The sequence below is a fragment of the Rosa chinensis genome, chromosome 7, assembly GCF_002994745.2.
Source record: "Rosa chinensis cultivar Old Blush chromosome 7, RchiOBHm-V2, whole genome shotgun sequence".
NCBI classification, from domain to species: domain Eukaryota; kingdom Viridiplantae; phylum Streptophyta; class Magnoliopsida; order Rosales; family Rosaceae; genus Rosa; species Rosa chinensis.
The window spans coordinates 14042316-14114404 of NC_037094.1; the positions used below are offsets into that span (position 1 = coordinate 14042316).

Here is a 72089-nt window from a genome sequence, read left to right on the forward strand (position 1 = left end):
TCAAATGGTATGGGATAAAGGCCTTGCTTACTCAGTCCCTGGTATAATATCTTGCCCTGCACCTTGTCCTGTATTACACACATAAATTCATCAAACCAGACTGAGCAGTTATTTTGTTTGCATAGTTGATAAATGGAGAGCAAGTGTGCTGCAAGATCAGGAATTAATAGAATATTGTCCATTTTAAGCAGTCCCAACATTGCATTACCAATGTGAGTAATTGGGAGTTGATTACCATTACCAATCTGCACACCATCTGTGTTTGGATATGGAACAACATTGTTGAGTAGCTGCAAGTTGTTGGTCATGTGGTTGGTGGCACCTGTGTCAGCTAGCCAAAATTGTGGAGCAAGGTTGGTAGCAGCAGCAACCATGGCAGTGGCATTAGAATCTTTAGAATCATTTTGTTGTCCAGGAAAATCAATAATGAAGTAGAACCTATCTGCAGTATGTCCATGTCGCCCACAATACTGGCAGCCACCTTGATTTGAGTTATTGTTGCCTTGTTGATTCATAGGAAGAGATCTGCAGGTTTTGGCACTATGACCAACCTTATTACACCATTGGCAAGTAATAGAATTACCACCTCCAACATTGTTGTTGCCAATAGTCCTGAAGCCACCATTCTGATTGCCAGTTGTAGTCAAGTTCATGCCATTTCCTCTTCCACCAAAATTGTTGCCTCTGCCTGCATTGTGTTGAAACTTGCCAGGTCCTCTTCCAGCATAAAAGCCTGTCATGCCATTATTGGGATTGAACACAGGATTGAACATAGGTGTGAATCCATAAGGCATAGCTGGGATAAGAACATATGGAGTTTGAGTAGACATTGGAAATGAAGGTAATCCCTGAGGCACACACCAGAAGATGCAAGACATTGAGTTGTGAATCCAGGTAATGCAGAGGTGTTGGAGGATGAGGCCTGTGATGCAAACTGTATGGCTTGAGTTTGAGGCAATTGTGATTGCTGAGACACAGATGATGGTGGTGTGGAAGTGGCATAAGTAGTTGCAGAAGATGATGGCAGAGTATGTGGGCTGATCTTTGCAAGCATTGCAGTAAGCAGACTCTACAGGCCTTGTGCTTCATTTCCAATATCCATTTCAGCAGCTTTAAACAGAGTTTTGAGTTGACTGAGTGATGCACAAGTGAATTGAGCACGTATAACAGTCTTTATTGCTGCAAACTCTGAAGGTAGACCATTGAGAACTGTGACCACAATATCTTCATCATCAATAGACACTCCTACAGTCTCAAGAGCATCCTTTGCAGCTTTGATTTTATCAAGATAGGTCTCAATGTCATTAGTCCCTTTCTTCACATTTTGGAGGTTTGATTTTAACTGCAGAATGTTTTGCTTGTTAGCATCAGCAAATTTTAGCTTGAGCCGAGTCCATAAGTCTTGAGCAGACTTGCTCCCAACAGCACATGTCATAGCCACAACACTTAGAGTTTGGCCTATCATGTTGACTATGCTCTGATCTTGAGTCTTCCATGAAATATACTCAACAGATATTGTGTTTGTAGAGCCATCAGAGGCAAGTACAAATTGTGCAGGACAAGGTGTTGAACCATCAACAAATCCAAAGAGGTTTTGGCCTCTAAGGAAAGACTCTATCCGAAACAACCAGGTAGGATAATTTGTGTCATCAAGAAGGATATTAGGAAGGTAAACAGTGGTTTGAGTAGTGGTTTGATGTGCAGAAACAATCATGATTGTAGATATGAGATACTGAGAGATAAGGCTAGGGTTTGACTAGATAGATTGAGCATAAATTGAAGGGACTATATGAGAATTCGAACAAGTTCACTATATGAATCTAAGCACTAAGACAAGTATGTATATCAACATGAACACAGATGAGATTGCAAAAGCTAGGGTTTGAGATTTCAGATCTAGATGATTCAACAAATTTTTGAGTATAATTGTGATAACAGGAAGCAATGAACACACAAATGCACAGATCAAGTATCAAATTTTCAGTAGAATTACAACGAATTCCTCAAGAACAAGAACTGGAAATTTTGTCAAGAATCGATGATGAATGACTTATCTGAGCTCCAATCTGAGCTACTATGAACATCAACACGAAGATTTGCAATCGATATGTATGAGAATAGTGGATTTTCAGTGCTCCAAGAACGCAGCCTGAGCTCTTGATACCATGAAAGCTACAGAAGCAAAGCTAAGCTAGAGAGAGAAATGTAAAATGAAGAAGATGATCTATTCCATCTAGTGTGAAGTTAGGTACAGTAGGACTATATATAGTAGCTGAAAGAACACAGATGATTGACACGTGTAGACTATCTATAGCTCACATGAAGACAACTCATGTATACTGATAACCGAATTAGTACCTAATTTACCTAACTAATTAACCCTAATTAACTAACTAACACTCATAATCCTAACATTATTAAGCCAATGCAATGAATAATAGATTAATGATACAGTAAACTTAATAGAATATTATCACATCATTTGGAGAACTAATTTTCTGATCGACTCTAACATTATCTTATTCAAATTGCCAAAAGGACATCCTATGCTCCTTAATATTAAGGTATTAAATTATAGTACGTATAGTGCATAACATCTTTTTGAGCATCACTACTTTGCATTTCACGACATTGTTGCTGGGTGGGAGATTCAGATTACTTTCCTCACCATTAGGAACCTTTAATAGTAAGGCATGGTGTTGCATTTAGTCTTAAGTATATGGCAAACAGAAGATCTCGAGTAAGGTTAGTGCGACACAAAATTTGTCGGACCTTTCAATAGTTGGCCATCACATGTGACCTTGTTGAGGCTCTCTACTATGAACTAAACACCATCCAAAGCTAGCGCAGTGAGGTCAGACTACCCATAAGAGAATACATGATTTTGTCTTACTTGTTATTGAGTCTTCTTCTTTATTCATTGATGTTATTTGATTCAAATTTGATAACATGATCGCCATGAATCACAAGCTTGAGAGAGGGAAGAAGAACTTACAGAGAGAGAGAGCTTCAGAAAAAATATCTGAGAGTTTTTGCAATTAATGAAGTGTAGAAATTATTACAACATGATAGCTATTTATAGTAGTAGAAAAAGAAAAAGCCCTAGCTATTACACCATGTAAATACACGTCAGCAATGCACATCGAGTCACCACTACATGTATTACAGATGTATAGCACCTTATTTGTTGACTAGATACTTGACTATGATCTTAACGTTGACTTGTTAACACCCCCTCTCAATCTCAGTGGGGGATAACACACTGAGATTGATACAATGTTGCTTAAACACAGGACTATGCAAGCCCTTAGTGAAGATATCAGCAGTTTGACTTTCTGTAGGCACATATTGTAGCAGGAGGTTTTGTCTTTGAACTGTTTCTCTAACAAAATGAAAGTCATTATCAAGATGTTTGATCCTTGAGTGAAAAACAGGATTTGAGCACAAGGCAAGAGCAGAAAGATTATCATATTTCAACAAGGATGGAGTTGGAATCCTAATCTGCAAATCACAAAGAATGTGTCTCATCCATGAAATTTCTGCAGTAATATTGGCTAGTGCTCTATATTCAGCTTCAGTTGAGGTTCTAGAAACTGAACCTGATTTCTTTGACTACCATGACACAGGACAATGTCCAAGATATACAATAAAACCTGTAGTTGATCTTCTTTGATTTATATCACCAGCCCAATCAACGTTACAAAAAGCATTAATGTATGCAGCACTGTTGCCATACTTATAAAATAGCCCTTTAGACATAGTACCTTGCAGATATCTCAAGATCCTCTTAATAGAAGCATAATGCACATCAGTTGGAGTAGCTATAAATTGACACACAATGTTTACAGCATAAGCTATATCTGGTCTGGTAAATGTCAAATATTGTAATGCACCAACAATGCTCCTATAAAGAGTAGGATTGGACAAGGGTGCACCTTCATTTTTAAGATGCTGAAAGTGAGGTAAACATGGAGTAATACACTCTCTGCAGGTTTCTAATCTAGCTTTGGCTATCAACTCCTTTGCATAGTTCTCTTGTAACAAGAAAAGACCTGTATCTTTGTGTTGAACATTTATTCCCAGAAAATAGGACAAAGGTCCAAGATCTTTCATATCAAACACATCATTGAGTTCATATATAACAATTGATACACCATTCTTGTCAGATCCAGTTATCACTATATCATTAACATAAAGAATCAATGCAACTATCTCATCACTTATAATCTTAACAAACAGGCTTAGATCAGAATGAGAGAATTTAAAACCCAAAGCATGAAGAAAGTCAGTGAATTTTTCATTCCAGGCTCTAGGTGCTTCCTTCAAGCCATAAAGTGATTTTTTGAGTAGTCAAACATGATTTGGATGAAGTGGATCAACAAATCCATGAGGTTGATGCATGTATACTTCTTCTTTAAGATCACCATGCAAGAAAGCATTCTTAACACTTAATTCCCAGTTATACATTGCAGCTAGAGAAAGAATAATTCTCACTATGCTATGTCTCACAACTGGACTAAAGGTTTCATCATAGTCTAGACCTTTTTCTTGACTATATCCTTGAGCAACCAACCTTGCTTTAAATCTTGAAATACTTCCATAAGTATTTTTCTTGATTTTATACACCCATTTGCTTCCAACAATATTCTTACCATCTGGAAATTGAACAAGCTCGCATGTACCTTGCTTTTACAATGTATCTATTTCTTCATGCATAGCAACATCCCATTCAGGTATACCTACAACATCCTTAAAACTTTTTGGTTCAACATGACCATGAATATCAATAACAGCACTAAGACCACTAAAGAAAGACAACTCATCAAGTAGATTGTGTTGAACAACACATGAGTACGCACAAAACTCATCAAATGACTTCTTTTTTACTATTCCATTCTTAGCTCTAGTTAGCATGGAGTGATTGTTATATGCAAGTGCAGGATTGATCATTAATAAATTGTAACTCTTGTGATAGAACATGACCATTATCTTGTATAGTTGCATGACTTACATCAGTCTGAGATGAACCAAAAGAGTCATTCTCTATAAACTTGTCATTTCCATCATTACCATTATCACTAGAATCCCCATTACCAAAACCACTATCATTTTTCAATGGAGGAGGTGCAGAATTCCCATTACTAGAATAAGAATCAACACTAACTCCCCCTAAAAAATCAGCCAAGGTTGGGTTAGAAACCTGAGAGTTCATTTCAAAAGGAAGAACCACTTGCAACTGATCAGAAGAAAGAACATGCATCATAGATGCGAAAGAAGGTGAGATAGAGATAGGTGGGGAATGAGACACAACAGAAGCAGAAGGCACTTTAGCTTTGCCATCACCAGTGAGGTGAAAAGGAAAGATTGATTCATCATGAAGAACATGTCTACTCATCCAAAGCTTATTTTTCTCAATGCTGTAACGTAATACACCCTTGTATCCTAAGGCATATCCCAAAAATACATACATAGTGGTCCTAGGATCAAGTTTATCATGACAATAAGGTCGAAGAAAACAATAGCAAGCTGAACCAATATTCTTAAGATGTCTAAGGTAAGGTATAGAACCAAAGAGTTGGATATAAGGAGATGACAAATTTAATGACCTACAAGGCATTCGATTAATGAGATGGTAGAATGAGCAACAACATGAAACCAGAAAGGCTTAGGCAATTTCGCTGTAGATATGAGAGTTATGCAAGTGTTAACAATGTGTCAATTCTTTCTTTCAGCTACCCCATTTTGTTGAGGAGTATAAGCACATGTGATCAAATGTAAAATGCCTTTGTGATCAAGATAATTCCTGAAGGCCTTGCTATTGTATTCACCACCACCATCAATTTGCATTGAGAGAATATTGTGCTTGAATTGAGTGGAAACAAAGTTATGAAACTTGACAAAAGTGGCTAAAGTATCAGAATTATTTATGAGTGGATAAACCCATACAAACTTGGTACAATCATCTTTGAAGGTCACATAGTATTTGAAGCCTTCAATGGATAGACAAGGAGCAGGACCCCAAAGATCAGAATGTACCTTTTGAAATAGAAGTGTTTGGCTCCAGTTTTGTTGCAGCTAATCAACAATCTTTTTTATGTGTGGCCGTTCCAACATTGTTTGGGTACGGTTGTCAGGGGTGTCCCTTGACCTGACTTCTTTCGAGCGACTGTGGACGAGGAGAGCACCAACCTCATTGTGGGATTCTTTGTGCCTCTTGGTGAGGACTTTTGCTAAGCTTCTTCAAAATCACACAATCGATACTCAACGTCGTAGATCGAGTAGAGCGAAAATCATTGGGAAGTGGGGAGAACTTGCTAAAGGGTGACTTTAGCTTGGCTGGTTTGCGAGGGCGTTACCCTTGCTTGGCTGGTTCTGTAACAGTTGTGGTCATGGTACTACAGTCGGCTCCCTAGGAGACTAGGACCGACGCACGTTGACAGAGGGTTTGGTGACACTGACAGTCGGCTCTTGAGGATTCTGGGACTGGAGTGTGGTCACCGGTAAGAGAAGGAGAGGGGTTGCTCTGGAGAGGCTTAGACAATTGTAGAAATTAATTTATGAATTGTGTGTTTTTACTTCATCGTAATCTCTATATATAGGCTACCAGGCCATAGTGGTTGGCCTTAAACAAATCATGATGAGTTTTCCAATTAAGCACTAATGGAATCATGATAGGTTTTCCAACTAAGCACTAATGAAATCATGATAGGTTTTCCAATTAAGCACTAATGGAATCATGATAGGTTTTCCAATTGGCCACCATGAAATGTAGTTGAATGCTTCCCCACGTGCATGCCATATTCCTTAATTGAATGGGGAGTATGAATATTCGCATGGGCGTGCCTTTTATTGCAGTTTGCATGATCTTCCATAATTCTGCTTGTAGGCTTTATTTAGCCTCTAAATAATATATTTCAAACTTGTCGACAATATATATCTTGAACCACTAACATTGGCTCAATTTCTCCAACACACGCCTTGTCAGGCCAAAATGCTCATTTTGGGTTCAAACATTGCCCCCCCAGACCTCGAAGTCAAAGGTCTTCGTCTTGACTGAAGAGGTCTTGAATCAGCACTGCTCTTATAATGTCATTGCTCCAAAGCCACTTTTATTGGATTGACTGAAATTACTTGACTGATTCCATATAGGCCTCTAAATAGGCCATAAAGCTTGAATGCCACAATCTGAATTGCCTTTGTCATGAATTGACGCTTTTTTTGCCAACTTTATTGCCCCCATGTATCTGATGTCTGGTATGCAGTGAATTGGCGAAACTTGGGCAGGTTATAGGAGATCAGAACTTTAGCACGCCCCCATGCGAAGCAGACTGCTTTTGATCGCGAATGAGGATCATTCTCTTCCTTGGTGGTAGCTTTGCCATGTGTATAGCAGCAAGTATCTGCCTTGTTCGCTAGCTCTCTGTTGAGTTTATAAAATGTAGGTGTTGGAGCCATTTCGCTGGCTAGATCAAGTTTGATCAAGGCCTACAATACTTGGTGAAATAAGATGCAGAATAGCAAACTGTTTGCTGCCATTTAATCATTCGCAAATCTTATGCTGAAGAGGATGATTGAATCATGGCTATTGACATCATGACATATGACCAAGTGAACCCACCATACTTGCTGCAACTTTAGCATGTAAAACCGCATGGGTTTTAATCATGTTTAATTAAAAAACATTAGGCCACTACGTTGGCCCTGCGGTTGTAGGGAAAGGTGTAATGCCATCTCTTCATCGCCACCTCAGATGCAATTCTCAAGATGGAATAATGATTAATTAATTATCAACTAGAGCCACTCACTGGACTAGTTAATAAATTAATCTTCAAAAATATCTGAGCCATAAATCAAGGTGTAGTGGAGAAGTGTTCCTTGCGAACATTTTCTGACTATTTCCTTTAAGGAAGATCTGAGTAAGGAGAAATTTCCTTGAGGTTGAGTGTTTTGTTCCATCACTTCAATTGTTTTCTTCTCATCTTGATGTTCAGCTTCCTCTCAGTAGATGACGGTTTGCTCTGGTACTTTTGAACAATCCAATTAAGACCACAGAGATTGGTCCAGTCCCTATGGTGATTCCTCAAGGCTAAGGAGATTTCTGACCTCCCTCGCCCTTTTGGCTACTAGAATATTTATTCTGGCCATTCATGCAACGTGGGTTGTAGATGTTTTCTCCACATATATCAAAACCACCGCATGGCCCCAAAACATTGGTTAAGAATTTGAAGTTGAATTGACCAATAAAGCCACAGATTGGCTTTCCAAGGCCACAACTTAATTGATAATTAAGTTGGCCATGGCTTAATTGATGATATGCATGACAGCGTCCAGAGCCATGAAAGCCAATGCATGATAATTGAGTTGACCATTTTGAGTATATTTTTGATCACTTTCATGACCGTGGTAGCGTCCAGTAGCAAGACCGCATCTCTCTTGGCCAGATTCTCTTGGAGGCTTGTCTTCTATCTTGCTTTTCCTGAGAAACCCAGAAGCAAACTATTTCTAGTTCTCTCTTTCCTCCAAACTTCATCTTCCATTTCCGAAAAAACCTAGAAATGGCACCCAAGAAACCATTCGTTAATGATTAGGCAGATGAAATCACTGAGCAAGCCGCATTCACCTGGCGGACTAATATGGGTGTTCGATGTAGAAGTCAGACCGGAGAGGAGAGAAGTCTACTGATGGGCTTTGGTGGAGGTGATAATCAAGCGAGCGTGGGTCCCACACCTCGCGATCGTTTTCCAGATGATGCTATGGCCTATTATGGGCTTCCAATCCGCCGTCCCATAGCGGCTCTTCGGCAGGTGCCCGGTGATTTTAGCAGTTGGGGACCAAGGAGGAAAGTGGGTTTGGCCTACCATCACTCCCGAGGAAAATGTTTGGTATCAGGATGTTCGAGCGAGAGATTTGGCCCGTTAGGATGCGGTGGTATCACACAAACCATCGATCTATGCTTCTGTCTTCCCTATAATACCAGCCCTGCACCACTAGCTGCCGTTCTTTGCTTCTAGAACACCTCCAGCAATACATTTGATTTCTGGTTTGGGCAGATGAGCATAACTTTGCTGGATGTTCTTATCATTACGGGGTTGCCCATTGACTTTGACCCATATGTGCATGGTCAGTTTGATGGCATTCAATTTCCTTTGAGAATGGATATGGCTGGTTGAGGGCATCGCAGCAAATCCTACCTATTCTGACGCGACTATTACTACACCCAGTGTGACCACACAGGAGGTATTGCATTCCTGGAATTCTGGATTTGCAAATTTATCTTTTGCACTTCTTCCAACAAACCTACTGGGCCCTGGAATTCTCTGGCCACTGCTCTCTACAATGGTATTTGCGTTGGCCTTGGGCAACCTATATTGGGTGCGTTATGTTGCTCATTTTATAAAGCCGTAATGCGCCCCTTCGATATAGACATTAGTGGCCCTTTCTGGATCCTCGCCTTTTGGCTACAGATTTATTTCCCTCCCTTCCATCACGATAATATTCCAAAGGATCCTCCAGTCGATTCCCTTTTGGGGAATTGGCTTTGCCGCAACGTAAGGTATCGAGCTCCACCCTACTCCGAGTGTTTTATTTACTTGTACTTGCTGGAAGAGGTGCTAGACGATTCCCTCCTCCCCTTGATGATGGCTTTCTGCCCAGTGGACGGGATCATAGAGAAAGAACCCTTCTGGCCTTTTGTAGCGCCATCTCCTGCTTGGATATTCTTCTTGTCACTGACCGCGTAGGCTACGAGCTCTATGCCCCTAACCACTTTGCTCGCCAATTTGGGTTGGCCTAGTTGGTACCGTGGCCTCTGGTTGATTATGCCAATTACTACACCTCTTGGCTGAGATTAGCCCTGCCTGGGTCTGCCCCATTTCAGAGTCAGTTTACTTTGATAATGATTCCCCCTGGGGTCAGAGAGCTGTACCCCCTCAACGATGTCGACGATGATTATGCTGATTGGTGGAAAGAAGTGTCCGTGAACTGTTGGGACATGCCATATGACGAACTCTTCGCCCTGATCTTTCGTGGCATGAGTAGTCTTGGTCCGAAGGACTGCGAGAGTCTTGAGTAATTCTCTAACCCTGCAGCACAACCCCCGCTACCTATTCTACCTTCTCGCTCATCGCATCCAGGGATACAAATCCACGAGCCTGGAGCAACAGTAAGTTTTTGTCTTTCTTCACCATTCCTTTTCCTTGTCTTGATTTTCCCACTCTTATTCCTGAGTGTGTTTTGCAGCAAACTACCGGGAGTAGGACAACCTCTGTTCAGGCTGGGAAACAAAAGGCAATAGCAGAGGAGACTCCTGAGGGAGAGTCTTCTCATGATGAAGATCCCGCTGAGGTAATTTGGTTAAGAACGTTCCCAAACTTGTATATTTGATGCTTCCCCCCTTTTTGAGTTGTGATTCTTTTCTCGTACAGGCCACTGCTGTCTTCACTTGCAAATGCGATCGAGCTCAATTCGTCGAAGAGAGTTTTGAAGATGACGAACATCTGGGAATGCAATTGGTAAACTCTGGCCCCATCTTATCCTATTTAAATTTTAGAATCTAGGCAAGATCTTCACTATGTATCTTTTGACAGGTCCGTCAGAGGACCACTGATCCCTCTCGCCTGAGCCAGGCTGGATCCTCAGCCGCTACAGAAAAGCCAACTCTCTCACTAGTTCAAGCATCAACTAGCCCAGTGGTGCCTCTTCCTTCTCCCACATCTACAAAGCATCCGCAAGGTCCTACCATTCTAATAATGATCTTTAATGAAGACTCCTTGGAGCATGAAAGCATGGAAAGCCACTCTGAGGTTTCTGCCGCTTATGAGGAACTAATGTCGATAAAGATTCCCACGGCACTAGAGGTCCAAGAGGTGAATGAAGTGGGGCCTCTTCCTCTTGGTGACCACGTACCAGATATCGACCCGACAGCTCGAGAGGTAAGCCACTGTTGACCAATGCTTTCCATTTCCCTTTAGATCCAAACCCGCTCTCTGACATTTCTGAACCTAACCAGGATTCTGTTTGTACCAAGGAGGTGGTCCTTGACGCCGAAGCTGTGGCTGGCAGGACGTACATCCCAGGTTTGGGGGATGAGGCGAGCAGTGGTGGTCTCTTGATTTTGGAAATAGACGAGGCAAGCATTGAGGCCGAAGTTTCTGCTCTCGGAGCTGCTCGTTTCCAACACTCTACTGATGAACCTCGCATTGAATTTCCAGAGTTTCCCGCGGCTGAGATGTCCGACCAAGCTCAGGGGGTCGTTGAGGGAAATTATGCTAAAGATGAAAGAATTGAGGAACCAATCGACCTTCTAGCATTGGTGACTTATGATGTGAATCCTTCGCCTCCTCTTCCTCCTAGGCTTGAAAAGCTAGCTTGAATCCTTGAGGAAACTCCTCTTACCGCCGCTGAACTAGTGAGGATAGAGCTTCGAAACTTTTGGGACAACGGCGGCTGAGGCCTGAAGAACTCCCCAGGATCTGGGAAGCTATTATGTTCCTTCGTCGAGAGCACGCGGTCAATCCAACTCAGCTTGACACTATAGAAAAGCTGTTGAAAGACCTTGACGTGGCCAGCGCTCGCCAATCTGCTGTGGAGGCTCAAACTGGTGCTGCCCGTGTGGTACGGAATAACCTCGCTAGTCAGATGGAGACTCTTAGCGGCACCTTGAATAATCGGCCCACTCACATGGGGGAGATAAGGCTCCAGAAGTTAGACTTAGAAGCCCAGATCCGACATCTCCAAGCTCGTTTGGCCCATGTGAACAACGAGCTCAGTATGGAGGAACCCCAACTAGAAGCACCCTTGGCTGCCTCCGAAGAATTGACTTGTCGCTTGGCCCAAGCTGAAGAACGAGCCTTGTTGATTGAAAACGGGGCCCTTGCTGCAGGCTTCCAGGTTGAGGTGCTTTGTGTGAAGCTTGATTTTGGGGGCCAGCCACTTTAGGCCTCTTATGACTTATAGTAGTGATTTCCTTAGGCCCAATTGTAGTACAATATATATATATATATATATATTCTTCTTGTAATACCGACGACATCTTTCTTTCTGAACTAATATTTATCTTTTGGATCCACTTGCTGGCTCCAACTCAAAATTCTTGGTTTTATCTTCTTAATGATTCTTTGACTTCGCATTAACTAACTGTTGAAAACTCCACCGTGAGAATATAATATTGAAAATTGAACAGTTACCTCCTTGAAAACCGTTCGGTTTTCCCACTCGCCAATAATCCCTTCTTTTTCGAGATTCAGGGCAACTTTAATCAAGATTTACTGACACTTAGTTTGACTCTTCGACTGTCCATCCAAGGGTGGAGATGCTTTTCCAAGATTTAGAGCATCTTGATCAAGATTTACTGACACTTAGTTTGACTCTTCTCTTCGACTGTCCATCCAAGGGTGGAGATTTGCATGCCCTATTCCTATAAATAGGTGCATTCTGGGGATGGAAACGTTCACGCCAAAAACCTTCCTCTGAGTTTTAGATCCTCAACAATGGCCTTTCAATCTTTGCTTCTCTTTCTCCTTCTTCACAGACTTTCACCTCATGAAACCATTCTCAACCTCTAGACTTTAGGCCTTATGGCGAAATCTCAAGCGTGGACTAGGCCTCATGGCTTAATCTCAGGCAACCCTTTGTTTCGACCTTCTGCAAGTCTGGATGGAAAATGATAGGCTTCAGATTGGTTTAGAAACACTAGGGGGCTCCAAGTGTGGGATCTCCGGTCATGCGAGATCATCTTTGTTAGAATCCCACACGCGGAGCGAAACGGGGAAAGGGAGGAAGGCCACTTTATGGTTCGTCTTTCCTCCTTTGTTTCCTCCCTTCTGGACCTGGCCGTGTTGTGCCCTCCAGATGGAAGGGGCTTTGGTTATCACCTCCTTCTCCCCCTTTCTCTTCTTGACAGTATCTTGGAGGGATGGACTCTTTGAAGGAATGGGTTCAAGCTACAGAATGGTTGTTCCCATACTTCACATCCAACTAATGGTGGTTACTAAGGCTAAAGGGGGTGCAGAGACTCACGCCGTTATTCAGTTCATTCACTCTCTTCCCCTCTAGGAGATAATGGCGCGGCTCAACCCGACGTTGGATTCTATAGCTGCTTCCTATTGAGGGGGCTTGGAGGCTCCATTTTTTTCACTGGAGTCTCCCCTTCTCATGGATAATGGCGTTGGCCAAGCATATGTTGGGTTCCTCTGCCGCTTCCATTTGAAGGGGGCGCGGGTGCTCCGTTCCTCTTCTTTTTCCTTTAATGAAGTCTGCCCCTCCTTGGGATAATGGCGTGGCTTAAACCGATGTTTGGTTCCTTAACTGCTTCCATTTGAAGAAAGATTCAGAAGACATCTGAAGATTCCCGTTATGTATTTTGGCCACCTTTGGCTTAATAATGAATGTACTGCTTTTGGCCACAAAGCCACTTTATGAATACAATAATATTTTCTTATCCTGATATTCAAATATCCGTGAGGAGCCAATAATTGTGTCTCGCAAGGCCCCAAATATAAGCCCCCATAGTTGTATATTGAAAATAATATGAACTTTTAAAATAAGCTCAGCGTCAAAAAGAGCCTCGTGGCGGCGAAGGTTTTGAGAAAATCCACACCTCGACCCTATTTTCCGCGAAGGTGTTTTCTCGGCGAGAGAAGAGACAAAGCTCAAAAAAATTTCTGAAGCCGCTGACTCGGCTTAGTATAGTGTAGTGTTGCCCCCTAATTTTGCTAGGCGTAGTGAAGAAACGATTATGGGCCTCAAAAACAGGCCTTCATGAATGGGCTTCGCGAGTGTAGGAACACTAGAATTTCCCCATGTCTTATGCGAAGAAACTGTCTACGGCTCCTCTGAGTCCCAGACATTGGGAAAGTATTTCTTCAAGTATCTGCCATTGATAGGGTATGATGGACATCTCCATCCAGGTCCTTAAGGTGAAAATCTCCTTTATAGATGATGTACGGGCCTTCCCATCTTGGAGTCCATTTGCTGCGACCATCTAACTTTTCGCCAAGCGGGAGAATTGCTTTCCAAACCAACTTTCCTTCGCTGTAACTTCTTCCCCGTGTCCGCTTGTCATAGGCGCGAGCGACTCATTGCTTTTCCATGACCAAACCATCTAAAGCCTCCAAGCGCTTTTCGCTAAGGTCTTCATGTTCCTGCCACATAGCCTGAATGTAGTCTTCTCCAATGAGATGATGTTGCTCTTGAACTCGTAATGATTGGACGTTGACTTCCAAAGGCAGGACTGCATCATGGCCAAACATCAAAGCATAAGGTGTTGTCGCGGTGGGATTCCGCTTAGATGTGCGGTAGGCCCAAAGAGTCTCATAAAGTATCTTATGCTATTATCACGGATTAGCTTCCAACATTATTTTCTTCAACAAATTGATAATGATCTTATTGCTGGCCTTAGCTTGACCGTTAGATTGAGCATAACAAGGACTAGAATGGATGAACTGTATTCCCCATTCTCTTGCCAGTTTATCAGCTTCACTACCCATGAAAGCTACCCCTCGGTCCGAAACAAAAACTTCTGGGATACCAAATCTACAAATGATGTTTCTGAACAGGAATTGTCGCAACGTGCCACCAGATGTTTCCTTCAAAGGTTTTGCTTCAACCCACTTTGTAAAGAAATCAGTTGCGACAATGATGAACTTGTGTTGAAGTGATGAATGTGGGTGAATCATTCCAATTAAATCCAGCGCCCATCCTCTTGAAGGCCAAGGCTTTATAATGGGCTGCATTGGAATATTTGGGACATGCTGGACCGGCCTATGAGCTTGCCAGTCCAAACAACCTTTAGCGAACATGATGCAATCCTTCAAGATACTGGGCCAAAAATATCCATGTCGTCTAAGTAACCAACGCATCTTTGGACCTGCCTGGTGAGCGCCGCATATGCTAGAGTGAGCTTCTCGCATGAGCTGTTTCACCTCGCTGCCATAAACACACCTGAAATCTACTCCATCTTCTCCTCTTCTACGCAGCTCATTATTTCTAAGGAAATAGTTGAGGGCAAGGTAGCTAATCCTTCTATCCGCGGTCTGATCAGGATGTTTGATATAATTGATCAAAGAGATGCGTCAATCCACATCAATGGGCTCTAAAGTCGCTACTGACGTGTTTTCTGGAGGATTTATTCTCACCATCCAAGAAGGAAGCATTCGACCCTCTACTTTCAATATTCTCTCGCGCACACCATATCTCAGCGTTACCCCTGTTGCCAGCTGGGCAAACTTGTTCGCGGCGAAATTTTGTTCGCGAAGAATGTGCTCAAGATCCACGTCATTAAACTGGTCCAACAGTTCTAGTGTCCTGTTTAAATAAGGGACCAGTGCGAAGCTAACACATCTAAACTTTTCGCGCAGCTGATTGATGACCAGGAGAGAATCTCCAAGTATTTGTATGTCTCTGACTCCCATTTCCAGTAGTACTTCTAGGCCTATGATTAAGGCCTCATATTCAGCCTGGTTGTTGGCACATTAAAACTCCAACTGGAATGAGTAAGAAAGGTGATCTCTAGCCGGATTCTCCAGTGTGATTCTTGCTCCGGCCATGGTATCTGTTCGGGAACCATCAAAGTACAATACCCACGGTTGTAACATGACCGCTGCCTGGCCATCAGTGAAAGGTTCGGGGCAATGTATATGACATTCCTTTCCCCATAAATTTGCCGCGACCTCAAGCTCGCGAAGCTCTGGAGCATCTAGCATGGGATGATGTGCTAGAAAATCCGCGATGGCTTGACCCTTCACAGCCTTTTGAGGCACATATTGTAAAGAAAATTCTGAAAGAGCCAAGATCCATTTGCCAATTCGGCCCTTAAGAATGGGCTGCGACAACATATATTTGACCAGATCGGTCTGAGTGATTATGCATGTAGTAAATGACAACATGTAGTGGCACAACTTACATGCAGAGAAGTATAACGTTAAACATATCTTTTTTCCATTGGTGTGTACCTGGTTTCGCAATCTGTTAACGTTCCGCTAAGGTAGAAGATGGAATGCTCCACTCCTGCTTCGTCATTTTGTGCCAGTAGGCTGCCTATTGAAGCTTCCGCTGCTGAGATGTAGAGTTTGAGCGGTTGGTTTGGTTTCAGAGAAACGAGAACTAGTGGATTGGTTAGGTAGGACTTTAAGCTATCAAAGGCCCCTTGATGCTTCACTTCCCACACAAATTCTATTTGTCCTTACAGCTTTAGTAGAGCAGAAAAAGGCTGAATCTTGCCGGCAGAATTGGAAATACACCGTCGTAGGAAATTGATTTTTCCTAACAACCTTTGCAACTCCTTCTTTGTTCGCGGCGGCGAGGCATTGATAACTGCTTTAGCTTTATCTTCTGATACCTCAATGCCTCTCTGATGTACAGTGAAATCCCAAAAAATCACCTGCTTGACAAACACACATTTTGCAGGGTTCATGTTTAGCTTGTGACGCCGCATACGTTCGAAAACTTTTTGCAAATCCGCAATGTGATTACACCGCTGCTTGGATTTAATGACTACGTCATCTATATAAACCTCTAGAATCTTCCCTAAGATGTCATGGAAGATTAGGTTCATTGCTCGCTGGTACGTGGCTCCCGCGTTCTTCAAACCAAAAGGCATGACCACGTATTCAAAAACTCCTGCGAAACCTGGGCATCTAAAAGCAGTTTTGTGTCTATCTTCTTCCGCCACTAGAATCTGATGGTAACTGGCATTTTCGTCCATAAAGGAGAGAATTTCATGTCCAGCTACTGAGTCCACCAACATGTCTACTACCGGCATGGGGTAAACGTCTTTGGGAGTGGCCTTATTAAGATCGCGGTAGTCGACACTCACCCTCATTTGCCATTCTTCTTTCGAATCGGAACAACATTGGATAGCCACTTATTATACTTGGCTACCCTGATGATTCCTGAGTTATGCATCTTCTCGACTTCCTCCTTAACCAAAACCTAGGTTTCTGAGTTCATTCGCCTGGACTCCTGCTTCACCAGATTTTGATCTGGGATAGTCGACAGTTTATGGCAGACCAAGTCAGGAGATAATCCGGGCATATCTTCATATTTCTCCGCGAAACGATCCTTATATTCCCGCAATAAATTGATGAGCCCCTGTTTTTCATCAGGCTCTAATTTTGTGCTTATTGCCACTTCCATTGGCTTAGCCTCACTGCCTAAATTTACCTTTTCTGTAGGATTTCTAACCTTTGGCGTTGTATCATACAATCCTGCTGGATCCAATCGGATAGGCTCTTCTTCCTCCTCCTAATCGGAGAATTCTTCGTCAATGTATTCCAATGTCGCTACTTGTGCATAATGTTAGCATTAAAGCCACCCTCAAGTGCAAGAGGTACAAGTTATAGAATAAGGGATTAAGTAAGGATGTCAAAGCCATAAGGATTGGTAAATCCTTTCCTAGCTAGGGAAAACCTAAGGAAAAATTAGAAGAATATGCAAATGTACAATCACAAACAAAGGCTAACAAGTGAACCAAAGTTCATGGTGAGTATGTGCAAGATGGTGAGTAGAGATTTGATTTTGATTTTGAGATTGGTTTCTATTCAAATTGAAACAATGAAAGCAAGTAATATAAACTAAGCTAAACAAAATAAGTTGTTATCAAATGGATGGGATTTAGGGCATCGGGTTTCACATTTTGCCTCCCTTGAAAACATTAAAGCAATTTAATATGAATGATGCAAAGCTAATTGTCCAACTACCCTCTTAGCATCCGGATAGGACTACTAAGGCTTAAATCCCTTTCACTTTATTAACTCTAACCGGATAAGTCTAGAGCTAACTACCTAGAGTCAAATTCAATTACCGGATAGGTCTCAATCCTTTGCCCCTAAATGCATAAAGCTAAGAGTTTAGGTAACCAAGCAAGCAAACCAATCCTATCTCTAGGTGATTTTAGCTCACTACCCTCACATGCACACATGGTGTGCTTTCATGCTCCTTTTTTGCCTAAAGGTAATAAATCTCTAGGAAAAACTTCATGTCATGGCAAACACATAACTCAAATTGATTAGGTCTAAGTAATGCATTCAACTATTGACTTAGCATGTGAGAATGACAACATGAATTTGCATCAATTTATAAACAAAAGCATTAATACAAGCAAGTTTGGCTAGGGCTTTCAACCCTAGCCCCAACTAGTTCACTACCCACACATAGCTAGATATACAAGGTTTAACATTCTATTAAACATCAAATACATAAAGAGATAGGGAGTAAAGGGTGACTATTGATGATGCCGGAAGAGGTGGTGGAGATGGGTCTCCAAGAACATGATGTGGTGGTAGTCACCTCCTTCTTCTTGCTCCAAGCTCTTGATATTGGTAAGACTGATGAAATTGGGAATCTCTAAGGTGAGTTGTGGTGTTGAGTGGTGGAGGAAATGGAGGTTGTAGTGGTGGAAATAGAGGTTTTAGAGGTGGAGATGGTGGTTTTAGAGGTAGAAATGGTGGTGTATTCTCTAGAGAGAAAATTGATCTTGGATAGGATGAAGATGATTGAATGGAGTCAAGAATGCTGAATAATTAGTCTTTGGCCTCTCTTTGATCAGCTATATGTGTCCTCTAAAGTGTGCAAGAGATGCTCTTACACCATTGTCCCCAAAATGATCCCAAATTGGCAAGGTGACAAAAGGACAAGGTGTAGGGTGATATTTGAATTTCAAGTGATGGGAGATTCTCACCACCATGGTCCTCCTTTGCTGGAGAAAAGACCCTCCATGAGTGGCGACTGGCCAGAAAAGTTTGTCGGAAAAGTCTGCCAGAAAAATCGCCTGAAAAGTCGATTTGCAATTTTCTTCCAATCTCCGTGTCTTCTTCCCCTAGCTTCAAATCTCCACATTTCAAGCCTCAAATAGTCATTTCATTCTCAATGCAAGGTTTTCTACAAATAAAAGGAAATGGATTAAAAAGGGCAAAATAGTATGGAAGACATATCAATTTTCATAATTATAAGACACAATTGCATAAGTAATTTGTGACTCAACACATAGGCCTCTTTTTCGATCAAATATGAAGACAATCTGTCATACAAAGAATGAAAGGCCGCTACCTCTTCCTCCATGAGATCGTGATCCATTAATTAAAACTTGGAGATGGCACCGCATGTCCAGGCCTTTCGAAGTCCTTTTTGGCTACCGCGAGCCCCCATTGTGCCAATTCAGAGGCCGTCACCCCTGTGGGGCCGCCACTATCATCAATACTAACAACCTGTAAAGGAGAGATTGGTTCTAGGTAGTACCTTGCGTCCACGTAGCTGGCGGACAACCAAAAAGGTCGAGGGTCTGCTTTTACAATTTCCGCCTTGTCCGAGACTCTGTCTCATATGATCAGCTCCTGATGAAGGGTGGATGGGACACAATAACTCCGGTGGATCCAGTCGCTGTCCAGAATTACGCTATATGCCACATAGCAATCCATAACAAAGAAAGCGTAAACCCCTTCTGCTCGACCCACCTTGACTTGTAGGAAAATCAAACCCAATGTTTTGGTTACAGTCCCCGCGAAGTTCTTTAGCGTAAGGGACGTGGATTGGATTTTCTCTTTCTTGATCCCTAGCAGATACATGGTTCTGGTGGTCAAGACGTTGACTGCAGCGCCTGTGTCTACCATGATCTTGCTAACCTTGATGCCGTTTACATCGACGGTGATATACAATGGCCTTATGTGTTGCGCCATTGCTGGCGTTGGCTTGCTGAAGCCCATGTCTTGGTCTCTCACATTGGTGTTTGCAGCCTCCGCTGCTTCAACTTCCTTTGAAGTGGGTTTCTTCGTGAGAGATGACGCCCTGAGGTGATCTCCAACGTTCGTTTGTCCAATGATTTATCATCCTCTGCTTGGCATTCCTGAGCTGCCACTGGCAAGGGATATTTTGATGATAGGACATACACCACGTTACATGTAATATCCAACATGTCTGCTTCTTTTGATTCCGCCGCAGGAGAGCTCAAGTCCACTTCCCGCGAACTTACTTGCGATGTAAGCATCCAGCGATCCTTCGCGGAGGTAAATTCCTTCTTAGGTGGGTCCTGCCTCTGCTTCACTGATGAAGCCCCTTCTGAATTCTCAACCACTATGCTTTGAACCTTCTTTGGCCTCCACTGCATAATTACAGATCGATTGTCTTTGCCCCCCAGCCTATCAAAGATTGAAGGCTCTCTATCTCTTCATTCGCGAGATATTCTCCTCCAAACACTGACTTTACGAGTTGGCAGCGATTCTCGTCCTGCGGGAGCTAGGGACTTCTCCTGACTGTCCTTCCGGCGAGCGCTAGTTTTTGAAGCCCGTTACGACCTCTTAGGACGCCGCTGGAAAACCCGCGGGGCGATGAACCTTTTGGAGGTCAATGCCTCCACCTGTCTCTGGTATTCTTCTGGAGATCTCACCAACTGCGATGGTTTAATCAACCTCTGATCCAACGCTCCAAGGTTAGCTTTGCTTCTCCAAACCTCCACTGGAGTTTTCTCTTCCTTGAAGAGCTCATCCCCACCGCCTTGCCCTTATTCTGTGTATACCATCTTCCTTCTGTGATGGAGGACGTCAGCGCCGGGAGAATATAAGGTCTGGTCGTAACATCAGGCCGTTCGTTCGCCCTTTCTCCTTCTCTCGCAACCTTTAGCTTCTTGAACAAGTTAGAATCCTTTGGGGAAGAAGCAGGGCCGGCCCTGTGAGTTTAGAGGCTCAAGGCTAAAAAAATTTTGAGGCCCCAAAAACAAATGCTCAAACCAATACGAAGGCACTTTCTTATTTCTTCTCATAATCTAAATTAGAGGTCTTTATTGTCACTGACAAGGAACCCAAAATCGAATTTGTGGTAATTGGAATGCATGCAAGAACTCAAATTTCTGCCTTTCTGGTGAGTAATTATACTCAGTCTTTGAAGAAAAACCATTTCTTAAACCCAGAAGAAGAAAAAATAGAAGAGAAAAGAAAAAACCGTGAAATTGATCACAACTCTTACCAAGTCAAGCTACTCAGACACCAAATTGATCAACATCTTAGTAGATCAAGCTACCCAGACACCAAAGACATAGAAAGAGAAATAGCACAACCAAAAACCAAAAACCCAAACGATGAGAAGAAACTGATGACAAATAAGGAATTGATGACAAATTGTGTATTAATTTAGAGAAAAATCCAAACCAAATGAGCAGAGCAAAAGGGTTTAATTACAAGGAACAGTGAGGCAATGAGGTTGTTGCATAAAGGCAAAATAGGGGGGCTACGATTGCCGGAAGGCAGCCAAGATTCTGAATTGAATTCAAAATGATCTGGTATGCAATATTATACTGTGCTTCTTTATTTCTCTCTTTCTGAACTGAGTTCAAAATGTTCACAGGCTAACACAACATATCAAAGAAACCCACCCTCCCATTGTCAGATCAAACCAAAACCCAGATAACTCTATGTTGTGAGAATGAAGAATGAGAGGAAAAATAGAAGAGAAAGAGAGAAAAAGGGGGAAGAAAGAAACTGAGGATGGGGGATTGGTGGTGATGATGATGTGAAATTAAGCTGGTGATTTGTTTGATAAGAACACTGTAGAGGGAGAGAGAGCCCTGGAAGGAGAAGAACAGGAGATTTTACAAAAAGATAAGTTTTACTATCTTTTTTTTATATTTATTATTATTATTATTATTATTATTGCAGGTCTACATAAATTTTTTTTTTAGGCCCCCTGAAATATGAGGCCCTAGGCCTGGGCCTGCTTCGCCTAGGCTCAAGGCCGGCCCTGGGAAGAAGTTCCTGACCCGGCGTGTGTTCTTAGGCTACCTGGCTGGAAGCTTCTAGAATGTGCTAGTAACTTCATTAGTGGTAAGGAGCCAAAGCGAACAGTCCGTTCGTCCTCTTCATGCAACGCCTGGATATCGCATTCCTCCTTGCACTTTAAGCATAGAATAATAGGTGGACCCGTCTTGGATCTCCGCTTCGCGAACTATTCCGTCACCTTTTCTAAGCCCCCGATGGTGTTTGGCTCCAAAACCAATATGGGTGCAAACTGTCTCTTTTGAGCGTGTGTGTAGGTGCGGCAGCACCGTGGGGTGCAGTCATCGGAGAATCCCTTGACCTGACTTCTTGATCAAACGATGTGGACGAGGAGAGCACCAACCTCGTCACAAGGTTCTTTTCTCTGCCTTCCTAAAAAGGACTTCTTGCCTTACGGGTAAGAGCTTTGGTTGTGATCTCTTCGCCTCATCGAATCGATACTCAACGTTGTAGGTTGAGCAGAGCAATCACTGGGAAGTTTGGAGAAAGCACGGGTTTGCTAAAGCGTATGTTTAGCTTCGCTGGGTTGCGAGGGCGTTACCCTTGCTTTGTTGGGTTGCAGGTAGGTTTGCACCGGAGAGACTTTGATAATCGTTGAGATTAGTTGATTGAAGAGTTGTCCTTAATTTGTCCTTGAAACCTGGAATTTATACCTAGGGTTTCGACTGTTCCTTGCCATAGAAGGATTATTGATTGAAGTTTCATATTCGATCACCGCTACTTGATTCTAATAAGGACTCGTTTTCCTTATGGATCACGGAATGGGTGAAGCTATAACCCAAACCCAAGTAGGCTTATTTTTGGGCCGCATGTATCGACCAGCTATGCTAAATCCCCTAAGGGATCTTGCCAAAAATACTTTTGGGCTCAAACAGATGGTACTATCTAGGCTCCGCCTCTGTTGATCCTTTGTATCCCAAACCACGTCAACCATGTTGACTCCAGTGTCTGGGAATGGATCCAAATCTACTAGCGCCGCTGCTGTTGCTTGCGCTTCAACCTGTAAGCTACCATTATTCAACCAGATCTGGATCTGATCCTTTAACCTGACACAGTCAGCTGTGTTATGATTCCACAAATTGTGGAACTTACAGTATTTCTTTCCCCTAAGCTGATCTGGTTTGGGGAATGGCCCGAAGTTAGTCTTCACCATCTTCGCAGCGATCATCTCATCTAAGATCTCATGAGCTTTATTTGCATCATAGGTATAACTTGCGAATTCAGGTTTGGTGAAGACCACAAACTTGAGTTTCATTGGCTCTTTGCACAGCTTCAGCGGCTTTAGTGCTGATGCCTTCTTTTCGGTGAGCTCGAGTGCTGCTACTTCATCTTCCTCGAACTCTACAGCCTCTGCCAGGCCAGATTCCTCGCTCCTATAGTAAGGATCATAGGAACTTGATTGATGGAGCGCAGCCACTGTTTGGCTTTTCCCTAGGATATATGTCCTTTTCGAGGCTTTTTTCATACCGTCGATCTCCCTGAGAAAGTGCTCAAAACTTCTTACTTCTGTGATCAGTTCCCCCATGGAGCTGAACATGCTTCCATGCTACTTCTTGCATTGGCAAGGCTCTAAGCCTTTGATTGCCAACTTCACCAGTTCTTTCTCTGGTAGAATCACGTTCAACTTCCCCTTCTATATCTAGAAGCGCTGAAGATATGTGACAACAGATTCAGTTGGTTGCTGAGCCATCTGAGTAAGTGAAGCCAGATCTACCTCAGGCTTGAGAAACCCAAAAGTTTCCTTGAACAGCTTTTCCACCCCAGACCAACTTGTAACTGATCCTGGTTGCAGCTTAGTAAACCAGGTGAAGGCAGCCCCAGACAAAGAAGTGGCGAAGATCTTACATTTCAGACTGTCATCGTTCTGGTATTGGCCACACTGTACTCAAAACCTGACCAAATGAGCCTCGGTACTTTCGACTTCCTCTCCCAAGAAAGTAGAGAACGTGATGTTCTTATATCCCATAGGATAAGGTGAGTGCATAATGTGCGGTGGGAAAGGCCCCTAATAGGCCTTCTCCAAGTTAGGCCTATGGTTCACGACCCTAATCATCTCTTCTACCTCTTCTCTCCTTATGTACCCAGGATCCGGGGGCGGAGGATGGAGGTGGAATATTGTTTCACCAACTGGCCTGATCAAGGGTGGCGCCTGTGATGTTTGACCAGTCCACAATATGCCACCTACATGAGCAGTCTTGGGTTGAGCTGACATCTGCAACGTAAGTCCTGTTGCTGTTTGACTCTTCGCAGCCGCGGTGACCTTCGCTGAACTTCCAGCCTGGTCAACCCCTAGAGATTCTTCGAATACGCACTCGTATCCATCGCTGTCGTATTGGGCAACTATGACAGGCTCAAGGTCGATTCCCCTGGAGCTATTTAAAGTACCGCTTTTCTGAGTGACCGTTGGTGCCTTATCGACTTTTTCACCGATCGTCAGAGTATTTGCCTTACTCCTGGCAGACGTGGTGGTTGTAGCTGGAATGTGGGTTGCCGCGCCGCTACCGATGACTTTGTCTCGAGCATTTGGCGGTACATACTTGCCAGATATGGGGGACTAACCTAGAGAGCCCAGAATGGCGCTAGGATCTCCCAGTTTTTTATGCAGAACCTCTCTCGCCTGATCGAGGTCAACCTTCTGCATGGCCACTTGGGTCACGACGTTGGATTCTTCTTTGCGAATTGTCGCGACTTCTGAAGCGATGGTTTGACTCTGAGCACTTATCAAGTCCATGAGCTGCTTGTGGTTTCTCTTGCTTAGTTGCATCAAATCTCCGATGCTACCGCGTGCTTGCAACTATTCTTGTTCGAGTCTTCGGACTGTGCTCGACAAGGCCCAATACCTCTATTCTTGTTCAGCGAGGTTTTTAAACATCTTTTCATAAAAAGAATCATTATTCTTTCGAAAAACCTCGAGCTTTTATTGCATGCTCGCATTCTCCGGAAGGGGGATGGGTATGAAACCCATTGCTCGCCACTCGTCGCTAACCAAATTGGTGGTAGCGGTCGGGTTTCGTTCTTTGTTGGTTGCCATCTCGGGAGATGGGGAATTAAGAGCAAATTTTTGACTTACTTGCTCTTTAGAAAGACCACAACAATTCACACGGCAGTGTGGCTTGTAGTTGGAGGTCCTGTGTTTCGGGTAGTTGACATAAACCTTTTGATAAGGGTTTGCGTTTGACTTCCCAATGGCTGCGATCGCGAAGAAACGCTATGCTGTAGGTTCCACAGGGCGTGCCAAAATATTTGGCTCCAGTTTTGTTGCAGTTGGTCCACAGTCTCTTTTCTGTGAGGGCGTGCCAGCACCGTTTGGGTGCGGTCGTTGGGGGTGTCCCTTGACCTGACTTCTTTCGAGCGATTGTGGACAAGGAGAGCACCAACCTCGTAGCGGGATTCTTTGTGCCTCGTGGTGAGGACTTTTGCTAAGCTTCTTTAAAAGCACACAATCGATACTCGACGTCGTAGATCGAGCAGAGCGAAAATCACTGGGAAGTGGGGAGAACTTGCTAAAGCGTGACTTTAGCTTGGGTTGTTTACGAGGGCGTTACCCTTGCTTTGCTGGTTCCATAACCGTTGTGGTAGCGGTACTACAATCGGCTCCCGAAGAGACTAGGACCGAAGCACGTTGACAGAGGGTTTGGTGGCACTGACAGTTGGCTCTTGAGGATTCTGGCACTAGACTGTGGTCACCGGTAAGAGAAGGAGAGGGGTTGCTCTGGAGAGGCTTGGATAATCGTAGAGATTAATTAATGAATTGTGTGTTGTTACTTTGTCGTAGCCTCTATATATAGGTTACCAGGCCACAATGGTTGGCCTTAAACAAATCATGATGGGTTTTCCAATTAAGCACTAATGGAATCATGATAGGTTTTCCAATTGGCCACCATGAAATGTAGTTGAATGCTTCCCCACATGCATGTCATATTCCTTAATTGAATGGAGTATGAATATTCGAATGGGCGTGCCTTTTCTTGCAGCTTGCATAATCTTTCATAATTCAGCAGGTAGGCTTTATTTAGCCTCTAAATAATATATTTCGAACTTGTCAACAATATATAGTTTGAGCCACTGACATTGGCTCAATTTCTCCAAAACACGCCTTGTCAGGCCAAAATGCTCATTTTGGGTTCAAACAAGAAGTATAGACTTGGAAACAAACTCAGGAAAAGGCAATCAATGCATCTTGCCAGCAAGGCTGTGTGCACAAGTATGAAAAGCTTGATCATTATTATATGTGACTTTAGACAATGACAACATTTTAGACACTACATCTGAAGAAGGATGACCAAGTCTTTGGTGCCATAGTGAGCATTTGACAGCAGCTCCAACATATGCAGTTTGAGCATACTGAAATGAAGGAATGGATTTTGGTGATTTGAAAAGAAAGAGACCTTCCCCATTACTCTTTCCTCTGTAAAGAAGAGCTTTTGTTGCCTTGTCCTACACACATATATCAGTATCATCCATGGTGATGAAGCAGTGATTATCTTTGCATAGCTTATTGAAAGAAAGATTAACTGCTAAGCTAGGAACATGAAGCACATTATTCAGTTTAAAAGTATGAGTTGCAAGTGTAATATGTCCAACACCAATGTGTTTAACATGCAAACCTTCTCCATTACCAATTGTAATGGTATTGTTGGAGTCAAACAGATGAGCAATGGAAAGGTTCCTCAGATCAGATGTCATGTGATGAGTTGCGCCAGTGTCTCCAATCCATACCTCAGTATTATTGGCATTGTGAGAATTTGAAGAACTTGCACATGAACAATTAGTGTGTTCAATCAAAGCAGTGAGTGAGGCAGGAGGCTCAGAATCTTGATAAGCATAGTTGCTCCTATGATGACAATTGAGTGCAACATGTCCCTTGAGACCACAGATTTGGCACACCACAACAGATAGAGAGGGATGATAAAGAGGTATATCACTTTGATAGTGTACATACCTCCAATAATATGGAGTATTTACTACATCACCAAGCATAAGTAACACCTACTTTGGGACATCCACAAGACATGGCAAGGCCCAACCGAGACATGCATCGTGTAGCCCTATATTCAGGCTACGTGGCGGTATCCGGAAGTCGCAAATCCGCCACCGGGAAGCCACCTTTCCGCCCTTGCCAAGATGCCCCCATAACATAGCTTTCTACATGTTAAATAGACTAGAATAGTAACTTTGCTTGTCCCACATCGAAGAGCAAGTAAATGAGAAGCATTCCTTCATCTATAAAAGGAATGCCTCCTCCCACAACTCAACACATTCATTACATCTCTTGTAATCTTGTTAGGCCGCAAGGCTCGACACACTAGTATAGCTTTCAAGTGGACGTAGTCTCCCGCTCATGCGGAGGCGAACCACTATACATCTTGTGTCAATTCCTCTTTCTCTCTCTCTTTCTTTATTTATAGCTAACTAGAGATCCCACGGATCACTAACGTTAACATTGGCGCCGTCTGTGAGAAGCCAACACAAAGGCTTCGTCACCTATCACGAACTTTGACCCGAAAATGTCGAGTCGACGCTCATTCAACATCAAATTGGGGCCGGTCAACGCCCAGCGGGTCCGGTCAACGCCCGGCGGAGTCGGTCAACGCCCAACTCACAAAGTCAACGCCGAACAAAGCTTGGTCAACTCTGACCAAGGTTAGTCAACGCTGAACTATTTTCAAAAAAAAAAAAAATAAAAAAAATTTGGCGGCAAATCTTCTCTGGACACCCAGAGATTTGCTCTGGACACCGGCCACCTCCAAAGCATCATCCTCCGCCAACTCTTCTTCTCCGCTCCGCTGAGCTCCGGTTCCGCCGGACACCAGTTCCGCCGAACTCCGGTTCAGCCAGACACACGTTCCGCCGAACTCCTGTTCCACCGGACTCCAGTTCTGCAGCTCATCACCTCCGCTGAAGAATACCAGCGGCTAACCTCCGCTGACCATACTGCAATCTCCGCCGAACTCGGAGCCTCCGCTAACCATCCTCCTCCGCTCCGCCACACTTCTTCAATGGCCAGAGCTCCGCTAGGAATCGCCAAAGCTTCGCTGGCACTGCCAGGAAGCCTCCGCCGGACTGCACCACCGGGTTGCCTCCGCTGGGCCTCCGCCAGTCAACACTTACCGTTGCACTTCCGCCGGCCAAAGCACCGCTGGCCATGCTCCATTAAAGCTTCACCACCGACGGCTTTGCAGACTTAAAAACTGTAAATCCCCACCAGCCTAGCTCCGGCCATAACTTCCGCTAGCTTTCATCAGCGGAACCGCCAGCTACCATCAGCGGCAAAGCAAGCTCCGCTCCGCCAGCCAAGAGCTCTGCCGTCCATGATCATCAGCGGCACACCTCCGCCGAACTTCCGCTTGACAAACTTCCGCTGGACAAAACCTCTAACCAACAGGGTACCGGTCCTCAATCGGGGTTTCGCGGTCAAAGCTTCCAATTCATAAACACATGCACATAGCCATCAATGATTGCTGGGTCTTCTTTTGGGAGAGATCTTGGGATGAATAAGAGCAAGAAATCTTTAGAACTAGAATTTGCAGCCACGCCATAATTGCTATGGACACCCACGGCTGAATAAAGCTCCAGGCCCGCCCATCAGCGCCGAACTCCTCCGCTAGCCACAATAGTCCAACAAGGCTCTGCCAACCTTCACTGGCCGGTAAAGCCCCGCTGAACCTTCACCCTTCACCGCAGAGGCGTTACTGAGATCCTCCGCCGGACTTCAATAAGGAGCATAGCTCCGCTCCGCAGAGCACCTCCGCGAGCGAGCTTCACTGACCCATTGGATTGCACCATCGGGCAGCCTCCGCTGGGCTTCTCCGCTGGCAATTCTCGCTGCACACTGTCGAACATTCAAGCCATTAGCAGAGCTATCTGGGCTATATTGATACCCAGCCTTACAGCACTTCGATCTCTACTGCAAAGCTAAGTGTTCTTCCATATATAGTATTCTCCGTACTATTAGAGCACCACGTGCTTCTCTTTTCTCTCAAAATTGGGGTGCACATACCCGTCTGCACAAACACCACAGTTATGTTTATCTTGTTGGCCACGTGTGCCGTTTCCAACTTGCCATCAGCTATGGCCACATGCACACAGATAGTGTTGAACTAGTTATTACATTCATAATTATAGGTTGGTACTTCTTTACCAAATTGTGCATGTGGTAGAGGTTGGGAGATGTCTGAACTATACATGTATAATTATGTATATATATATATAGTTTTAACCAACAAACAAGTTGGCTGAAGGGGTCAACTAGTCAACTAGGCATTTTTCGCTAGGCCCAATGCTAAACTGACATGCATATAAACATATCTATGGTTAATTAGTGACATTATCTCAAAAGCCTCGGTTTGCTTGCAATATAGTTTGTTTGTATTACACTACCCTATGCACAACTTACAAGAACTCTATTTATTGCGGCAGCTTTCCATGTCTATCCTACGGAAGACACACCACTTTAGGTTCAGGCCTTTACCATATAATTAACTTGCTATATAAATGTACAATTCCATTGCACCGCTACTCTATATGTGATCTTTCACTCCCTAGGTGACCAAGTCAATTATAGGGCTACTCTAAATGCAATGTTCCTCGTACTCTTCATCCAGTACATATATAAACAACTAACTCTCATGGCCAAGTTATACACACTAATGTACTAATCATTTATTTTGTTTCAAGGAAATTCAACTATTTCTATGGAGCATTCAACCGCAACTACGAGTTGATGGACATTATCGGAGTACTCTATCCGCCACAAGCAATGGACCGCCATGCTCGGCCAACTCCGCTAGCCCCCAAATCGGCATAAGATAAGTCACTATATCTTATCTCTTACGCTCTTGCAATTAGAGCTACTACCATACCAATACCATGCTTTTACTACTTCTAAGCATGCCTACAATATATCACACTTGATATGCTTTTACATGATTCCATAAACTTTTGAGCATGCCAACAACATTTCGTAGATTTGGCAACACTTTCTAGATCTCACATACTAGATATGCCATGCTTCACATACCGATCTCAATGATCCTTTAGCATATCTACAAAAATGCAAAAATGATATTACCATCCACATTACAAGTAAATGCTATACACATATGCCATGCTTCTATTTTAATTGCAAAATTAAATAAGTATGGGAAACTCAAACAAAATTTTATTACTTGCTCTATGTGTTTATCATTTTTCAACCAACCGCCAAGCGGTAAGGCTACGCCTCATAATGACAATGACCGCTACGCGGCATTGCAGTCAAGTAAATGAGAAGCATTCCTTCATCTATAAAAGGAATGCCTCCTCCCACAACTCAACACATTCATTACATCTCTTGTAATCTTGTTAGGCCGCAAGGCTCGACACACTAGTATAGCTTTCAAGTGGACGTAGTCTCCCGCTCATGCGGAGGCGAACCACTATACATCTTGTGTCAATTCCTCTTTCTATCTCTCTTTCTTTATTTATAGCTAACTAGAGATCCCACGGATCACTAACGTTAACAGATAGAAACAGTTAATAGCTGTATGGCCCTTCTTACTGCAGATCTGGCATTCAAGAGAAGTACAAATATTGTTTCTATACTCAACACCTTGATTGTTGGCAGGATTCTGAAAACACTTGCAAGCAATGTGACCTTTCTTGTGGCAAATGTGGCATTCAACATTTTGATAGCAGTTGTTTGCATTGTGTCCCTTCTTACCGCAGATTTGGCACTCCATTCCATTATAACTATTAAAGCCTCCACCATTAGACTCCCCCACCTTGGGAAAACTTACCATTGTTAGACCAAGACTGTTGTTTAGAGTTATTATCATTCCATGTTGTCTTTCCCTTATCACCATTGTAGTTGCTAGATGATCCAGAATATTGTACATTAGTGTTCCCTCTGTAGGAAGAGCCTTTGGCAGCCATTGCTGACATAGACACATGAGGCACAAGCTGCAACTCTATCTCTTTCAGCAGCAAACAATTGAGCCCTGATTGGTGTATCTCTTACCCTGATGACAATCTTTATCATGGAATATTCATCTAGTAGTCCATTTAATGTAACAACTACAATATCCTCATCAACAAGTGTGACTCCCAAATTAAAGAGGAAATTAAATTAATAATGCGCAATGTAGGACGCGTACTTTAATTAGTCTCCTCATCCTACGATGGCCCCCTCTCGATCTTTTTAAGATTTTTTTGACCACACGGCGCTACTCCACTATCTTGGTCCAAATTAAACCTGCAAGTGTTCCTATATATCTCTCATCTATAGTAAATTGCAATATAGAAAACAAAAGAATAAAAATTTAAAAAATAGCAGAAAATGTGGTAGTTGTACGAAAAGTTTTCCCACTACCTTTAACTTCTCTCCACACACATACTGGGTGGGCCCTGCTAGTTAGTGATTAATTACAAACCGGAATTTGGTGTTGTTTGCATTAATAAATTATGGCCGAGTTAGTCGCAGGGGCTGGTCTAGGAACAGTTTTCACCATGCTCTACGATGCGATTACTAGAGCATTAGCACTGGGCAAGTTTATGCAGTTTAAACCCCTCTTCGAAGCTCTCAAATCCACCTTAGAATCCATACAACCACTCATCATTCAACAGATATGAGAGCATAATCTGAAACTGGGTCTCCCAAACGATGAAATACAAAATCTCGAGAAACAAATTAGGGAGGCGGAAAAGCTTGTCCTCAAGCTCTCCAAGCTTCGCATGTGGAACCTCATCAAGTCTCGTTACACAAACCAACTTGTGGAGTTGGATGGAACTCTGAAACGGCTCTTGAAACAAGTGTTGATGCAGCAAGCGAGGGACATTAAGGAGAACTTGCTCGTGGCAAAAGAAACTGCGCAACAACTTGTCAAGATGCAAGAGTCCAATGAGATACTGTTGAAGGAACGGATGCTGCATCAGGAAGTAGTGAGAGATTTGCAGGACAAGTTTGTTTCAGCACTCCAAAACAACGCGAAACAGCTTGTTCAATTACAGGAGGTGATAGAAGAAACGATGTGGCTGCACATAGCAAAGGAAGTCACTGATACCGGAACAAGTAACTTTCTCTTGGAAATATATATATAGCTTCTAAAATGCAGTAGCTATTAGCATATTTCTAAACAAAACTACCGAAAGTCTATTAAATTGAGTCAACAAGTCAACGATGAAGTCGATGTGAATTGCTGAACTATTCTCATTTTGGTGGAGCAGGGTATGATCTAGAGAGACTATTCAATGTGTTATATGAAGCAGTTAAGCGGCTAATGGCCGAGCATGTCACATATGAACCCATGCTCCAGAGCATTAAATGCAACCTACACTGCTTACAAGTTACACCCATTGGTCTCAGAGAACAAGAAACCTAGCTGGCTGTTGTTGGATTGCCTGCAAGAGGACCTAGAAGTTCTGAGAATACAAATGCAAAAGGTTTTGGAGCTCTTTCACAGTTGCTCCAAGATCGGGACATGGAACATGTACAAAAGGTTCAAATACACCAACAAGCTTATTCAATGGGATGAATCTTTTCAAAAACATATAGATATATTGTACTCGTGTACAAAGGAGCGTCCTGTTACAGTTTGAGTTTAAAAATATTTACACATATATATTGTACTTGCTAATAAGTTTCATTTTCATTGAAATAGGTTACTGCTTAATACATTATAACTTCGAAGACAGCTACATGCACTTTATATTTTACATTTCAAATTTTCAATAAATCAACAACATATACTATGTCAAAGTTTTCTTGGTAATTCTAGGGATGTAGGGGACACTCTGATCAGCCTCTTTCATCTTTTCGTCTTTCATGTCCTCTTCTTAGTAGATATCTTCTCAAGCGCTGGCAGAAATGATTATGATTTTGATTTTTATATCCGTCCTTCCCTAATCACTTCCTCCAAAGTCCAAACCTTCCTAATCTTTCAATATTAGATTACCCATTCCCCCAACCCATTTTTCTTCCCTTCTCTTACTCTTTCTCACTGATTATCTTCTTTCTCGTGTCCTCCTATTCTCTCTTTTCTTTTTCTCTCATCTTCCTCTACTTATCAAATCTTTGAATCTTCGTGGCTAAGATCAAGGTTCTAAAAATCGGCCTAGGCGGCTAGGCGCAACATTTCCGTCCCGATTCTCCCCTATTCGAGAGAGCTGGGCGCTGGGAGTAAAGTCAGTATATCGAATTAATCGATCTGTTCGGTACGGTTGGGCTTGTAACCGAGTTTGACATTGGGCCGCAAACCAATCACCAGTACATCACATATCCCTTCTTCTTCTATTTTCTCCTTTTGAGAACTCTTCGACCCACATGGTTATGGGTCTTTCCAGTCTCCATACTACACACAGTGATGGAAGAGTGATTGTGGTGAAGGAAGAAGCAACCTCAGATCTGCAACCTCTGCTAAAATCAAACAAAAGTTTCAAACTTTATTCATCTATAAAGCATGATTCTCTGAATTTCTAACAACACTTCATCTGGGTGTTCTCCAAATTTCACAACTAACAAAGTTACAAAACCCGAGACGCGAAGAAACAAAAGACCAAAACTTTACTCAACACCAACTAAACCCAAAACCAAAATTTTCCTCCTAGTAAAGAAAATCAACATAAGCAAGAAAAGAAACTTACTTGAAGTGAAAAAGAGATCCAAGGCCGAGTTTGAATTAGATTTTGGGAAGAAAGCAGTGACAGGACCCGCCCCGGATTTCACCTTGAAATCCAAAGTGGTCATGCGGAGCCCACCTTAGAAGAAATTCTACCCAAAAATTTGGCGGAACTCCCTCTAAAAGTAGATTACCCAAAACCTATAGAAAAACATTACACTTCTAAAATAATCCACCCTTAATCTTCTGGAGCCACCCTGCTCCCTATACCACAACACCTCCCATAACACAAAACAATTCTGAACTTAAGAATATTAATCTCATAGGTTATCAGAGCAATCTAATGTACATGCGAACCAGAGAATAGAATACAAGATAAAGGACAGATAATTTTATAATGCGAAAGCTATGACCGCTATGCCTCAACCCCATGTACGCTCGACCTCAAGCTAAAGTGGCCTGCAAACTGGGCATTTGAAACTGAAGGGCCCAGGGGAAAACATTTAAAAACCGTTAGAGTGAGTGGACGAAAATAAGTAATTTCGGATGTATAAGTAAAACTTAAAAAGTTATTCTCTAAAAACTCGCATGCAATAACAATCTTGGAAATACTCTTAATTATCATCTTTACTGCAATCTTAATCACGTAAAATAGAACATCTTGCAAACTCTTAAAATCTCCAATCCCTCATATAAGTAATCATATTTCAAATATCTTGTTAACAAAACCGACATGCAGCGAGATTTCACAATATTTCCAACTCAATCCTTTTCAAGAAAACTTATTTGATGATTAGAGAGGACTGCTGTCTAATCATCTCATGCCATCTGCGAAGGACTGCCACCCAAATGACTCATTGGAAGGGACTGCCAACCCGAATAGGAGGCGGTGGGTAGAAGGGACTGCCAACTAGCAGCCACATGTAGTTAGAAGGGACTGCCAACTGACTACCTCATGTCATCTGGAAGGGACTGCCAACCAAGTGACACATCGGAAGGGACCGCCAACTGGATTTAGGAGGCGGTGGGTAGAAGGGACTGCCAACTGACTACCACATGTCATCTGGAAGGGACTGCCAACCAGGTGATGCATCGGAATGGACTGCCAACCAGGTGATGCATCGGAATGGACTGCCAACCGGGATGTAATCTGGAAGGAACTGCCAACCAGACTATTACCTAGAAAGGACAGCCGACTAGGTAATGCATGAATGCGCTGACTTAGTTGCCTCCTCAATAATCTGGAATCAACCTCCTTAAAATAATTGCTTTCGGAAAGAAATCCGTTATTAATCCAATAATTCACTGAAAGCATAACTTAAGAATATCTCGATAACTCAAAACTCAATATCTCAATAAATCCTCGAAAGCATAAATCCTTGGTAAATCAATAAATGCTTTCGGAAAGAAATCTGAATAAAACTTCAAAGCTGATAAGTGCGGAGCTCAAGAAATCTCAATAATTTGATCATGCTCAAATATTTGTTAAATCATTCATACTCGTAAATCACCATATAAATCGATATTCGAAATCATTAATTCTCACAATATTTTCTTAATCAATCACTTTCGGAAAATCATTTCCTAACTCAAGAACTCATAAATAAATAGCTTGAAAATCTATTGAAAGCCCTAGGGAAGGAAATCCACTAATAATCTCGTAACTCATAGAGCATACTAAATCTCAAGAAATCAAGCTCATAAAATCATAACACTCAATAATTCAAATAATAAATTAAACCTCAATTAGAAAATAATAATATACTGCATGCACATTTAATTTAAAATAAATGTCCACTCACAGTACTATTTAGGCGACCACGCTACCGGTTTCCTACGTCGAGCAGTATCTGGCACGTCGCCCTGTATACAATTATAATTCATGAATAACAATCCGGAAATTAAATACGGTTCCCTCATCAAATCCTCATAAATTAACATTTCTATTTCTTCTTTGATTAAACCAAAACTTTATCATTTGCACCAATTCTTTAATTGAAGGTTTCTAGGGAAAATTTGAGAGAAATCCGATAGTGGAATTCTCATAAATCAATAGCCAAACTATTGAACTTCGAAAATTCCGATTAATATCCAAACCTCCTCCAATTTCCACCAAACACCTATCCAAAAAGTCGTAACAATATATACTATCCAACAGACCAAAACAACTTACCAGGAACGGCCGGAAGCGCCCTTACTCGCCGCCACAAGCGGCTGCGCCTGGGACCGACGTGCCACCGGTCAACCACCATATCTGGCTACCAAATTTTACCAACATCATCAACTCAACATTCTAAGCATCTTTCCACTATGCCAGAAAAGCAATCAGACGACAGAGGAGATCTGTCGTCTGATTAAAAAAAATTTTGTTGTCTAGTACGGTGCCGTCTATTGGGGCATCAGACGACAGAAATTTGTTAGGTCTTCTGTTGTCTGATGAAATCAAGATATGAGGCTAGTGAATTCAAACGACAGATAAATGTCGTGTGAACTAGAAACAAATAACAGTTCCTTATAATTTCTGTGGTCTGAATGGACTTATAATAACAGTTAAGTGTTGTTTTATTCCAGTTCAATAACAGTTAACTGTCATTCTTATTCAGTTTAAAATACAATTATCTATCGTCTTTAGTCGCCTACGATAACATTTATATGTTGTTTTATATGCATTATAGTCACAGATAAGTGTACATTGAACTTAGTTAATACTACATTTATTTACCGTTTGAGTTTAGTCACAGATGACAGTTAAATGACGTTTAAAGAGAATACAAATAACAGTTGTCTGTGGTTTTTATTAACTTATAGTAATAGTTATCTGTTGTGGCATATAACTTGGAATTACAATTAAGTGTGGTTTAAAAGTTGTTAAGGTTACATTTATCTATTGTTGTGGTTTATACTCTACAACAATTAACTGAAGGTTGAAGAGCACAGACAGGACAATTATTTGTTGCTTGAAGCTAATTTGAGCGACAGTTAAATGTTGTTTCATTTCCGACTCTGTCTTTGTTTTGACATGAAGACAACAATTATCTGTTGTTTGTGTGTCCAAATATGAACACATTTTTTCTTGTTTCTGTTGTTCTTTGACGCGTCCAACAACATCATTTTGTTGTTGCTTTCTATTCCAGATGTCATACTCGTATCCCTGTTGTGCCATAATCATGTAAATCTGGGAACAACACAATGCATTCATCAAATATGAAATTCATTCACAAAAATACCAATATTTGATCAATCTGTTCCTGCAGCTATACATACATCCATCATGGAGCTAAACTTAATAAACATCAGTTCAATAACCCATAGCAGTTGGCATGATCAACAAATGTAACCCAAAAAACACTGATATCTCATACTACTAATCATAAACTGGACTTGCAGGCCAAAAATAGATACTTAGACCAACTGCATAACTAGTTAATATGGGTTATAAATGATGCATGTCCAAAATTAGAATCTTCTCGACACACTAGCTTTGTTGAAATTGGTTGACATACTTTGCCCACTCGACCGGGACCTGATCAATGTCTTTTTGTGTGTAGAAGTGATTTGCTTTCCTTTCCCACTGCAAGTATTAAAAAAAAATACAAGTTAATGTGAATGGATATGTTTCACAACAGTAATCAGAATTGGAAGGAGTTGATATTTATATATATATATACTAGAAATACTACCCGCGCTTTACTGCGGAATTTGTTCTTGTGAGTAAATTAGAAAAATAACATACAAAAGGAAAATCATCACATTTCATTCAAATAGTGAAAATAGTTTTCATACATCTTAGATTTTAGCTGCAGTCTATTCGAAAGGAGATGATGCAAACATGCTAACTTTGGCATATGATACCAACAGATCGAGAGAGAAAGAAATTGGTAAATAGGTAGCAAGTAAAAGAAGCGAAAATTAACAAAGTTTATATGCACACTCATAGTCAACAGCTTTAAGCACTTCATACATTGCTGTCTTTATTTATCACAAATAATCCTAAAGATACAACAAAAACTCTGACGCATGCTTTTAATTTGACCAGGTAAAAGTTATTATCAATTACCTGAAATAACTTGGGCAAAATCCATCCACTTTCAAGGTCAATCTCCAATATCTTCATGACCTCCATAACCTGTCAGAGAGAGACTTATAGGATACTTTGGAAAACAATAATGGAACATAAAGAGATTAATAGATTTGTTAAATGGTGAGAAGTAGAGACTGAAACCAGAGACCTAATAACAAACTCTACTGCATGTTTTATGAATGAAAAGAAAAAAAAATTAAAACTTCATCATTATAGTATACTAAAGAGCAGTTCATGAATCAAAAATGTATGTCACTTCGAATATCCAGTCTGCCTTCAGCAGGACCTTGGCACATGTTTATGTGCACTACTAGGCAGCACCCAGATATATTGACTGGCTTTAATTAGCAGTAAATTCTGAAAGTACACGTTTTACCTCCAAGCCAAATAGGGCTAACTTTCAAAACAAGAATTCTGATTTTACTAGAAACTAATAGGTTAAACCCCACAAAGCAGTTTCCAATATCCTAGGCTTTAGAGGGTCCAACTTACTGCGTGGTGCTAACAAATTGCAAAGTAGGAGAATGAAAGAAATAAATGCTCACTCTGCACATTCACTCAATTTCCCTGAATTCTGGCTCTCAACAATCTTCAGAATCAATGACTTGTTCTCGTCCAAATACTGTAGCAATACATAGTGAACTCAGGAACAATTTAAGTTATAGTGTACATGTAAATAATAAAGAGAAGTATAGTAAAAAGAAAAAGAATACTTTCCTTAAGTGAGAAATGCATAATAATTAATGTTTATTCCAAAAAAAAATATTGATTTGAAGAATGAAGAGGGTTGCAACCAAATTACAGGCCAATGATCTGGCCACATCTGTAGCACAACAGTAAACCAACTCGCACAAAACAGGTATTGACAGCAACATACACATTTTACATGCAGATGATTTCCCACTTGAAAACCAAGTCACTAATACTACCACATCAACTCACATTTATTACTAAGCATAGAGAACCAAGTAGAGTAACAGTATTGAGATAACATTGGAGAATGATGAATTTGAAAGAATGGGGAACAATAGAATCAAACGGTGTTGTTTTTTGGTGGCGAAACGGTGCTGCTCAACTGATCTGAAAGACGACAACAAGTCAACAACTATCAGACAATGCTGGGGCACAGTTATGGCAGTTCATATGAGGAACGCATGATTACAGTTTGAGAAAATAATTTTCATTCCATACAAGGAATGCAAGTAAACATTTCACCTAAAGCATGAGATTGAGCCAAAGATCTGCATAATTAGTACAGTGGCGATACAATAACTAGAAACAAGGTTCTTGACATGTGATTAAGAACCTTTGACACAAAACAGCCCAAATTACAAATGCAGTTCCCACATGATCAAAACTTTTGTTCATTAGTTCTATTAGTTTGTGAAACATCTAGTATAATCGACAAAAAAGCTGGGCACACTTCTTAGCTGAAAACCAAGTATGGAAAAGATTCTTTCAGTGCATGATTCACAAAGTCAGAAGGAGCAATGACACCAGCAGAAGCTTAATTCCAAGATGAGGATGTGTATAATGTTAACCAGTTGGATATGCTGATTTGGCTCTAACTTATAGAGAAGAACTTGCCCAAAAGCTACTTTAAGCATACTTTTTAAAGTCTTCGAAGCATTTCAGTATTTCACAGTTTCAATTACAGTTCTGGAAGTACTTTAGGAGGCCTTGTACATCCAACTAACTGCTTCCTTTAAGATTTGAGTATGCTTTTATTCTTTTACCTCAATTTCAATGCCCTTCTGAAAATAATTTGGTCTTTCATGACAGGTTTTCCAACGGAACTTATTACCAAAACAAGATCAGCTAAATACACCTTTTTTTTTTTTTGAAAACAAGAAGCACAGATCAAACTGCAGACAGTTTCTGCAGACTAATCACCTAACTTATAAAACTAACAGAATCTTCAACTTATTCCTACAAAACTACTGGAATCAAACGGACGACCAAACAGATCCACATAACATTAAATGCAAAAGATTAATCATGTGACATTATTCAAACAACACAATCCTAACATCAGCAGGGCATACACATAATTTCTTATAATGAGATCCACAACTGAAGCAGGATGATACCTTATGTGTTTTTATCTGGTTACGCGATTCTCGAATTGAATCTTCCATTTGCCCCAACTGATCTACATTGTTGATCATATCAGGGTTCGTCCAACAGCTGCAGAATTCAAGATTTGCATACCATTAGTATGGGATTATTAACCAAGGGCTCTACAGCAACATAAGTGAATGAAACCAGAAAACACAACTCAAACCCCAATTTTCTAGCATTCACCTTAATCTCTTCTTTATTTTGGAAAGTTGGGTTTGCAATAACCTAGGTTGGTTACTCAGGTCCTGTGCAGAGAATAATATGAGTCGAAGGGAAAAAAAATTGCAACCATAAACAGTTAAGATCAAGATACTTGTTTGGAAAAAATATATATTAACTTTTGCCAATCTATATATTAGTGTCTCAGCCTGATATATATATATATATATATATATATATTAACCTTTACCAATCTAACAGTCCCCATTTTAATGGAAAGGAATACATATCTGATTGGGATGAAGAATCTAAAATTCGAGACCTCAAACAGACATAAATTCCTCATCCAACACATCTAGCACTAAATCAAGTAAATCATGAATCAAAAAGTCAAACTGTATTCACACCAAATAAGCTTACCTTATACAATGAACCAAAACCCTCCTCCTTGATCATGGTCCTCGAAACTTGTCCAGCTGATCCCAGACCCAGTTGAATTCTCAACTACACCAAAACCAATACAACAAAAACCAATTAAACCATCGATCCCACTAAACCACATTACACCACTAAACCAAATCAAAATCCGAAATAGACCCACCAATCATAGATCTGAAACCCATCAAAAGAAACCAACTTTAAGCTCAAAGACCCGAGTTGGAATCATGGGTCCAATCCAAATCTCACAGAAATTACTACCTTGATGCATTTCAACACTCACCTTCATCATATCGATGGGTTGGATGATTTTAGCAACAGGATTTCCCTCCATCCCGTCTTGCAAATTGCACTAATGAACAAAAGAAAAAAAATTCAATTCATAAATTTAATTGAATATAGTTTCTGATCCTGAACAGTTAATTCTCATCCCCAATCCTATCATCACTACCATTAACAAAGCCAATCATCCACGAAATGCAAATATAAATTAAAAAAAGGCCACTCTATACCTTAAGATCGAGCAGGGAAGAGTAGGACTGTCTGCTTAAAGTTGGAGCTCCTCAATGGCATCGAGGAGGGGGTCGGAGGCGTCTAGGGACAGCTGCAAGGTTGGGGGTTTGGAGAGAGACGACGGTGGAGGCATTGCTGAGAGGAATTTTGACCTTGAGGTTTGGGCTTGGCATCTGCGGAAGAGTAGATGAAAACAAAATTAAACCTCTAGCATCTCATCCACATAAAGGATTATGAATCGACCATCTGGCATACCATCTAATTCCGATATGGTATTAGATCACTATATGTTGACAGAGGCTGGATAATAGATCACTATATGTTGACAGAGGCTTCGCCAAGATGATGGATTAGCCGTTTTCTTATTCAAGTAATAGGATTTTGGTTCATTACTTGTGGTAGCATATAGTAAGTTGTAATGCATTTTGTTACAAAGTTAAGCCAGGGTTGTGAAAAATGGTAGAAAAGGTTGGTGAAGTTTGAAGAGTCAAAGCATAAGGACCTTAGAGATATCATCGGATGATGAATACATAATGAAAGAACAAAAGCATCAATGAATAGGCAAAGATAATGAAAAGGTAGCAAGAGATTAGTTTGCATCGTGATTCCTGACATATAGATCTTATTGTTTCAAAGCAAATAGAATCCATTTATGTTAACCAAAGAAAGAGGTTTAGTATATGTGCTTTATTTATATATATATATAGAATTTATTTCCTACATTTCTATAGTACTTCAATTCCTGTCAAACATTAATTTGACATAGCGAGCTCATCGCTCAATCTCCTTGTTTCCAAGTCATTCCAACTCAATAGAAGAAACTCTCATCGAGCTTATTTGCTTTCTGTTTTCCTCTGATTTAAAGAACAGAAGATTCATCAATAATCAGAAAACAAAACTTAAATACCTGATTCACAGCAGCACAACCAAGTAAAACCAACTAACAACACCAAAAGAACAACCCAAATACTCCTTTGCATAAAACCTACACAATAAGAACAAAATAATCATCACCATTCAAACAACAAAACACCCAAACATCTATAAAAACTGACAATCCAAACCTCAACAAAAACCACCCACTGAAAACCACAAAATCATACCCAAACACATAGAAACCAAAATCATTACCTCAACAAAACATAAAAACCAAGATCAATTGAAACCCAACCACAACAAAATCCACCGATTCAAAACCAAAAAACTACAAGCATCAATAAAACATCACCTCCGATGAAAAACCTCTTCTCCTCCGATGCTTTTCTCTTATCTATAGATTTGGCATGGTAAACATCTAGAAGTCATGGAACTTCTGGAAGGGACAGTGGAGGCTAAAAACAGAGAAAGTACACGGGTGGGTTACGATTCTCTGCTCTACGGGTTTCTAGACTTTCTGTGGCAACCCGAAAAGAGATGTGTCGCTGCCCGTCATGCAACCGCCGTCGATCATCGATTCGTCAAGGAGATTAGGAGAGAAATCTGGGTGAGAGAGGACTGGGTTTCAGAAATTAGATTTGATTTGAGAGAGGGCCGATTTTTGAGAGGTATAGAGTTTCTGGTTGGCGCAAGAGAGTTTTAGACAGAGAGGTTTGTGGGAATGAAAAACACGAAGCTGCTAGGTTTTGTGTTATGTCAAAACAGATCGACTTCAAATAAAAAAAGTCAAACACTCCTTATTCAAACAACAAAATTTCTTAGCTTTGTTGTCTGAATAGTTTTACATTCACTGGTCACCGATAGGGTTTGCGCAATTAGGAGGGAAAAGAATTAATCTTGTTGGAGGAAATCTAAACCTTTTGCTAAAAAAAATTTCATCTTTTCAGACGACATTTAAGTGTCGTCTGAGTCTGACCATATCTTCAAAATGAAACAAGCATGATTTCTCGTTGTAATCAGACAACACATTTAATTTATGTGTCGTCTGAGTTTAGTCTGAAACACTCAGACGACAGAAAATGACTATTCTGTCGTCTGAACTCTGTTGTCTGATAGCTTTTTTGGCATAGTGTTCTCAACTACAACAAATCCAGAAAATAACTAGAAGTACCTTAACAATTAAGGAGAAATTTGAACCCGAATTGTGAATAGTAACCCATAATTTCAAATCTTCTATTCTTCCGTCTCGGGTCAAATCGCTGTAAAATACTTGGGGAGCATTATCTACTTCCCAAGGCGCTTCCAAGGACTAACGTTTGTCATCAGTGGTGGCCGGAATAGGGAGAAACCGGAGTTGACCTCAATCTTCTACAGTGACAGTTCTTTTCTTCTCGTTGCTGCACCTTCCACAGTTCAAATTAAGCTACTAAACAAACCAAGAAATGAAGAGAAGGAAGAGAGCTTTCCAACGACATCTTAAACGTCAAAATCCATCGTCGGATGAAGGAGTTATGGCCGGAAAATGGTGAAGAGGTCGGAGAAGAAGAGAGAATCGGGGAGAGAGAAGAGAGTGAGCTCGGTAAGTTTCCGGAAATAGAAACTTACTACAGTAACTCGACTATTTATAGACAAATTACCTTAAACAGTAACTTTACTTTTTCGTCTATAACTTTCGCATACGAATTCCGATTTTTACACACCACATATGACGCCCTCGGTTTAACGTCCTCTACAACTTTCATGAAGAACATTTTCTCAAATTTTGACCCGAACAAAAAGTCAACTTTTAAGACCCTCTAAAATGTCGAAACGGAGCCAAAAAGTAGATGTAAATGTCGTTTACCGATCGAAAGACTCGTAAACTGGTAAATTTAGGTTCGGGACGTTACAATCTCCCCTCCTTATAAAAATTTCGTTCTCGAAATTTCATACTGTTGAATTAGAGATGGGTGCACACGCCAATCCATAGTAAACATTCATGAAGATGAACAGCACATCAATCATACAGCAGTGGCGATGATAAGGCACAAAAAAGATGTGCAAGTCTGCTCAAATCATGTAGAAATTACCTTCAAAACTGATCCAAGACTTGACCAATTAGAACATGGAGATCAACCCTTATAAGAAACAATCCTCTAGTTGAAATCTAGCCAATCATTGCGATATGAATAATTCCCACAGTGTTCTTACTAAATTCAGTGTCTTAGGAGATAGATTTACTTTTACTCTTTACTGACAGTCTTTAACAACTGGGGGAGAACATCGACAAAACATTATGTTAGAAGCAACCTGAACGAACTACACCTTGAATACTGCATAACGAAAATCAAATCTTCTTTGGTTTAAGTTTTTTTCTTTGCAATCTTAAGTCAACGACTGAAGCAGCTGATAATTCCGACAATCACAATTACATAAGTACCAAACATATACTTAAAACCCAAATTTAGCAATGTTCCAAGTCGAATAACCTTGTCTTACCTAACTATGTAGTAGTACATACTCACAAACCCAACTTCAGCGTCATAAATATGTCAGAGACTAGTTCAGATAATTCATGGTATCAATGTCACAAACTATTTAATTTAAATGGTAGCATTCATAACCTTCCCATGTAACTCGTAAGGTGAAGATCCACTCTGTTCACCAACAACATGATGATAACTACCAAATGGTCACTAATAACCAACAAGTCCAAAACAAGTAGTTTTCTTATCAACCACCAAGACCACACTTCCTTTTTGTCTATTTCTGCTTAGATTTATGGTCAAATGTCGTCCACATAAAGATCCTACAGTTGTCAAATGTATCATAGGATAGCCTTGATCAAACTGATAAGTTCCTAATCATGTAGCTTCTTTGACTGCCACAAGGCGACACTCTTCAGGTACCATACACCCGTTCATGCTCAAAATTTCAGTATCAAACTTCTAGCAAAGTAGTTCATTCTTTCTTCTCCGCGTTTCCAAACCATAATATTCCAAAAATCAACGTCGAACTTGCAAGTACTTGAGTATAGCCAACTCTCCTTGCATGGCTCAAAGCCGATATCCCCAGGCGACATGTCTTCGCTAAACTAAGGATAAAGTATATAAAAATCCGCCTTCCAACAACACTTATTCAATAATATTCCAGCTACTACAACAATCCAAAAAAAAAACTAATCTGTGCTAACTAAGGTTACACCAAAATTTTCCAAACCTCATCTCACTAAGCATTAATCCAACAACACAACTCAACCATATTAGCTCAACAATTTAGTACTTCAAGTGTCGGTTGAAATCTTTGATAAAACCCAAGTCCAACAATTAATTTCCAAACTCAACTCCAACATCCTGGTAAGTCATCGTACCTATAAACCCGTGATGGTGACCGAATATCAATCGTACCAACAACTTTCTATACTTCCCCAAATAAGGGCCACCATACGGTAGAAAGATTGATTAAAGTGAGAACTAAATCTCAAACAGTTTAACCCATTCCACCAGTAACGGTACCAGAATATGAAATTAATCCAACCACATGGAAATCCAATTCCTCCGTTTAATCACCGTTGAAATATGTCACTGCAAAGACAAACCGCATTACGTTTTACCCACATATAACAAGAATTCTGGTCAAACCTTAATCTGAAATATTTTCGGAGCCAACTGGGGAACTTATTTCCTTGAAGTTATTCCACTAACCACTCTCACAAAATCGCAATCAATTGTCTAGCAAAAGCTTCACCAAGAATCTATCACAATTAATCTTCAAGGCTCCATAATTTATAACTCAAATCACACTCTGTATCACACGAAATTCTCCTTGCACTATTATGAATACCCAACGATAACACTACCACTATTCTCCGATTTTAGGTACAACCATTTCAGCCAAAAAAGGATAACTAATTAAGTACACGCATCGGCACAATCTCATATACAAAAGTTGTTTTTAATCCTCTCAATTAAATACTGCTAAACGTCGTAACTCGATTGTAAATCTCTAAGCATGTAACTAAATACTCAAGTTTCAAACATAAAACTATTTCAAAACTTAAATTCTCTCTATTTCCTTACTCAACACAATCCAAAACTTCAAAAGGATCAACTATAAGTCAATGTATCTAGAATCAATTTCTTCCAGTCTGAACAAAACTAAATCCAAATATCATGGTCAGGTCAAAGGCCCAAGATAACCAATCATGATTTCCAAAGAATCTCCAACAACTGTCAATGTTATCCCAAATGTCGCCTACTGACTTGGTTCATAAACTCTTCGCAAGCGTACGAATCGTTGTCAAGTAAGGGAAATATTAAAACCTTGATTATCGTACTTCGGGGATTAGGTGTTGGACCTAACCGAGGTAATTGGCGCTAGAATAACTTAAAAGCATACAATGAAAAATAAAAATAAAATAAAATAAAGTAAAATAATATTCACAAGGCACCAAGCCTCAGCAATGCTCGGCTTAGCTCACACTAAGCCTAATCAAAGCCACTAACTTGTAGCCCAAATGAGTTATGCACAATGGAAGGTAGAATTTTGTTTGGGAGTTTTGAATTGAGAATTAACTAAATTAAATGCAAACTAAAATAAAAGCAAACAACTAATTATCAAGCAAGAAATTCAAATTCGGATTTCAAATTAATGGGAACATGGGAGTGTCGGGTGATTCACACTAACTCTCTTGCAAATATCGATGTCAATTTCACAAATGCATGCATTTCCTATATGTGTTAAGTCCCGTATTTAGTACCGGTCAAGGCTACTAAACCAATTATCCTTTCGGTGTATTGATTATGCCGGTTAGGGCCACAATCAACTCTCTAACTTAGGCATTACGCCGGTTAAGGCCGCAATATCTAAAATTAGAGGCCTAGAGTGCAAGATAATAGAGACCCAAGCAAGCTTAGCTACAATTAAGCTAGCTAATGGTTACCACACTTAAATCCTAGATGCAACAAGACCAATAAGTTGTCAATTTATCAATCTATTCATCACAATTGCCCATAACATAATTTCAAAGGGTGACAAAGCCTAGAAACATGCTTCTAAGGACTAATAAATTCGGATTTAAAGCATACACAATGAAAATTGCATTTATTAAAATTAAAGCATCAATATTTATACAAGATAAGTTAGGGCTTCACAACCCTAACTCTTAAAATTGAACTACTCACAACCCATGAGCAAATACATCATCAAATAAATAAGAAATTAAGAGAAATGATAGAGGAGAGAGGAACACAAGCTAGGCTCACAATTTGCTATAGGCAAACATAAACCTAACTTGATATTAAGCTCCTACTCTTTACCAAGCCAAAATTTCTTTGTGGTAATGAAGCCTTGATGATGTGTAGTGAAAACCCCTTGAGTTTCCCTTGAAAGAATGAAAATTGGTGATGAAAATTTAAAATGGGAAGAGAGAGATATGGAGGTGGAGGTGATGTGTCTCGGTGAAGAAGAAGAAGAGTGGGTAATGGAAAGTTGGGGTCTGCGGCTCTTGGAGAAGAGAGAGGGTTTGAATGAATATATATGTGGTCTCCGTGTGTGGCTGTTTGTCAAGGGAGAATTGGATGGTGAATAAATGGCTGTGATTAAAGGGGAATATATGATGGCGTATGGCTCATTTCTCCTTGGCTGGGAGACAATGCCAGAATGAAACAATGAAAGGAATTGATGTTGGGAAGGACACGTGGCACAACCAAATTGGTCAGGGTAGAATGATTAACTCATTCATAGTTTAATTGATTAATTAAACCATTAATTGATGGTTTGATTACCCCACGTGCTGCAGCTCAAAGGCTTAATGAGCCAATTAGGCTTAATTGAGTAATCAAGCTTAATTGAGTAATTAAGCTTAATTAACAAATCTCCAATTTCGTCTTTTTTTTTTTCGCAAACTCAAATCTTCACCATTTTCGTGACATTTTATCTCGTTTCCGTAACTCTGCTTATTTTTTACAAAATAAATAAAAATGGATTAATTACATAATAATTAACTTGATGATTAACTAATTTATCGTGTTTTAAATACAATTACATGCATAGAAATGCATGTAATCACCTACATAACATATCACATCATGTAACACCACTCCTGAAACTTGGTTCAACGTCAGAACCACTAATATTACTAGTTCCATTTACATCAACAATTCTGATTCCAAAGCAATTTATAGCAGACAGAGACAGCCCAAAGCTATACCCACTCAACTCTAACAATCAAATACGAAATCGAACTCCAGTCTTGCACCTTAAACCTTACCCTAACAAACTTGTTGACATCGAGGGAGAGACAACCATCACATTCCTTCAGATCACATTTCGTAGCATAACTCAAACCTGTAAGGTAATCTAACATCACCATCACCAGGAAAAGGTGCAAGACACGTAAACAATCCGATACACAGAGAAATCCCTATGAGGTAGGCGTATAAGAGGCATAGCACCTGAAGGAAAATCAACTAATCATGTACCTTACACACTTGATGAATACTTCAGCACCGAAGAGTAAACGATGGGGAACCGCTGCAGTCGGGCCATCACTCGGGAGGTACTGAGTAACATCAAGCATATAAGGTAACTAGATCGAAACAAGTCTACAGAATCTTACAACCTAATGCTCTGATACCAACTGACAGGACCCGCCCCAAATTTCACCTTGAAATCCAAAGTGGCCCAGAGGGGCCCACCCTAGAAAAAATTCTACTAAAAAATTTGGCGGAACTCCCTTTAATAGTGGACTACCCAAAACCTATAGAAAAACATTACAATTCTAAAATAATCAACTCTTAATCTTCTGGAGCCACCCTGCTCCCTATACCACCACACCTCCCATAATACAAAACAATTATGAACTTAAGAATATTAATCTCAAGGGTTATCAGAGGAATCTAATGTACAGGCGTACAAGCGAATAGAATACAAGATAAATGACCGATACTTTTATAATGCGGAAGCTATGACCGCTATGCCTCAACCCGATGTACGCTCGACCTCAAGCTAAAGTGGCCTGCAAACTGGGCATTTGAAACCGAAGGGCCCGGGGGAAAACATTTAAAAACTGTTAGAGTGAGTGGACGAAAATAATTAATTTCGGATGTATAAGTAAAACTTAATGTTTTCCCAAGTTATTCTCTAAAAACTCACATGTAGTAACAATCTTGGAAATACTCTTAATCATCATCTTTACTGTAATCTTAATCACGTAAAATAGAACATCTTGCAATCTCTTAAAATCTCCAATCCCTCATATAAGTAATCATATTTCAAATATCCTTTTAACAAAACCGACATGCAGCGAGATTTCACAATATTTCTAACTCAATCCTTTTCAAGAAAACTCATTTGATGATTAGAAAGGACTACTGTCTAATCATCTCATGCCATCTGAGAGAGACTGCCACCCAGATGACGCATCGGAAGAGACTGCCAATCGGAATAAGAGGCGGTGGGTAGAAGGGACTGCCAACTAGCAGCCACAGGTAGTTAGAAAGGAATGCCAACTGACTACCTCATGTCATCTAGAAGGGACTGCCAACCAAGTGACGCATCGGAAGGGACTGGCAACAGGATTTAGGAAGCGGTGGGTAGAAGGGACTGCAAACTAGCCACAGGTAGTTAGAAGGGACTGTCAACTGACTACCTCATATCATCTGGAAGGGACTGCCAACCAGGTGAAGCATCGGAAGGGACTGCTAACCGGGATGTAATCTGGAAGGGACTGCCAACCGAGATGTAATCTGGAAGGGACTGCCGACCAGACTATTACCTAGAAGGGACTGCCGACTAGGTAATGCATGCATGCGCTGACTTAGTTGCCTCCTCAATAAACTGGAATCAACCTCCTTAAAATAATTGATTTCGGAAAGAAACCCGTTATTAATCCAATAATTCACCGAAAGCATAACTTAAGAATATCTCGATAACTCAAAACTCAATATCTCAATAAATCCTCGAAAGCATAAATTCTCGGTAAATCAATAAATGCTTTCGGAAAGAAATCTCAATAAAACTTCAAAGCTGATAAGTGCGGAGCTCAAGAAATCTCAATAATTCGATCATGCCCAAATATTTGTTAAATCATTCATACTCGTATATCACCATATAAATCGATATTCGAAATCATTAATTCTCACAATATTTTCTTAATCAATCACTTTCGGAAAATCATTTCCCAACTCAAGAACTCATAAATAAATAGCTTGAAAATCTATTGAAAGCCCTCGGGAAGGAAATCCACTAATAATCCCGTAACTCATAGAGCATACTAAATCTGAAGAAATCAAGCTCATAAAATCATAACACTCAATAATTCAAATAATAAATTAAACCTCTATTAGAAAATAATAATATACTGCATGCACATTTAATTTAAAATAAATGTCCACTCACAGTACTATTTAGGCGACCACGCTACCGGTTTCCCACGTCGAGCAGTAGTTGGAACGTCGCCCTGTATACAATTATAATTCGTGAATAACAATCCGGAAATTAAATACGGTTCCCACATCAAATCCTCATAAATTAACATTTCTATTTCTTCTCTGATTAAACCAAAACTTTATCATTTGCACCAATTCTTTAATTGAAGGTTTCTAGGGAAAAACTGAGAGAAATCCGATAGTGGAATTCTCATACATCAATAGCCAAACTATTGAACTTCGGAAATTCTGATTAATATCCAAACCTCCTCTAATTTCCACCAAACACCTATCCAAAAAGTCGTAACAATATATACTATCCAACATACCAAAACAACTTACCAGGAACGGCCGGACACGCCCTCACGCGCCGCCACAAGCGTGTCGGGTACTGTACCAAGACTTCGGTTACCGACAGTGTTGGGTACCAACTTCTTTGGCTCGGCACGGATTCGGTTAGTTGGTTTGTCTCGGTTGAAAATATCAGCCCTACAATTATATATATATATATATATATATATATATATATATATATATATGGGCGGCTGTGTGGTGTGTGTTAGGGAAGAGATAAAAAGGTCAGCACGTGTATGGTGTGGATTGGCAAAGAAGGAAGACTAAATGAAATGGTGAATGGTGAGACGTGACTGGTCCGTGTAAAGAAGAATGAAGGGGCTCATGGCTGGTGCACACGTGTGGAAAAAAAAAGGGCATGCTAAGCAACCTTAATTAAGGAAGGTGCTGCATGTGCATGAAGTGCATGACTAATTGACTACAACATAACTTGATTAATTAAGTTATTAATCAATTGATTAATTAACTTAATTAATTAAGATCCATTATTTATTTATTTTTTTTCCTTCAGTTCTTTTCTCTTCTTCTTGCAATTTCGCACATACTTTCGGAGATACTCCTTTGATGGCATTGAACATAGTTGACTCGCATTGACTATTTCGTCCTTTTGTCGGAAACTCCAATTTGCTCCAATTTTCCACAATTTTCTCTTGATTTCCGCAACTCCGCTTAGTTCCTACACAATGAATAAAAGTGAATTAATTACATAATAATTGACTTGAGGATTAACTTATTTCTAGTATTTTAGACACAATTACATGCATATAAATACGTGTAATCAACCACCCATCAATTCCACAACCACCTCAACACTACTAACCTTCACCAGCTACTCAAGGATTCATCATCTCTACACCATTAAGGAGAATGAGGAGCAAGGAGGAGGAGACAACCACCACAACATCACACCGACATGGGAGACCCATCTCTACCACCACTTCCCTCACCATCAATAGTCATTTCTTACTCTGTATCTCCCTCTAATTACTTGATGTATTGTAGTATGTTGAAGCTTGTTTATTTAGTTATAAGTAAGCAGTTTACTTGTTGGGGCTAGGGTTGAAAGTCCTAGCCAATTTTGCTTGTAATTGATGTTTTGTTTATGGTTTGATGAAATTCATGTTTTCACCTTCACATGCTCAATCAAAATTTGAATGCATTTACTTAGACCTAATTAATTTAAGTTAATGTGTTTGCCATGACACAAAGTTTTTTTGCTAAGAGATTGATTACCTTTAGGCAAAAGAAAGCATGAAAGCACATCATGAGTGCATGTGAGGGTAGTGAACTAAAATCACTTAGAGATAGAATTGGTTTGCTTGCTTGGTTATCTAAATTGTAAGATTTATGCATTTAGGGGCAAAGGATTGAGACCTATCCGGTAATTGAATTTGTTCGTAGGTAGTTAACTCTAAACTTATCCGGTTAGAGTTAATAAAATCAAAGGAGTTTAGGCCTTAGTAGTCTTATCAAGATGCTAAGAAGATAATTTGACAATAGGTTTAGGCGTTTAGCATCATTCATATTCAATTGCATTGTTGCATCAAGGGTGGTTAGTGATAGACAATCCAAACCCTAACTCTCGTCCATTTTTCTACAACCTTAGCTTAACTAGTCTTAGTTTACTTTTCTTGCATTTAGTTTAGTTAATCAACCAATCATTCAAACAAACAAATAAACATTCACTATCTATTTGTGCATAACATCATTCACTTGCCACAATTTGTAATGAGCTTAATTTGGTTATGTGAACTTGTAAATTGCCACATTATTCATGATCCATTCTTTCTTGTTTTCCTTAAGTTTTCCCTAACTAGTTCGACATCATTTCTTAATCCCCCTATTCTATAACTTAGACCTTATACCTAAGGGTGGCTTTAATGCTAACAAGAACCCTCGATCCTCTCTGCCTCCGCCTCTTTCGGGTAGTGCTTCCCACCATGATTGATCATGGTGCACTGTCTGCACCTACCCAACAGCCTCTCAAGGCTGAAATGTAAGGTAAGGACGTCAACCAGAGAAACCCTAACCTTACGATCCTATCGAATATGATGATAGATCTACAGCACAAGTCGGACCCTCGCCATACCGCGCCTTAACGCAGCCTGATCTACCTGCAGTACTTCCCCGATCGTTTACCCTACTAGCCAGAGTGCCAGACAGTTAGTTCCATCAAAATCACCAGAGGAACCCCCTGTAATTCCACCCAGATCCACACCATGTCCAACCGAACCGCCATGATATCGAAAAAGCCATCATAGTCGTTAAGCAGAATCATGAATCTCTGAAAACCTCAATGACCACCTTTCTTCACCCTAGCAAGATCCTATTTATGGGTGAAGGTGAAAAGAAACTGATTAGCCATGGGTTGGACGTTAACGGTCCCTGTCCATCTCCACATTGATCTAACAGCGCTCCGGAATGAGTCCACCACCACAAATTTACTGGTGTTCAGGGTCCCCACCAAGTAAAAGTTTCTCACCAAAAACTTCTTCCTCGGAACTCGGAGGTTTCCCAAGTCCACCGGCACTTCCCCCCGTCTTTGAGCAATAGTCGTGACGCTAATCTGGTCGTCATCGAAGCTATTACTGCAACCATGAAAAGAGGACGCCGCCTAACCCAAATCTCAGAAAAAGAAAATCCTAACCCCAATAGAGCGTTAGGAAAGGGAGCGAGAGAGAAAGTCGCGGTATTTTTTTAAGAATGCATGATAAGTTAGAAAGAACCTACGTATCCACATACCTCGAGTTTTATTTTCATGGAAAAATGCCAAAATGCCTTGAGGTTTTAATTATCTAACCATATATAGCTTTGTGGTCTGTTTATTTAACAGTCCTAAACCCTCTTAGAAGAAAGGACATGTCATTTGTTATAGACAGACATTAGTATTAGTATGAGAATTTTTGAAGTTTCAAATCAACTTCATTTACCTCATGATGGTTTAACTCTTGCAGAAGTATTTCATTTAGAGTCACTACCCACAAAATTGAGCAGTTTTTTTTGTGTTTGGTAAGATTGCGAATTTTTTTATTACGGAGAATAAAATGATAGAATCAAACTTAACTTTGTGAAATTGCGCTTTGGTAATTTCCTACATTTTCTAATCCCAATGAACAGTATTCTTGTCGAGAGCATTTTGGATGGATGCACTCTCTCCCCACATACATAAGAAGTATATATTTTTCATATATATATATACACATATACATATACGTAGCCGTTCGAGAGCGGACGTCCGCAATCCAGAAAAAGTGCGGACGTCCCTCCTCCGGCATCAGAAATGCGGTGATCGCTATGCTGTGGGTGCCGGACGCTCCTACTGGACATCCTAGACAGCCTCAATCAAGCTGCGAAGGCGAAGGAGATTGGAAACTCAACGGTGTGCGGCTAGCTCGTCGGAAACCATGGAAGCCCATCGAGCTCGACTTCAAACCCTGCGCCGATGAGTCCAGCCACTTTTGAACTGCTCCACATCGTGGCCTGGTTCCGTCCGGCAACAGAAATGCAGCCGTCGCTGCCCGATCGAGGCCGGAGGAGCGACGTCCGCACTTTTTCTGGGTTGCAGATGTCTATTTCAGAATCTGCATATATATATATATATATATATATATATATATATATATATAGGGCCCTTCCAGTGAGGGATCCATTTTTTTAGTTATTTTAAGGGATTAATTCAAATAATTACTTTTTGAACACTTATCAATATCTCAACTATTCAGTTGTTAGGTCTTTAACGTATATTGAAACTTTAAAGGTTTTATCGCAAAACTCCTCGGAGCTCTCCATTGTTTCTTGTTTACCAGTACAACCTCCTTGGAGCTCTCAAACCCCTCCTGAATTACCATATGGTTCTTTACATATATTGGAACTTTAGAGGTTTTACTGGTAAACAAAAAATAATGGAAAGGCTAAAAATATGAAGAACCGGATGGGTCAATGAAAACTTTAATTTACAAGTTGTGTGGACTTAGAACTCTGTAAGTTTTACATTAGTAGAACAAAAATCATAGTTCATAAGATCAATTCTTGATCACCCCTAGCTAAGCCCATGACTAGGGCTACAACGTCGAGTATGACACAATTTTTAAATTTCAAGCAACGTTTAGGCACAATATATTTCAACCCAAGTTTTTGTAGTATGAAGGAAAATGTTGTTAATCACTAGAATAGTACTATGTACTATTCCTAAGCATGACTCCTCTTATGTATCTCGCCCTCACCCTAAAGGCCTAAACTCTCTCGATTCCCATAGGAAGTGGTTTACATATTTCACATCAAAATATGTATTTGGGCTTAATTCAAAAGGCCTTCCTGGAAATGAAAACGAAAATTAATATGAAGCTATGAGCAATCTTTCTTGTTGAAATAGAACACTAGAGGTGATGATATACAAAAATACATTGTGGATAATAAAAGAGGTGAAAAGAGAAAAATATTTAAAGGGTTGTGTGAGCCCCTGAAAAGTTTATCGAGCTTAAATGAAATAGTTCGCTAATTGGCTTATCGATTTCGATAAAAGTTAAAGTATTCGTGAATATTTTTCAGAAATTTTCGTGAAGTGAAATCCTCAATTTAGAAGTTGGATAATGAAGTACGCATCACGACGAGTTAGTGGAAATTTTCGGAGAATTTTCCAGTGACCCGAACTATTTTTAGTGAATTTCCGAAGTGGTGCAATTTTAGAACTTAAAACAAGAAATAGAAAATAGGTGGAGAAATCCCAGCCATTGATTCACCCACCGCTTGATCCTAGCCATCCACCTACTCCACCGCTTGATCTGGGCCCTTGATTTCATTTTAAAGGAAGGAGGTTCAAACCAGATTGGTCCAGAACAGTCGAGATAGAGAGCTTAGAGCTCTCTGACCCGAAACAGCAACCAGCAACAGAGTCCGACCGGCGCTACTTCGTCCGGCCACCGATCGTTGACGGACGACCACCATCTTCTTCGTCTCTGCGTCGCCTACCTCCATGTAGCCTCTGATCTTCCATGCACTGAACGGAGAAGCAAACCCGACGACGAGAAGCCCGAGTCTTTACCGCCAACCTCTGCAATTTCCGGCGATTACGGCCACCGTTTGGGCCACCAGTGGTACAAAACCTTACTTCCTCGTCATGCTATACAGGTTTCTGCAATTTGTTTTCCATTTAGGTCGAGTTTTGATGGTTTTGGTTTCTGGGTGTTTCTGCCTCCGTTGAGTTTTCTTGCTGCCGGCGACTTCTCCGGCCTTCTGGGCTTCGTTTCTTGTTTGATTTCAAGTCTAGGAGACGTATTGTGAAGCCTTCTAAGCTGTAGCATGAAGAACCCTCGATTCATCTCCTTTCCATTTCCGGCAGTGCGTTGGGCTTGGTTGCAGAAGACTTCCGAAGGTATAATTCGACTTCTTGAGTGGGAGTTTGATTCTTGTTGTGTAAATCAGAATCTGTTGCTGGTATTGAAACTTTGAAATCGTTTGTTTGTGTGTGAAAGGAACTGTGGAGTTGTGGTGGAGTTCGGGTTTGTCTGGTTTAGGTGTTTAGCTTGTTAAGTTGTTGTAGTTAGCAAGCTGGAACACATTTTGACTTGTTAGTGGTTGCTTGGTTGAATGGGTATTGTGTTGCATGGTTGATTTGTGGCTGTTGTGAAAAGAATTTGTGTATAGGTTGTGGAATAATCGAAAAATGGTCAAGTTATAAAGCTTGGGTGTCCATAGTAAATTCCGTGGAGTTACTATGCGACTAAACGGTTAAGTAAATTCGAGATCTTTCGTTAGTGACGTCGTTATTCGTTTGTTTGTGTATTTCGTGGTTTGATAATAAGTAAGGAAAGAAATTAATGTTTATACATGTATTGGGTGGCCTTGGTAATCGGGTACACTCAATATATGTTTGGTCGATAACGTAACTTCAAGTCAATGCTCGATAATTTAGGTAATTATCGAGTCTACCTCGATTGGTCAAACATTGTCAAATGGTCAAGGTGGTCAACCCTTGGTCAACTCCTGGTCAAACCAGGAAAAGTTGGCTTAGACGATTTATAAATCGTCGAGATTTCGTTTAATTGTTCAAAAGATATTGACTATCGAAATGTCGGAATTTAGGATTCCAGTTACCCGAGGAACAGAAGGTTCGCGACTCTCGAAGTACGTGAGAGAAAGCATCAGAATCCAGGTAGGAATTCAGGACTCTCCTCGGTTAGTTGTTTTCTTATATCTTGTGTTAAAATATGCATGATGGGTGGTACGGTTTGGTTATGTTAAAATGCAATGCATACTAACCAAATTGTGAGAGATGTGATGGCTTGAGAGCGAAAGGGGAGGTGACTTCCTTGGGTTCGATCCCCTAAACCTCCGGAGGGTTAGCTATACCGGTCGTCCGAGTATCTGCAATCACGGACTCGGTACGTGTGTGTAGCTAGGTAGTGGACGTTCTCGCTACGCTTACCTGGTGATAAATTAATTTGAGGTAAGGTCGTGTAGTGGGTCTATGAGACCGGCCATCAGGTAACACTTGGATTTGGCGCCGGGTTTATTCAAGCATCATGCATCGGTTTTCAAGTTGAAAATATTATAGTTTGTCGTTCATTTTCAAATACTTGGTTTAAGCCTATTTTCATACTGGAGCTCCAAAATCTATTTATTGGTTTCATGCCTAGTCGAGTTAGAGTTCCTGTTGAGCAGCGAGGACGAAAGCTCACCTCTACAACAGTATGAATGCAGGTACTGTGCACTGGTGGCAGGACATTAGCGGACGGAGCTGGGTGTGCATAACAAGTTCGGTAAACCCTTGTCTGGAGTTGTGCTAACTTTTATTTCTCAAACTTCGTGCTTCGGAGCTTGTTGTTATCTTGCCTCAGGTTAAACTCAGTTGGATTCTCTTTCATTGAAATCCGTACCCCGTGTGCGCCTTTATCCAAGTTCTGAACAAACAAAGTAGTTGCTAGCAATTCAAGTTTTCACCTCAAAAATATTTGTAGCTTCCGATAGGGCTGGGATTTGGAACCGTAAAACTGAAGGAACCGCACCGAAAGTCTCGGTTCGGTTCGGTTCTACGACATAAAAATACACATATTTTTCGGTTCGGTTCCTAGAGATATATTCTCGGTTCGGTTCCGGTCCTTGTTTTTAAAACATCCTTGTAACCGATATACAGGTGTCAATGTATAAGTGGACAATAGTGGTGAGCTTATTTCTGTAAAATAGACCATTTCTCATGTGATCAGGCCCTTCCAAATGCGATCAGAGCCTTCCATCTTATCTCATAATCTCTTATCCGTTCGATCAAAACCCTAAAATGTTATCTGACTTATCTCTTCGACATTTCGACTCTTCCCTCAAACTCTCACTCTCTTAGAGTCTCAGTCTCTCCATCCTAGAAACACTCTCTCAGTCTCCATCCTCCCTAACCAAAATCCGATTTATTCAGTAAACTCTAGATAAGGATCGGCGCGTCTCCAGCCTCCCAGTTGCTCGTCCTCGTCTCGATTGCAAATCCTCCCTCAAAGTCTCACTCTCTCAGTCTCCTTCGATGCGAACACAGCTGAGTGTAGTTCAGCGAACCTGTCTCCGCCAGTCCACCTCTCCGGTCTCCGAGCTCCGCCTTCAGGCTCCAGGTATCTCACTATCTCTCTCTCCCTCTGATAATGGGTTCGATTTTGAATGGGTATAGTTGAAATGGGTTCGATTTGATGATTTCCATTTCAGTTTTGATCTTGATGTTGATTTTAATTAAGGTAATGAACTAATGACGCTGATTGGGTAGTTAGAAATGGGTTTCGTAACTTGATTTCCATTTAATCTTGTGGGAAATGGGTTTGATTTGAAGATTTCCATTTCAGTTTTGATCTTGAAGCTGATCCATTTAGTGTTTTTGTTTTCATAGATGGGGACCGCAGCTAGACCAAGCTACTTACAAGAACTGTCAGCGTCTTTATCTTTCCGAACAGGTAATGTTGGTTTCCTCTTTGAGCATCTAAACTTTGTTTTGTTATTTGATCGAAAGGGGGAATTTTTACATTTTTTTGGAATTTTGTTTCACGATTGCCATGTTTATACCTTGCTTATTGAGTTGTTAGATTTTGGATGGCGGTTAGTGACGTAGTGTGAACTGATTCGGTAACTGTCAGTCTGATATATCTGATTGTGAAAATCAGTGTTCCAAAACTAACTCGATTCATGTCATATATATATATATATATATATATATATATATATTCAATCATTCAATGTATCATTCTGTTCCATAAAGGCTGATTTTCAGTACTTGTTAGCACATTACACATATGTCATGCCGCTGTCTTGTTTTGTTTGTATTGTTGTATCGTCCTCTTTTATATTTTTGCTGTGATTGTTTAAATCCCCTTGGTTTTTGCTTCCCCCTGTACTTTTGTCTGACTGATCGAAGTGTTCCAACTACCCTTGTGATTGCAAACTGTGAAGTTGTCAAACCTAGGGTTGCAGCTGCAGAGCACATATCACAGGTAATATCATTATGATAATCATTTGTTGACTGATGCCTTTTTGGTTATTTACCTGAACTTATACCCTGTGAATTTTACTCATTTGTTGACTGCCAATTTTGTGTGATCTTTGCAGTTCAATGAAGAAGCACGCTCTCCTTTTGTAAAGAAGTATAAAACTATAATACATCCTGGAGAGGTATGCAATACATCAAAAGTAACTTTGTTTATAGTCTTTTCTTGTTGATAAGTCTGCAGGAGATTGCTTGCACTAAAAAATTATACTTATTTTACTTTTCTCTTTATGCAATTGCTGATAACCTTAAAATTTGAAATTTTAGACCAATTTTGTAATATTAGTAATGGAAAATATGGAGAGAGTCTTAATCTTTTACCTGATCTATAGCTAATTCTGTCACCTGATCGATTAATCTGCAGTTTGAAGACAATTTGTCTGAGTCAAATTGAAGACAATTTGAAGGTACCTTTTGACTTAATAAGACTTTGTCTGTTTCAATTCAAGGGGCAGACCGCAACTTCATTGGTTCTGCCATTTTTTTTAACTGTTAACATAGTTCATACTTTTAACAACCCTTTGAATTTTTCTTACAGATCGCTTCTTGCTTACTGCCTTGGGAGTTGGAGATCTAATTCCATGTCGGAAGCATCTGCTAGCTCCTCTGACCCATCCGCTTCCAATTATGAACCAGCCGCTTCCAATGAAATTGTGGTTGCAAACAACAACCCTGAAACATCTCAACAAGCAGCCAACAACACTGTTCCAACTTCCAGTAAACAAACAAAAGCTTCTAGTGCTCGGTGCTCTGCTCCTAAGAGAAAAAGAGGAGAGAAGAAGAAAGGCAAGCAGAGGTCGGATGTCTGGGATCACTTCACGAAGGAGGATCATCCTTTAATTGAGACTGTTGATGGAGTAGAGAAAGTGGTTGGCCATACTAAGAGGGCTCAATGTAAGTACTGTACTACTCATTTAGCATGCAATTCATATGAAAATGGTACATCATCTCTTAGGAAACACATTGAGATAGTGTGTAAGAAATACCCTGGTAGAGTTAATGTAGAATCCGGCCAACAAGTTTTGACTAGTGATGGAAGAAGAGGTTAGAGTAGTTTGGTTAGTGTGAATTGGTCACAAGATAATTGTGTGGAAGCTGCAACTCATATGATAGTTGTCGATGAGCTACCATTTAGTTTCATTGAAAAACCGGGGTTTAATTATTTTTGCAGTGTAGCTGTACCCTTGTTTAAAGTCCCAAGTAGGAAAGCCATAGTCAAAACCTTTCTAGGCATGTATGATGCCAAGAAGGAGGAGTTGAGGAGGGAATTGAATTCACATTGTGTTTGTTTGACAACAGACACTTGGACTTCTTGTCAAAATATAAACTACATGGTGATTACTGCCCATTTTATTGATCGGGGATGGCAGATGCACAAAAGAGTGCTTGCTTTTTGTGTGGTTCCAAACCACCAAGGTGTAACCATAGGAAAAATCTTAGAGAAGTCACTACTAGAAAAACATGATTTAAGGACATTGAAACCGTGTCCTTAAATACATACAAGGACTCTTTAAAAAATAGTCTTCTATCCAGGAGTCATCATAAGTCCCAAACAAGGACACTGGAAATGTGTTCTCTTATCTATACGAGGACACAGTTTCTGTGTCCTAATATCTTTGGACGTGGTGTCCTTATATCCATAAGAGGACACCTAAATTACATCCTTATATTATCAACTAAGTGTCCTCTTTTCTATACAAGGACACAGAAAGTGTGTCCTAAAAGCTCTGGAGATGGAGTCCTTAAATCTATAAGAGGACACAAAAACTATTTTACATATGTGTCCTCTTTTCTGTACTAGGACACACAATTTGTGTCCTCAAAAATTTGGAGATAGAGTCCTTAAATCCATAAGAGGACACAAAGAGTACATTCTCATATGTGTCCTCTTTTCTATAATAGGACACAAATTATGTCCTCAAAGTGATGGAAATAGTCACATCCAATAAATATCCAATATCCAAAACAAGTAATCTTCAAATACTACAAGTCCATCTCATTAAAGGAGAATAAAGATCCAAAACGTACTACCACTACTATTTTGACAAATTTAATTCAAAGTTGGTAGCTGCTAGCTACTACACTAAGTAGACTTCAAATTTATATAGTTGCATAGTACCACAAATAAGAAATCTGCATATGCATGCTAATCTTGGATATATCCATCAATCTGCTTTGCCCACTCTACTGGAACTACATCAATCCCTTCTTGAGTATAAATGCCTTTTCCCTTGAACTGAAATGATCAATAGATATATATCACATGCATTATAGTGCATTATAGTGGATATTACACTAAAAAAAGAAGCAGCCCAGTAAGCATGAACAACTAAGCAAAAATACTATTACAAATAAATGATCCCAATATTCATGTATACATGTATCTAAATTTATATATTTATATGAAAGATAAAACTTTCTAACCTTTTCAGTCAAAATAATGCCACTTCCTAGTTTTCGACACTATAGATTCAATGTCTCAGAATTTCCAGCCCTCTCCTTCCCTTGCAACAAGATTCAATTTGAACCTCCTATCACCTTGCAATCATATTAGCAATCATATAATACATTGTCAGAAAGACAATCTCGGAAACAAAGATTTAACAAATATATTCAACTATGAACCTACTAACTAAAACACTAATATCATTCAGCAAGGCTAATCTACTAGCTGAGAAATTGACAAAACAATCTTGTAGTTTAAGTCAAGACACAAGCATATGAGAAATCAAAACGAGCAAACTAACATAACTGAAAGTCTGAAACTAATAGCCTAACCTGCAGAGTTCAAACATGTATGCACAAATCTCTAGTGCTCTTCCAGGCCTGAAGAAATGGAATAAAAAACAAAATGCTTATTCCATATTTGCAAATGGATTGAGTTCTACAGGTCAAGTAAGAGAAAATGTATGAAGAAAAACCAATAAAGGATCAACCAATAGATATCCAGCAGCCATTAGATATATAACTACTATACTAATTTTCTCATTAGATATGTTTAATCAACCTTCAATAGATCTAGAGCTGCAGGAACTCCAATAATTTGTCCTTGCCAAAATCAGAACCTAAACAAACAAGCCAATAAACAGAAATTTAGATAATTGATACAATGTATCTGCACTAAAAAACATAAGCACTACATACAATTATTCAAGGATCCAGGTACAAAACTAATAGTGCTAATCTATTACATTTCTAATAGGCCACTACCAGCAATACTTATGTTTCCTTTCTCTACTGCAACCATAAAGGCATTGTACAGTTATGGGGGAATCTGAACTACAAAGGAGTTCTCAAATTAGTTCAATTCAATCATATCGATACATGTATCAAGTTTAAACTAATCAAGTCAACAAAATTATTTGGAAGGAATGAAAGATAACTGAGGAAAACTGATCAAAGGTCTCCCAAAATGACATGTCCATGAAAACAGCAATACTATATGATGCAGCCTCTGTATGAAAACAATCTCACTACTAAAAGTGCAACCAATAATAAATAGCAAAAATCAGTGGAAAAATGTCTACATTTTAAGACGATGCAGGGAGTAAAGCAATTACCTGCAATAAGAAAATCCACAAGATAGTCACAACTGTACCTAAACTAAAATCCTGCAACTAAAAAATAACAAATTCAATCCTGCAACATGGAAATCAGTTACAAAAGCAGGCCATCGTAAGCAAAAATTAAATATACAACTCAATAGACAACACAAAATAAAACTAGGACCAGTCCCTATACCAATTTCCAACAGTAGCTCTTGAGGGAAAAAGCTCTGAATTTGATCAAAATAGAACATGCTTATTGCTTGATGATGCAAGAAAAACAAAGTTTATGTCCCAAGAGGCTAGAAAAAACATCTTACAGGGTTCCTTTGTAGAAGGGCATTGGTTTCACCCATTGCACGCAGATGTTTGATGAGATCCACAGCTAAACCAAAATAAAAAATTGAAAGGAAGAAAAAAGAATAAAATTTAAAAGTTAGGCACGAGTTGGAAAATGAGATCATGTGTATTCTCCAATAAGCTAGACTTCAAGCATGTCAAGATCTAATTAAAAAGCTGTATGTCAAAATAGAATCAGCCCCACCCCCCCCCCAGCGTTTGCAAGTGGTGTCATGGGAGAGGTCGTCTATTGTTGATCCTAGTTATATACTAATCTGTGCATTATTAATACTAGCCTATAAACCCATGACTTCACACAGATAAGTAATTACTGAAAAAAAAAAATCAAAGGGTCATCATTTCAAGATTCAGATTTGACTCAACAGTTCATATTGCTCTAAAGAGACCACGAGGAGTTAGATCAAGTTTACATGCCAATTTAACTGCCACATAAATTAAATCAGGTCTAAAAATATGTAGTCTTATTTAGCATTCACTTAAAAGTTTAGTTATTAACAATGCTCATCCAAAACAAGCTGGGGTTAATTTATCAAATTTAGACAACTCCTGCATAACATTTTATGAGGAAAAGAAAAAGGTTTGGGAGGGTGGGGGCTGCTGAGACAAAGGGAACTTACTTTTTAGTTAGCCTCCATCTTGATCACCTATACATACAATCAGTTTTAGTCTCTTATATTAATTGTTGCTATCATTACCCTTGAATCTTTACCAGAAAGAAGAACCCAAGCTAGCAATCATTTTAAGTCCAGTTACTAAGAAGCATTAAACTATAATTCTTTTCCTTAATTCCTTGAACTTTCTTAAGCATATGTCAAGAGTTCAATTTCAATTACGTATCAAACAACCCAAAAGAGAAGATAATATATTACCTACAGATATAGCCATTGTGCTCCTTTTGTAACTGTACAAAATTCAAAGATAGGCAGTCAGGTATACAACTTACTCAGCTTCTTTACAACCATAGCAGAACAATAGAACCAGAAAATAAAAATAACACATAAGAATGAACACAAGTATACTTACACATATGATAAAGAATGAACAAGGTCTTGCAAGTCATCCGCTGAGAAGCTAAGTTCATCATATAGAGCATGATAATGAGTAGGACGAGTTGTTCCTTACATAAGCAAATTCAAAGTCAACTCAGTTAGCAGTAATTGATGCTATGCCTATAATTTATGAGATATCAAGCCAAGTTCATCATATAGAACATGATAATTAATGAGTAGGACATCCAGGTACTCAAGCTTCTGTTCATTTAGCAATAATTCATGCTATGCCTATAATTTCGATAAACACCAAAGAGAGATTCAAAGCTCTTTCTCGATTCAATTAATTTAGTGGATAAAAATCTTTAGAGAAGATCCAACTCAAAAACAACAGGATTCCAATAGTCCACAAAAGAGATCATAAAACCAATAAAATCTAACCTACCCAATAGTTCCAATAGTCATACAAACTGAGCTATTAGTAACCGTCCCATGCTACCACGAGTTGATTCCACCTATGAAAAATAACACAAACCCATGCATAAAAGTCAAATATAAAACTCCATAGTAACATAAACAGATCGCTTTACTCAAAAGCCCAATTGAATGAAACCACAATAGATCACTAACATAATTCGGATCTTTAAGTAACTGAATGAATCAGGAACTAATTACGCCACTAGCATGCCTTGTCAATAGAAGGACACTCGTAGGAAAGAAAAACACTACCCATATCACAAACTAATGAAACAAACACTCCAAAGTTCGTTCCTTTCTAACCTAAACTGCAACTAAAAGCCACCCAAAAACTTACAGTTTCATTTACAGTGAATAAAACACAACTCGAAAGGTTGCATCTTTACACAATGCTAACAACAAAGCAAGCTCCAATCAACCAATTTACGCACAAAGCTTCATACTTCAAATTAAAAAAAATTATAAAATAAAATTAAAAAAACTTGCACAAAGCTTCATACCCCGTTCTTTGCAAAATTATACCCCAACGACATCAAAATCTTCCACGCAAAAGGGGCACTATAGCTGGAAGTCACCGAGTAACAGAACCCAACAATAGCAAGCAAAAAAAAAAGAACAAAATTGGGATCAAGTAACCTCTAAATTCGATCGTGTAATCTCACCTTGTATTGAAATTCTTCCCAGAATCTGTCAACCCAGAGATGTCTCACACCGGGTAACCTCACTACAAGTTGAACCCACTCAAATAGTAGCCATCTCCTCCACCGAGTCGAAACAGATCGAATCTCTTTTCAGCTCCAGTTTCTTTTTTTTTTCCTATTACAACTAAAAACTGGAAATAGAGTGAGTGAAACATCTTTTCTCTAATTGGGTAGGGTTTCAATTGAAGAGGGAAGTCGAAAATGGGGAAGGAGGGAAGTGAAATTTGGGGAGGGAACTGAAAACACAAAGTACTGTACGTGGTGCCGCGTTTTCTTATTTCAATTGGATTTAAGTTTTGGAGCCCAATATATATTAGGACACAACCTAAATGGTTTAAGGTGTCCTTAAAGACTGTCCCCTCACTACAAAAATTTCAATTTGATGTTGTGTGTCCTTAAATACCTTCAAGGACACTACATAAATTATGTGTCCTTGTTTGGTGTCCTTAAATGGTATTTTTCTAGTAGTGAGTGTTTGATTGATTGGTCAATAGAGAAGGTTTTAACAATTTCTGTTGACAATGCCTCTGCCAACAAGCATGCCATTGATTATGTTAGGAAGAAAATGTGCAATTGGGACATAAAACCGATCTGTGGAGGTAAGTTTATGCATGTGAGATGTTTGGCTCACATTGTAAACCTAATTGTGAAGAGTGGACTGAATATGATGGAGAGGTCAGTGTCTAGCATAAGGAATGCTGTGAGATATGTTAGAAGTTCGGGTGCTAGGTTAGATGAATTTAAAAGCTGTGTAGAGCAGGAGAAAGTTGAATGCAATAAGATTTGCATCTTAGATGTTCCAACAAGGTGGAATTCCACCTTTCTTATGTTGGACACAGCTTTGGAATTGAAAAAAGCATTTGACAGATTGAAGGATGAGGAGGATTCAAGGTATAAAAGCTACTTTGATGAAGATGAGGAAGTTGAAGATGATGATGAAACTGAAAATCAGAGTAAGAAGAAAGTGGCTGTAAAAAGGGTAGGGCCACCAAGTGATGCAGATTGGGACAATGCAGCAGTTTTTGTGAAGTTCTTGAAAGTCTTCTATGATGTGACCCTTAATGTTAGTGCTTCACTTACCCCCACTGCACACAAGGCATTCCATGATATTGTTACTATTGAAGCAGAGCTTGAAGATCTCAGTTCTATTGGGGTAGGGCCTGATTCAAGTGAATCAGACAAAGTCTTGTACAACATGGCAGTCAAGATGAAGGCCAAGTATTCCAAGTATTTTGGGAACTTAGATGACATGAACCAACTCTTCCTAGTTGCTTTGGTCTTAGATCCTAGGTATAAATTGCGAAACATTAGTTGGTTGTGTGAAACAATGTTGAATTTGTGTGATTGGGAGATCAAGAAGAAATGTGATGAAGTAAAGCAGCTTCTGGTAGACTTGTGTGACTTGTATGGGCAGTCTAATGGTTCACATGGTGGACCATCCAAGGCTAAGGGTAAAGGTCCAAGTATTTGTGACACAGCTACTAGTAAGACTAGAAGTAGAGCAAGGATTCTTAGTGGGAAGAGCGCTGTTATGCTAGAAGACTGGAATAGGCAGCTTGAACAGAATAAAGATGTTGTGGTGGGACATGAAGTTGATAGATATTTGCTGGACCCTATAGAAAAACCTGCTGAAAATGATGATTGGAAGATTTTGGATTGGTGGAAGCTTAATGGAGGTAAATATCCCTACTTGCAATCATTGGCTAGAGATATATTAGCCATACAAGTGTCTACAGTTGCAAGTGAGTCAAGTTTCAGCACTGGGAAAAGGGTAATAGATCCATACAGAAGCTCTTTAAACCCAAAAACAGTTGAAAAACTGATATGTCTTCAAAATTGGTTGAAGGCTGATGCCATTATGGGGTTGGAGTACATTCCAACTATAGAGGAAATGGAGTCATATGAATAGATTGAAGCTGGTATGTGTTTTTGATGTTTTTAGTTTACTATTTTTGAATATGGTACAAGAAACTAGTTTTAAAATCTATGTGATTTACTGTTTTGAGTTTTGACATTGTGCAGACCATGAAAAAAAGGCTAGAGAGAATGATAAGAAGGGCAAGAACACTATTGTTGCTACATCTGCATCTGCATCTGCATCTGCACCAAGTGGCAGAGTAACCAAGAGTTCTGAGGCTCCGGCTTCAGCCCCTACAACCAAGAAGAAAAAGCAGAAAAAAATGATTCAATTTATTGTTTATTTTTATTTGCTGCATGTGAGACTTTGAGTTTGCAGTTTAATTGCTGGGAATGTGTATTATTGAATTTATTGCAGTTCTGCAGTTTGCAGACTTGAGTTTGTTGTTGTATTGCAGTTCTGCAGTTTGCAGACTTGAGTTTGTTGTGTTTGACAGTTTGACAGTTTTGATTGTTTGATAGTTTAATGCTTTCATCACTTTCATGCTTTGACAGTTTGGGAGTTTGCAGGAAATTGATAATTTGCTATGTTGATGTTGATTGTTGAATATGTAGATTGTAGATACTGTTTTGAGTTTGAATGAGTGAATAGATTGTGATATATTGAATCATTTGAATGTATGTATGGAAATCAGGAAAACTGAAAACTAGAAACGGCTGAAAAGCAGTGTTTCTATGTGGAAAAATCTAGGAACCGATTTTGGAACCGATCCGAGTTTGGAACCGAGAAACCGAGAATGGAACCGAACTGAGATTGGAACCGAAAAACCGAGGAACCGACCCGAGCATGATCGGTTCGGTTCTAGATCGGTTCTTGCTCCAAAAAACAGAAAACCCGAACCGATAATCTGATGTCGGTTCCGGTTTCGGTTCCGGCGAATTTTTGCATTTTCATAACCGAATCCAGCCCTAGCTTCCGCTGTGTTTTACAAAAAGTTTTTCAAACAAAATGCCTAGCGGTTCTCTAGGATATAAATCGAGCGTTCGGTTTATGTTTTAGAGACTCGCGGCACTGTGACGTGCTTAAACTGGTGAGGTGCAGCTTGGGGCGTTACAGGTTGCTTCGATGATTTCAATCTATTTAAAGAACATTGCTCGACATGAACAAAATGAACAAAAACAAACAAACAATGCAGAATATCAAATCACAAGTGTACGTATCAAATAGATGGATATGTGCTTATGGCATCGTCATTAACTCAACTGGTTTGGTGTGATGTGCCTTCTCCTTCTATTTTGTCATATTGTAATAGTGACTTTTTGGGTCTTTCTCAATTTCTATTATGCTAGTTTGTTTTATTGTTAGCTTGTTTTGAGAGGTTTCGGTTTGGTCTCCCTCTCTGTTTTTGTCACTTTTTCTTTGATTTATTCAATTAAGTGTTAGGGAGATTCCCACTCATCTTTTTCTTTGATTATGGCAGCTTCTCGACGAAACTTATCTGGCTAGTCTACTTCTCTAGCTGACTTCTTAATGATATTTGCAAAGTTTAAAACCCTCTTTGGTTTCAAGAAAGTATTTTCGTAATGTGAATATATTAGTCGAGACATCATGTTTTATTCTGATGAGTATTTGAGAGGAACTCAATTGAAAGCATGCCGTTGGTGTTGCCTACAAAGCCGACATTTTATACAGTAAGTAAATTGGTTGAAACTGACATAAGTGGAAATGATGAATCAGAAGTTTAAGCAACAGATTTCAGGATAGTTGTTACCTTGCTGCAGCTATTTGTCCATAAATTTTGAGAGAAGAATACACTCAGAAATTCAAATAATTCTCTGACTTCTTCAAGGTATTAAAGCACAGATATGCCGACTCTTTTTCATTACTTCCTAGAAAAAAGTTCACATTGAGTTACAATTATATAAACAATTACATAAATTTGGGATCTCTAGCATTACTCATACCAAATATGTATGAGAAATTTTGAAGAATGACCTATTTTTTTTTTGAAAGGGAAGAATAACCTTTTTTAGGGTTTGAAATTGAATTTTAATCATGTTTTTTCAAACCATTGAAAAATTACCATGTAAAGGGATGAAAAAGTCACAACTCTCCTTATAAAATTCCAACTTTAATAATGAAAAAAAATAATATAAAAAGTTTCTATGACTAGCAACCTTATTATTATTTTTTCTTTCTTTCGCCTACTATCTCATAAATACAAGTTACTTTACAATTGAGCTTTGATAACGATCAAGGATTAGTAAAGAATCATAGGTTGAGGAAATGGTTATCTTATCCAAATTCAATTGGAGAAGTTAATTCATAACCCATGATATGGTTATGAAAAGATATATTCCGGACCTAGAATTGATTCAAGAGTACAAACAGAATGAAAGAGGAAGACGAAGATGACTAGAGATCTTTTGCATTGGTTGAAAACAAGAAACAAAAAAATGACGCTAAATAAGGCGAATTAGGAAGTGGCTTTTGTCACTAGGAAGAATGAAAACATAGTGTTGATAGGGACATGCCTCTGGAAAATCTCACCACCCTTCATCTTAATGAAAGATTGGTTGTGAAAGTGTGCTTGTATGATGAGCCAAACAACATACTCATACATACAGAGGAGAAGATTTTTTACACTGAAGATGATTATTGTGAACTCCTAACCCGGCGTGGGTGGACATGTTTGCTGGAGTTTGACGGGTATAGAAATATTGAAAATATGGATAATCTTCGACTTTTGCAGTATATCGTGGTGTGAGTTGAGGGCAAGCATGTGCCTTCACTATATATTCTGCTTTTTTTTTTAAAGGCTATATATTCTTCTTAAATATGGGTGGTTTCGTACCGTTTAATCATGTAGATTACTACATTTGTATGGTAGATAGAACAATAACCAAGAACTTGAACATATTCCATTCTTGCACATAGCCTGTACATGCGATTTTTGTAAATATGTATTTTTGTTTTGAGTTGCAAAGGAAAAAAAAAACATAGTGTTGCAATTGAAAGCTATTAGGTTTTGATAACAATTAGAATTTGACAAGGATAGTTATGATTTCTCATCTCTCAATATGGACATTTTTCATTAATTTGAAAAAACATGGTTAAAACTCAATATGAAGGACTAAAGAAGGTAATTTTTCAAAATTTCTCCAAATGTATATGGTTTCACAATCCAGATCCCACTCATTATTTAATGGTTATACTTGAAATATATATATATATATATATATATATATATATATATATATATCATTACCTATTCACATACAGTTTATCGTAATTGATTTGTTATACTATTATGTGTTTACATAGGATATTGAATAGAGGCCAACACTTATTTTGGAGAGAAGATCGGAGAAAGGAGGACGTATACGCATCACTTTTTATCCATTTTTTTGTGCTTTCACATGCAGCTATAGCCCTAGTTCTCCACCATTGGTATCTTACCATAGTAACTCAATCAAATGGTGAAGTCCATAAGTAGATAGTCTAATTAATGGTTCCCAGAATTAACTGTATGTACTCTTCATAATAGCTATAATGACTATTTGGACAATATTAGGAGTTTACTAATGCATACTGGACGCTTTCAAAGCTTGGTTTCTAGACTTCTAGTGTAAACGTGTAATTACGGGTTATTAAACGCGTTAATTTTCAAAAAATCACTAAGTTTGGCGATCTGATTCTTCTTTGATACAACAATATATATCTATTGGTTGCGTGATGCGCGCAACAAAACTGAGCAGTTCAGAAAATCATAATATGATCTTATCAACGTCTCTATCAAAGTATCTATAGTCTTTAATTTGATGGATCTACAGAAACTTCTTCAGGGCCTCCTATATAAAGGGTGTCATGGTTAGGGTGCTCGATCGATCATCACCCATCAGTATACTAAACAATGACAACTAAATTCTTTCTGCTGTCGTTCTCGCTCTTGATCACCGCAGCTGCTGGAGCCGGCGGCCGATGGCAGGTATTGCAGAAAAGTATTGGGGTTTCAGCCATGCACATGCAGCTGCTGCGCAACGACCGAGTCATCATGTTCGACCGAACGAATTTCGGAAAATCAAATTTGTCGCTGCCGAGGGGAATCTGCCGGAGGAACCCGAATGACACTGCGTTGAAGGTCGACTGTACCGCACATTCGGTCGAGTACGACGTCGCGAGTAACTCTTTCCGACCGCTCATGCTGTTTACCGACTCCTGGTGCTCCTCTGGGTCAGTCAGCCCCAACGGCAGTCTCGTTCAGACTGGAGGGTGGAAGGATGGCCAGATAAGGGTGAGACTGTTTGAGCCATGCAGCACTTGTGATTGGGTGGAGATTGAGAGTGCGCTGACCCACCCAAGGTGGTATGCCACAAATCACATCCTGCCAGATGGCAGGATTATAATCGTTGGCGGACGCGCGCAACCAAACTTTGAATTTTTTCCGAAGATCAAGGAGGGGGAAGGCTCCATCACTGTGCCTTTCCTTGACGAAACGAAGGACGCCGTAGAGGACAATCTGTACCCTTTTGTTTTCCTCAACGTTGATGGCAATTTATTCATATATGCCAACAATCGAGCAATTCTTCTGAACTACGTTACCGGAGAAACTGTGAAGACTTATCCCACAATACCGGGTGGCGATCCGAGATCATACCCGAGCACCGGTTCAGCGGTCTTGCTCCCTTTGAAGGTTCAAAACGGTACTGCAGAGGAGGCGCAAGTTCTTGTCTGCGGCGGAGCTCCGTTAGGGTCTTACAATAAGGCTCTCAACAAAGGGATTTTCTTGGATGCCTTGAACACTTGCGCTCGGATGACCATAACAGATCCCAATCCTCGGTGGACTTTGGAGACCATGCCTGGCCCTCGAGTCATGGCGGACATGACTTTGTTGCCTGACGGAAATGTTCTCATAATCAATGGGGCATCGCAAGGCTCAGCAGGCTGGGACTTGGGCCGAGGGCCGGTTTTAAACCCGGTTCTTTACAAAACGGAAAATCCCGCCGGTTCTCGCTTTGAGACCATGAATCCAACGTCCATCCCACGCATGTACCACTCAACCGCTGCTCTCTTACGTGACGGTCGCGTGTTGGTCGGTGGGAGCAATCCACACAAAGGATATGAGTTTTCCTCCGTGCTCTTCCCAACGGAACTTTCCGTGGAAGCATTTTATCCAGAATATCTCAATCCTGAATTCTCCGATGTTCGTCCCACCGTCCGTGCACCCAAATCCCAACAAGTTGTTGGCTACGGGCAAAAGGTGCAGATTGAATTTTCTATATCTGGGAAACTAGCGGCGCAGTCCTTGTTCGCATCGATGATTTGTCCATCGTTTTCAACCCACT

General features: G+C 40.1%; 3 protein-coding genes and 2 long non-coding RNA genes across 5 annotated transcripts in view; 2 read left to right on the forward strand and 3 right to left on the reverse strand.

Moving 5' to 3' along the window:
* Positions 1–14075: 14075 nt before the first annotated feature.
* On the reverse strand, positions 14076–15833 carry LOC112177440. The gene is made up of 4 exons (XM_024315728.1): positions 15484–15833; positions 15135–15303; positions 14463–15032; positions 14076–14327 (listed from the first exon to the last, which is right to left on the reverse strand). The coding sequence occupies exons 1-4, from the start codon at positions 15831–15833 to the stop codon at positions 14076–14078; spliced, it is 1341 nt and encodes a 446-aa protein (XP_024171496.1).
* Positions 15834–36763: 20930 nt separating this feature from the next.
* Positions 36764–40178, reverse strand: LOC121050819 (agamous-like MADS-box protein AGL30). Its single transcript, XM_040512080.1, has 6 exons — positions 40134–40178; positions 39738–39799; positions 39524–39620; positions 37979–38055; positions 37410–37478; positions 36764–36923 (listed from the first exon to the last, which is right to left on the reverse strand). The coding sequence occupies exons 1-5, from the start codon at positions 40167–40169 to the stop codon at positions 37463–37465; spliced, it is 288 nt and encodes a 95-aa protein (XP_040368014.1). The 5' UTR covers positions 40170–40178; the 3' UTR covers positions 36764–36923; positions 37410–37462.
* A 17662-nt stretch (positions 40179–57840) lies between these two features.
* LOC112176468 lies at positions 57841–59000 on the forward strand. Its single transcript, XR_005802915.1, has 4 exons — positions 57841–57894; positions 58164–58227; positions 58721–58761; positions 58877–59000. It is a non-coding gene; the product is annotated as an uncharacterized LOC112176468 (long non-coding RNA).
* Positions 59001–63739: 4739 nt separating this feature from the next.
* On the reverse strand, positions 63740–65077 carry LOC121050512. The gene is made up of 3 exons (XR_005803201.1): positions 64848–65077; positions 64154–64223; positions 63740–63836 (listed from the first exon to the last, which is right to left on the reverse strand). It is a non-coding gene; the product is annotated as an uncharacterized LOC121050512 (long non-coding RNA).
* Positions 65078–70651: 5574 nt separating this feature from the next.
* Positions 70652–72089, forward strand: part of LOC112177441 (aldehyde oxidase GLOX) — a 1630-nt gene continuing 192 nt past the window's right edge. The window contains exon 1 of the mRNA XM_024315729.2: positions 70652–72089. This exon is cut by the window's right edge and continues 192 nt beyond it. Coding sequence (XP_024171497.1) covers positions 70658–72089 — 1432 coding nt within the window. The 5' untranslated portion in view covers positions 70652–70657.

Bases quoted from the DNA above. Each gene is read 5' to 3' on its own strand.
- LOC112177440 (XM_024315728.1), bottom strand. From the start codon at position 15,833: ATGTTGTCGCAGCCCATTCTTAAGGGCCGAATTGGCAAATGGATCTTG. The intron at 15,033-15,134 runs GTGAGAATAAAT...CATCCTGATCAG, and splicing joins GAATGCTTCCTTCTTGGATG to ACCGCGGATAGAAGGATTAG. The intron at 14,328-14,462 runs GCAAGAGAATGG...CCGTGATAATAG, and splicing joins GTAGTGAAGCTGATAAACTG to CATAAGATACTTTATGAGAC.
- LOC121050819 (XM_040512080.1), bottom strand. From the start codon at position 40,169: ATGATCAAGGAGGAGGGTTTTGGTTCATTGTATAAG. The intron at 39,621-39,737 runs GTGAATGCTAGA...TGAATTCTGCAG, and splicing joins AAAATAAAGAAGAGATTAAG to CTGTTGGACGAACCCTGATA. The intron at 38,056-39,523 runs GTATCATCCTGC...GTATTGCTACAG, and splicing joins ACCAGATAAAAACACATAAG to TATTTGGACGAGAACAAGTC.